This window comes from Oncorhynchus masou, chromosome 2 (genome assembly GCF_036934945.1).
Source record: "Oncorhynchus masou masou isolate Uvic2021 chromosome 2, UVic_Omas_1.1, whole genome shotgun sequence".
Lineage (NCBI taxonomy): Eukaryota > Metazoa > Chordata > Actinopteri > Salmoniformes > Salmonidae > Oncorhynchus > Oncorhynchus masou.
In genome coordinates, this window is record NC_088213.1 from 35,884,604 (window position 1) to 35,956,692 (window position 72,089).

Here is a 72,089-nt window from a genome sequence, read left to right on the forward strand (position 1 = left end):
TGACAATTCAGACATGGATTGTGTATGTGTGCCATTCAGAGGGTGAATGGGCAAGACAACATATTTAAGAGCCTTTGAAAGGGCTATGGTTGTATGTGCCAGGCACACCGGTTTGAGTGCGTCAAGAACTGTAACACTGCTGGGTTTTTCACGCTCAACAGTTTCCCATGTGTATCATGAATGGTCCACCACCCAAAGAATATCCAGGCAACTTGACACAACTGTAGGAAGCATTGGAGTCAATATGGGCCAGCATCCCTGTGGAATGTTTCAACACCTTGTAGAGTCCATGCCCAGACGAATTGAGGCTGTTCTGAGGGCAAAGGGGGTGCAACTCAATATTAGGAAGGTGTTCCTAATGTTTTGTACACTCAGTGTGTGTCAAATAATGTCTAACAGCAATGACCTATCCAGACAGTAAAAAGATCCTTACCCATCGCCTGGATGGAAAGATAATTATCTCCTTTTCCCTGCACTTCAGAGAATGGATACCGGGTTTTAGAGAACACACAGCTGTAATTGCCAGCCTGTTGGCCAGTAACACTTTTCATGGTGAAAAGGGTGTCTTCTTGTATAGTTTTCTTCTGATCCACTGCAACTCCGTTAATGCACAAGTAAACATATGCCACTTTATCTTTCTTGCGCCCATGTGTACTACATTGGGGTGGCGGGGTGGCAGGGTGGCCTAGTGGTTAGAGCGTTGGACTAGGAACCGGAAGGTTGCAAGTTCAAATCCCCGAGCTGACAAGGTACAAATCTGTTTTTCTGCCCCTGAACATTAGCAGTTAACCCACTGTTCCTAGGCTGTCATTGAAAATAAGAATTTGTTCTTAACTGACTTGCCTAGTTAAATAAAGGTAAAAAGAAAATACCAGTAGGTCACTTCCCTCCATTATTGTTCCTGTAGAAGTCCAATAGATTTTTGATGGAAAAATCTTCTTGGCTAATATTCCAGAAAATAAAATGTATTTGAGGCATAAAATATCAGCAATATGTAAATCATTTATGTGTAGAGTATCATATTGTAATTATCTATATGAGAATTCAATCATCTTCAATAATTAATGGATTTTAACCTGCCTGTGTTTTGGACCATGGTCTCTCTTGACAAGGCACCTAGAAGAGAAGAGAAAAGAAAAGAAGAGAAAACACATTCAAAAGATACAACATAGACCCATCTAAATAGCAAAATGTGAAATACATTTGAATTCAATTAAAACTAAATCAATATCAGGTTAATTTTCATAAATATACTCACACAGGATGAGGATGAAAATGATCATTGTGTTCAAGTCTTGTTGAAACACTTGTTGGTTGACTCTTTTTACCTTGTGTCATGACGTTGCCCTGTTGGTGAGGTTTATGACACCCATACATACCTTTCCCCCATTTCTCTCTCTACTCTACAGATTGGACTCTTAGAAAGGCCTTTCTTAACATCTCGAGAGTGTCAATACTTCTAGAAGTAGTGGGTGGAGGAGTCAGGCGCAGAGAGCAGGGTAGTAGATACGTGGATAGTTTATTCCCAAAGCAACAGTGTCGGTCAACGCCACACACACGGCGCTAAAAGACCCAGTCCAAAACAACAGAACAAAACGGTTCGGGAAAAATAACATCCACAGAAATCACACACACCAAATAACAGAAAGCAAGCCCGCACAAAAGCCTACCGGGTTTAAACAGCCCAAAACAAAACCCAAACAACAAACAGGTGAAACTAACCAGACAAAACTAAATGAAACAGAAAGGGGGATCAGCTAGTAGGCCAGCGACGACGACCACCGAGCGCTGCCCGAATAGGAAGAGGCACCATCTTCAGCGGGATTCGTGACTGACAGTCTGGTAACATCAAAAGGGTTGGGAACGGAACCATATTTTGGTAATCCAACCAGTTGAAAATATCTGTTGGTATTTAAAGAATATTTTGGATCAGTTGTCGTCTGAGACATTATTACTAATGATAGGATGACATAAACTGTATCTTGGAAAGTCTACACATTCTAGTTAACAGATTCACATGGAATTGTTGTGCAATTTAAATGTTTAAATATGAAACTATTTGTGAAAAGCTTTAGCTTCTAAATAAAATAATTGTTTTCATAAGTGAACTATGCTCACTCAGTGGCCCTGCCCATGTGAACAGACATTGGCTGTGAATGACGTGAGGACTGCTGTCCATACATTTAAAAGGGCTAATATCAACTACAGAACTAAGCCAACCTCAGCGTGAGCTCTGGTTGCGAATGGTTGAATGACTACAACCTAACGAAATTATCATTGTGTTCCCGGGGACGTGAGGACTGATGTCCATACGTTTAGAAGGGCGAATTTCAACATGGAGGTGACGATTGGCATGCTGGAAGGATACACCAGTCAGACTACACCAGTCAGAATATAGCATGAGCTTATAGTATGGCATCTTGGTATGAACTTTGAACTCTTATTCACTAAAGAAGTGATACATCCTAGATGTCGAGTTAGCTGCAGCAGCTGTCAACGTGGGCTAGGAAAGGATGGACAATCTCTTCAGAAAGACAGGGTACTACAACGTATTTGTTCTACCACATGACATATTCTTCAAAGGACAAGGGAGATCTCTGCTGGGCAACCCAGCCTTCCATCTATGACCAATCAATCGAAGCGCAGCTCAGAGTAAATATTTCTTGCACTTTCCTTCTCCAAATGGGCAGTTATTTAGAATAAATAGCATAGCTTCATGAGGTCCGATAGAGGCCCAATCCTTTTGTTCCTTAGTCTTCCTGCGCTTTCATTCGAAACCAACCCACTTTCTTTGTGTAACCAGCCTTCATATCGGTTCCGTCCACGAGGGACGTTTTCTTGAATGACATAATTAGTAATCAATGTATGCTCTATCCTGTGTATATGTAATTCTGTGTGATTATGTAGTAAATAAATAATTAAACCAACATTTGTATTGGTGATTCAACTTGTTAGCCAGGGTTCGTGAAGATAACGAAGAATTTTACGATTTTCAGATGAGACTGAATAAGGTGACGATTAACAATTGACTGCTATTGATATAAAAGATTACCAGGTCTTTAAGAGTTTATTCGGAAGACAACAGCGCTATAGACATTATTCCGTGGTGCCCCGATTTCCTAGTTATTTACATGTGCATGATTCGTTTAATCAGGTAATATTAATTGCAGAGAAAAGATTTTATAAAATAGCATGTCATATCACATACTCCAGCATAGCAAAGACACAACACTTGTGTATGTGGTGTGGACCTGAAACTAGATGGGGATCATTTTATCTGAGACAGCCTGAGAATAGTGAATACGAATGATGTAATTTCCTGTATTTGTAGGAATGTAGCAGCTACAGGATATGTTTGCACCACAGACCTGGAGGATGATATATATTATTTAACATTGACCATGCAAAAGATCAACAGGTGCACGGAATCAATGATCTCAACTTGCGCTCTTCTCAAGTTTCTCATGCTTTCTTCTCAAATGAAAGGATGCGCAATGATATCATACGGACAAAAATAATGGGACAATTCTTAAGTGTGACCGACAGGGACACCTGCATGCAATGCAACTCTTCAGGTCTCAGACAAGGTTACTCATCACACGAGTGTGGTCATGGAACCATCTCTGTTCTATAAATGCAGTCCATCCCCCCAACCTTTAGTCATTAGTACTTTGTCTGTTACAGATCTCCCCCTCAGATAACTAGTTCACTTAAATGAGCCCGGAGTGAGCTTTAATTCAATCAATCAGATGGGGAAATGTTATCAGAAGTGATGGAGTACTTCCTGGCTAACATCCATTTAAGATTCACAGTGACAACCTGATTACAGTTTACTGACTACAACATACAGCCACAGAAACAACATCCAGAGATTCCATGTCCGCCCAAATGTAGGATTTGAAACGCTCCCCAAAAATCCTCTTTCAAATGTATCACTCTATCATAGATCCCACAGGCCATAGATATATACTGTATAACTCCTAACTGTGAATTTCCTCCTCTTGTACACCAAACTGTTTTTTGAATGATGGTACAACATAATAAGAGATCTCAACCACATCCTCCTTATTAACAGAAAGTATAAGTAGTGTCAAGTTAAAGCAGGAGAAATGCTCTTTGGCATAGCGGTAGGATGGGGAGATGAAGACCGTAGCCCAGGCCCCAGACTAATGATGTATTTCATCACCAGGTCTCCATATTGATTGTGATCCAATAAAGCTAAAGGGGGCCCGGGGAAGAGAAGAGAGGCAGGCAGGGAGCTAGAGAGGCAGGGATGGGAGGCAGGCTGGGAGGCTGTAACAGGGTTATACCCAACCTCTATATGGCCTTGTTGCTACTGATAATCACATCTACATCCTGCCTGCCAGCTGGACCTCCAAACTCAATTTTCATATGGAGAGAAATATCGATTTGGGAATGCAATGAGTTTACAGGTAGGTTAGCATGTGTTCACTCCTCTTCAGATGTCACTTCGTCCAATGACCATGGATCATGGCAGACGTTTCGGTTGAAAGAGCCTTCGGAGAGCTGTTGTCAAAGTTGTCCAAATGGAGTGCTTCGCCAAACCAAATGAAAAACGCAAAATGAAGACACAAAATCTTGTGTCTTTGATTGCAGACATATGGTAGTGACCACTGGATCGTTTTGCGGTCACTTGTAGTAGCAGATAATAACCACATGGTGTCACCCCTGACAGCACAATGAAAAGCATTTCAGGTTGCTTTCAGAGTTTTTCCACATTCACCCACATGGTGTAATAAAGTTACCCATCCTGCATCATAGCCATTTAATTTTCACCAGGTTGTGATTATTATATTGTGACACTGTGGTTCATTGAAATCTTAATGAGCATTAGAATCAGATTTGAATGATACTGTATAGCTAGCTATACATAAGAACATACAGTAAGTTTATAGAAGACGTGAATATTTCACAAATAAACAATGTCAAAATGACTCAGCGATGTTCAACATTTGAAAACATAATATGAATTCAATAAGCTGTGAAATTGACTTGAGATACTTGTGTACTTCTGGAAAGCCCTTTTAAGCAGTCATTGCTATGTACATGTTTGGGATCCTTTGGTCCAATAGATGTTCCTTTAGCCACGGTCCTTTTGTTAACGATAGTGTGGTTCTTTGTGCCAGTCATAATCAAGTGACACTATGATAAAGTCATTTACACAGAGCAAACATAAGGGAATGGGTAGGCAGCAGTACAGAGTTACACGTTGCCATGGTTTCAGAGTCTGGTCCTTAGCAACTAAGAGATCACTACGACACCACACTTTAGCAATCAGAAACGTATCTACATACAGAGAAGTGACATGGAACAGCTGGCAGCAGCTTGCCTTCCTCCTTAATCTGGTTCCCTTCCGTTCACAGTATTGGTTCGTCTCAGCTTCTTTGGTCCGCATCACTGGGTGATACACAACATGACTGTATATGTATGATTTAAAACACTCAGTCACTGTGCAATTGCTGTGTGTATGAGTGGGTCACATATCAAACAATAGGAGGGGCTGGATAAAGAGCCCAGCGGTCCCCAGGATACACACCAAAATGAACACCCACAGGAATATCCTGTCGATCACCATGGCAACATACTTCCAGTCGTCCTGGACCTGAAAGACAGATGTCAGAGACACTAAATGGTAGATACAGTATAGACCTTGAATATTTTCTTAGCTATTGTGAATGATATACATTTGACACGTCTCGACTTACCTCCTTGGCTTCGTTCTGTATTCTCATGTTTTCGGCGATGTACTTGACACTTTCCATGGCCTCCCTGACCTCCGGTGAGAAGTGAGGGGACAGGGTCATCAGCCTGCCATCCAAAGACTCTGAGCTGGAGCAGGAGCTTCCACCGCCTCCACAGACCCCCCCAATTCCAGCAGCCCCTCCTCCACTGTGGGTCCCTACCCCACCACCCCCTCCTCCCGTCTCAGTGGGCAGCTTGGTGGACCTCTGGCGCCAGCAGCAGTTGCAGCGGCCCTCGCGACACAGGAAGCTGGAGCCCGCATTGACCGAGTCACCACCACCACCAAGGCTAAGGTTATTCAGGTTGGTGAGCTCCGTGCTGATGAAGAGGCGCTGTCGCTGGGCCAGGCTTGGGAGCACACTGGCAGCCACGGTGGAGACCAGGGCCTGGGGCTTCTGCTGCCCCTGCAGGGCTCCTGTGGTGTGGACCACACAGGGCCGCGAGGCTGGGGGCATCAGCTGCTGAACAACCCCCCCAGGCTCAGGCAGCCTCTCAGGGTCCCTCTCCGGCCGGGTCATGAACATGACCCTGGGTAGAAGCCCCAGGAAGACGCTGCGCACCCAGCACGGCATGGTGTGGGTCTTGGGCGTGCGGTAGTGCACGTTCAGCACGAACACGGTGATGACAATGGAGAGGGTGACGAAGATCATGGTGAAGAGGAGGTACTCCCCGATGAGGGGGATGACCAGCGACGTAGACGGGATGGTTTCAGTGATGACCAGGAGGAACACAGTGAGGGAGAGGAGGACGGAGATACAGAGGGTGATCTTCTCCCCACAGTCAGAAGGCAGGTAGAAGACCAGCACAGTGAGAAAGGAGATGAGCAGACAGGGGATGATCATGTTGATGGTGTAGAAGAGAGGCAGCCGTCTGATGTATAGGGAGTAGGTGATGTCTGTGTAGATCTCCTCACAGCAGTTGTACTTGATGTCGTGTTTGTAACCCGGGGCGTTGATGATCGTCCACTCGCCACTCTCCCAGAAGTCATGGAGGTTGATGGTGGAGCCAATCAGTACTAGGTCTATCTTGGCCTTGTCGTACGTCCAGGAGCCAAACTTCATGGTGCAGTTCTGGTAGTCGAAGGGGAAGTAGGTGACGTCGATCTTGCAAGAGCTCTTGAAGATGGCCGGAGGGATCCAGGTCACATCCCCATTGTAGCGAAGCAGGGCCTTGGTCTTATCGTCCACCTGGAAATCTCCTACTGCACTGTGGCACAGAGAGAGAGGGAAGGTGAGGAGACAGAGGGTGAGAGAGATGGGGTGAGAGAGAGAGATGGGGAGAGAGAGAGGGGGTGAGAGAGAGAGAGAGAGAGAGAGAGAGAGAGAGAGAGAGAGATGGGGAGGGAGAGAGAGACAGAGAGACAGAGAGAGAGAGAGAGAGAGAGAGAGGGGGAGAGAGAGAGAGAGAGAGAGAGAGATGGGGGAGAGAGAGAGAGAGAGATGGGGGGAGAGAGAGAGAGAGATGGGGTGAGAGAGAGAGAGAGAGAGAGGCAGACAGAGAGAGGGAGAGACAGATAGACAGAGAGACAACAGGGAAGGAGGAGGGTGGATGAGTCATTGAAGATTACTTGGTGGACCTCTGGCTGTAATATAAAGGATGTAATATAAACAACGGACTATTGTCCCTCAGCTAAATTAATCAGAAAGAAGCCCTGAGGCTCCATCATTTGATAACACTGTCTGATAGGCTTTACATGCACACCATTATAAATAATCTACAGTATATGAGGGCCTTACATAAGAAATGAGTGTCATGTCCTGGTTTTGTATCATCTACTCAGTCATTTCAATGTCAAAGAAGAAATCCTTGAACTCACGGTACATATTATTATTATTGCAATTGCATGTTTAACTCACTTATTGTACAGCACGATATCTGGCTTCCATATCCTGCTAGAAGGCACTCGAATGAACTCCACTCCTCCAAAGTTTTTGGGATCCCACCTCAGTTTGTAGTCATTCCAGATCTGAAGAGGTAGTAGGTTGTCTCATATCATTAGATAAAACTCTTTTATAAAACCCACACACATTTCAAATTATACGTTCTATATTTTTGATCCATTGACAGTTAACGGATGGCCACGTTTTTTTAACCAAATATCCACATCTGTGCTTAACCCTCATTCATCTTATACATGACCATCTGTTTGTCAACATGCCTAGTATAAGAGACCGTGTGTATATGGTAACACCCCAGCCACATGTCAATACAGCCGAGCCAATCACAAGAAGGTTGTGAAGAACCACTTACTGTAATCGAAAAACGTGGCCATCCGTTAATTGAATGGTGGAGGTCATGGGTCAAGTCTCAGGGGAGACACAACCTCTGTGCTGTAGGACTGTGTCACTTATATATTCTCCCTCTTAGGTCATGAGAAAGACATAACTCTTTCATCTAATTAACCATTCAATTAACGGATGGCCACGTTTTTCGATTAGTTTTTCTCAATTGCTAAGACACAATTTCTGAAACCTTGCTCCATTTCCTGAAAACATTAAACACAAAACCTCATCTTCAAGCACTATTTACATAACCTCTGACTCCCCTTGCAAAATGAAACATTCGCCTCGAAACATTTGCCTGTGTTCAAAATCAAACACTGCTCTCAAATCATAAATATCAATGATGTTGCTCTTGCTGCGGGCGATTCCCTGATCCACCTCTACGCAGACGACACCATTCTATATACTTTCGGCCCGTCATTGGACACTGTGCTATCTAACCTCCAAACGAGTTTCAATGCCATACAACACTCCTTCCGTGGCCTCCAACTGCTCTTAAACGCTAGTAAAACCAAATGCATGCTTTTCAACTGATCGCTGCCTGCACCCGCATGCCCGACTAGCATCACCACACTGGATGGTTCCGACCTTGAATATGTGGACACCTATAAGTACCTAGGTGTCTGGCTAGACTGCAAACTCTCCTTCCAGACCCATCTCCAATCGAAAATCAAATCAAGAGTCGGCTTTCTATTCCGTAACAAAGCCTCCTTCACTCACGCTGCCAAGCTTACCCTAGTAAAACTGACTATCCTACCGATCCTCGACTTCGGCGATGTCATCTACAAAATTGCTTCCAACACTCTTCTCAGCAAACTGGATGCAGTTTATCACAGTGCCATCCGTTTTGTCACTAAAGCACCTTATACTACCCACCACTGCGACTTGTATGCTCTAGTCGGCTGGCCCTCGCTACATATTTGTCGCAAGACCCACTGGCTCCAGGTCATCTACAAGGCCATGCTAGGTAAAGCTCCGCCTTATCTCAGTTCACTGGTCATGATGGCAACATCCATCCGTAGCACGCGCTCCAGCAGGTGTATCTCACTGATCATCCCTAAAGCCAACACCTCATTCGGCCACCTTTCGTTCCAGTACTCTGCTGCCTGTGACTGGAACGAATTGCAAAAATCGCTGAAGTTGGAGACCTTTATCTCCCTCACCAACTTCAAACATCAGCTATCTGAGCAGCTAACCGATCGCTGCAGCTGTACATGATCTATTGGTAAATGGCCCACCCATTTTCACCTACCTCATCCCCACAGTTTTTATTTGTTTACTTTTCTGCTCTTTTGCATACCAATGTCTCTACCTGTACATGATCGTCTGATCATTTATCACTCCAGTGTTAATCTGCAATATTGTAATTATTTGCCTACCTCCTCATGCCTTTTGCACACATTGTATATAGACTCCCCTTTTTTTCTACTGTGTTATTGACTTGTTAATTGTTTACTCCATGTGTGACTCTGTGTTGTCTGTTCACACTGCTATGCTTTATCTTGGCCAGGTCGCAGTTGTAAATGAGAACTTGTTCTCAACTAGCCTACCTGGTTAAATAAAGGTGAAATAAAAAAATAAAATAAAAAAATAAACAAAGTGATCAAAATGATACAGTGCCTTGCGAAAGTATTCGGCACCCTTGAACTTTGCGAACTTTTGCCACATTTCAGGCTTCAAACATAAAGATATAAAACTGTATTTTTTTGTGAAGAATCAACAACAAGTGGGACACAATCATGAAGTGGAATGACATTTATTGGATATTTCAAACTTTTTTAACAAATCAAAAACTGAAGAATTGGGCGTGCAAAATTATTCAGCCCCCTTAAGTTAATACTTTGTACCGCCACCTTTTGCTGCGATTACAGCTGTAAGTCGCTTGGGGTATGTCTCTATCAGCTTTGCACATCGAGAGACTGAAAATTTTTCCCATTCCTCCTTGCAAAACAGCTCGGCTCATTGAGGTTGGATGGAGAGCATTTGTGAACAGCAGTTTTCAGTTCTTTCCACAGATTCTCGATTGGATTCAGGTCTGGACTTTGACTTGGCCATTCTAACACCTGGATATGTTTATTTCTGAACCATTCCATTGTAGATTTTGCTATTATGAAAGCAGTGTTTGCCATTTGATGCAAATGCTTCATTCTGACATGTGTTTATGGCATTTTGAATGCAGTGTTACATTTTGAAGGAGATGTAAGGCATTTTGCATTTTGTGTGTGCAGTTTTGGGAATTGTGTGTAGAGTTTTGAAAAAAAGGAGACAGTTTTGAAAACGTGTGTAAGCAGTTGGAAAAAACTGTAATAAATGGAAAGCACAATGTTCAGGGCCATACAATTTGTCCATTGTACAATATACAGCCTACAATGCACTGCACTACAGTATCCATTCTCCGATTTTCTCCTTCCCACCTTCAACAACCTGTTTGCTCTCTGAACTGCCTTATATTGGTTGTGCCACATCATTTGAAACAGGTTAAATCAATTTTGAGTGGTTGTGTTCAATCAATGCCATACATATGTTCTCTATTTGTATTTGATTGTTGCCACTTGTGTTTACCAGTATGGATGACATGTGCATTAGAGTGCAGAAAGTGATTTGAGAATGAGAATGTGTGTAGAGTTTTGCTGGAATGTCTAAGTGAGATCTGCAAATTGTGTTTTACCATGTGAAATGGTTTAAGGTATTGACAACAGGCTGCATAATTAGCTAAATGAGTCCAGGCAACTTAGAACTTTGTTCAGCCAATGGGTTTTAGTGTTTTAGCAATTGAGAAAAACTGTAAGTGGTTCTTCACAACCCTCTTGTGATTGGCTCGACTGTATTGACATGTGACTGGGTTGTTACCATATACACACGGTCCCTTATACTAGGTATGTTGACAAACAGACGGTCATGTATAAGATGAATGAGGGTTAAGCACAGATGTGGATATTTGGTTCAGATTTTTATAGATCTGGATACCAGTTCTGTTTCATTTCCCTCAGAATGAGCTCATCTCAGCGTGTATCACGACAATATCAGCAGCACCAGGTGGGGTCAACCATGTGACAAAACCAGCAAGCCATGCAACAGTACAGTGATCATATACTGTGCCTTATCTCTGGATAGAAATGTAACCCAGTCGTGACATATCATCTCTGGATAGAAATGTAACCCAGTCATGACATATCATCTCTGGATAGAAATGTAACCCAGTCGTGACATATCATCTCTGGATAGAAATGTAACCCAGTCGTGACATATCATCTCTGGATAGAAATGTAACCCAGTCGTGACATATCATCTCTGGATAGAAATGTAACCCAGTCATGACATATCATCTCTGGATAGAAATGTAACCCAGTCATGGCATATTATCTCTGGATAGAAATGTAACCCAGTCATGACATATTATCTCTGGATAGAAATGTAACCCAGTCATGACATATTATCTCTGGATAGAAATGTAACCCAGTCATGACATATTATCTCTGGATAGAAATGTAACCCAGTCATGGCATATTATCTCTGGATAGAAATGTAACCCAGTCATGACATATTATCTCTGGATAGAAATGTAACCCAGTCATGACATATTATCTCTGGATAGAAATGTAACCCAGTCATGACATATTATCTCTGGATAGAAATGTAACCCAGTCATAGCAGGGTAAATCTATGGCTCATAAATCTGTGTCAGAAGGTTAATATCCGGAGTGTTAAAAGCATTTTCCTGATGAATAATGTAAGATATCATTATGGCCTCCAGGAATCATGTATGATAGTTTTTAGTTTTTATTTAACTAGGCAAGCCAGTTAAGAACAAATTCTTATTTACAATGACGGCCTACCTCGGCCTAACCCTAACGCGGATGACACTGGGCCAATTGTGTGCCACCCTATGGGACTCCCAAACACAGCCGGTTGTGATACAGCCTGTGATTGAACCAGAGTCTGTAGTAACACCTCTAGCACTGGGATGCAGTGCCTTAGACCGCTGCGCCACTCAGGAGCCCAGTAGGTCAGGTAGATGTAGTGGAGTGATTTGTTTAAACAGTAATTCATATACACATACAGTATGAGATGGATGAAGATTGTACTTACATGTCTCAGCCACAGGTTTGTCTCCATAATCTGGTTAACTTCATCCTGAGAAACAGAAAAGAATCATTTACTATCAGAAGGACAAGTTGACCAGAGGCAAAATGCGGGGGTTTATGAACTGTAGGAATATTTCAGAGTTAGAAAGGGGGCACGCTGTCAGGAGCAATCATCTTCCATACAGGATGGCAGGGTGAACACAGCGTTCTGTCCTGGGTCTATCCTTGGCTGGAGTTACACAGGGAGGGGACACTACACTGAGAGGAACACCTGGGTCCTCCAGCCCACTATATGACAGCTTCAGCCTCTAGGCCCTTGTCTGCAGGCTGTCACTCACAATGTGCTAGTTAGGGCCTGACACTGTCTCAGGTCAGGTGGAAGGGAAGAGGGGAGTATGGAAAAAGAAAGAAATAGAGAAAGAAGGAGAGAGAGGGAGCTTCTCAATTTGTCAAAAGTCTGTCCTTTCCTCGACTCCTCTGTCCTCCTCTCCTCCAAGACTCAGAAACTGATAAATTGTTGAGTGGTCGAGGAGAGTGTCAATTCGTTAGTAGGCAAACGGAGAAGTGTCCTCCACTCCTTGATATCCTCCTCTCACCGAGGATACTCATAAGTATCCTTTTGTTGGCTAGAGTGGAAGTGTTTTAGAATATGTGACACACCCTTTGAATCAGCTGTTGTTTTTTGCAAGGAGAAAGGTATGGACACATTTAAAAATGATACGCTACTTAAATTCTTATCTATAAAATGTTTTCTACAGCCAGCTTAATTAGTTTTTGGCACTTATTTATGGATTCCACCCCTGTAAACATAATTTTCCTGAGTGGAGAAGGAGAGTCTCATTTCATACAAGCAACCAAGTTTCATATAACCAAGTTTCCTCTCCTCACTTCCGCTCCTCAATTACCTTTGTGGACGGAGGATAGGAGGCGAACAAAAACAAATTAGATTTTCCCAGACAGCCAGACATACAGCGACAGACAGACAAACCAAAAGACCAACAGACAGACAGAACCCAGCTCATCACATTAACCATTCATGTGTCCTGATGAGCTCCCAGGAGACACACCAGGTGTTGGCTCTAAGATGAGGAAGACTGCTGCAGGTCGATACAGTGCAGGTGGTTCTGGGGTTGCAGAACTAGGCCAGCCCTGTATGTCCCTCCAGGCAGACTGAGGAACCATTATTTAAATGAGAGATTATGTCTGAGCCACCTGGAAGAATGGGCGTTTTAAATAAGCTAATAGTCCAGCTATAAGCAGGCTGAAGTATCCCAGTTGTAGAGGGGTTGGAAGAGTGTGAGGCGTGGGGACAAAATAATGGTAATCCATCAAAACAGGAAGCTCTTCTGTACTGTTAAATGGGCTGAGGTCAGGGAAATATGAGAAATACTCTTATCTCTGTGTCATGTTCAGAAAAGAGAGGTTCTGGCTTGGAGCCCAGTTCCTCCAAAAGAAAGCTCTACAGAGGATATTTACTGAAGTGGAATAGACTCGTGGTGGCTGTGTTTTATTCAACATTTAACAAGAACCTGCTCAAAATGTGGAACCATAATAAACACTGACCATGACAAGACATGGATAAGTGGTCCCTAACTGAATGTACCTAGCTTCTATCTGTTACACTAATCACACAGGTTATTCCACTGCTAGTTGTGTAAGGCCTGATGTAGCACAAAGTGTCCCAAATGTGTTGTTCGTCTTTGTTATAAAGTATACACAGGGAGAAAGTTCCTGAGGGATTTTATGTGGCAATACCCAGCCCATTAAGATCCCTGTTACATAAGGGGCCAGACAGTATTGTGGTATAATAATACATCTGTTCATTTGTGAGTGACACCCTTCTTTCCTCCCCTTTCAAGTGTAATTAAAGTCATCCACTCTGGGACAGTTTGAGGCTGGCTAAACAGCTGCCGCTCTCCTCGTCAAATCTCCTCACAGCGAGCCCCCGGCCAAAACCAGGCATTACAACCAAGGGCACTCATGCGAAGTGGCAGTGATTGAGCGAAAGGGGCTCAGAGATGGGAGGAGTGAGGGAATCAGAGAGATGACATTTCCCCTCTTCTCTTGACCAATCAGACACCCACTCAGCCGTTCAATCTGACAGGCTCTGTTGGGTCCAGGCTCAGGCTGATATCCCCCACTAGCCCCAGAGAGTCTCATTTACAGCAGGGCACATCTCAGGTGTTCTGGATAGAACCCGGAACATGCCACTCTTCACTTTGGTCATATGAGACCATACACATATAGTTGAGTTGAGACCCATCCATCCACCCACACACAGCTGCTCTCAACATTGGCTTTCATCACCCAGAATAAATGCATATTCATTTAAGAGAATGCACAGAGGCTCTGTGCTCAATACGTTATTTATGGAATGATTTGTTTCTCCCTGTCAGAGCCTGGCCTCTCAAAGTCTGTACTGTGTGATATACGCTCCACTGTCCGAGAGTGGAACTCTCAAACACCAGGGAGACATACAGAGGAACTGAGGACGCAGTCGCCACCCCCCCCCCCTCTCTCTCTCTCTCTCTCTCTCTCTGTCTCTCTCTGTCTCTCTCTGTCTCTCTCTGTCTCTCTCTCTCTCACTCTGTCTCTCTCACACACACACACATGGACACACACACACACACACATGGACACTCACATTCTCTCTCTCTCTCTCTCTCACACACACACACACACACACACACACACACACACACACACACACACACACACACACGGACACACGGACACACACATCTCTCTCTCTCTGTCTCTCTCTCTCTCTGTCTCTCTCTCTCTCTCTCTCTCTCTCTCTCTCTCTTCTCTCTCTCTCTCACACACACACATGCTCACACATGCTCACACACACACTCACCACTTTGACCAGCTGGGACATGGACACCTCAAACTGCACGATAACTGGGTCAGACACATTCTCCACTGGGCGGATGTACTGATTGTAGCTGGAGAAAATCACTGAGAACAACCTGTGTTCTGCCTCAGAGCAAGAGCCTCCTGAATAAGAGAGGTGGGGATGGAGGGTTAGACACAGACAACATCAGTTCAACTTCAAGGTAAAGCACCTGTTGTAGCCTATGGTGATGGAGTGGACAAGTCCATCTTTCAGTATTCTTGTTGTAGAGTAGACTGATCCTGAGTGACTAAATCTTTTGGACTTATTTGGTGTCCTCCTTAGCCAATGACACTCCCTCAATTGTCCCTATTTTCTAACTATATACGATATATTCGTCCCTGAGTCAATTCAACAGTTTTAGTTTATTCGTTTCAGTTAGACTGTTTTTTCCCGCTTAGATTTTCAAGCAGGGAGATTGGCATTATTTTCTTTGAAGTAAAGGATGTCATACAGTAGCCTAATACAATTGACTCAGACAGTAGGCTACCTTGGAATCAAAGAAATCACACATTTGAGTCACCGAAGAATGACATCAAATGTCAGCAACATGCTTTGCTTTTCAATAAACGAAATAAATGTACAACCATTTATTAACGGTTCATATACAATGAATGGCACGTACCGTTTAAAATAAAAAATAGGTGCGACAAATATCTGGGAATTGTTTATAACATTGCCGTCTTTGCTGAAAGTATTAGGCTGTAGCCCATAAAGAACGAAACATCAGTTCTCCAGATTTTGAGGTTCACTAAAAGCATGAGGAAACCACACAAATTAGATATTTAAACGGTCTACTTCTTAATGACATCCACGAGAAACAAATGTAAAAAAAAAAAAACAATAAAAAAACAATAAGCCAATAACTAAAATATAAAATGTTATTTATATTAATTGTGGGCTTTCTAGGTGTTCCAAGTATAGGATATCCATGCAAGAATATTCCGTTTCATCATTGTCATCATTGGTCAGCATTATGTTCGGTATCTGATATTACTTGAATTGAATACAGTATGAAAATAATTGAATGCAGCATTAAAGCAACAAGTAGATGGCTCATATCAACTTAAACTGTACGCTACTCACCTGACAAAATTGAAAAAAATAAGAAAAAATGGGCGTTCATTGTTAATTAAGGATTGCAGAAAATGAATCCTCAATCTATCAGGACACGGAGGCAAAAGAAGAGAGAAAGCGGGAAGTGGGAGCAGTAATACCGCGCGGTGCCGACAAGCTGCAACAGACGCTGGGAGGCAAACTGCGCGCGGGTTGAGGGACGGTTGCAGGAGAGGGAGGGTGCGAAAACAGGGTAGTCAATCATAACGTCGCCGCTTTAACCCCCACAGCCGGGTAGTTTCAGGAATTGGAGTCACCTCGCATCAGACTGCTGTCACAGTCGTCGTTTGTATATACTGTATGTATCACTAATAACGAACGTCGTGTATTTGATTTCTGGCCTAGGCCTATAGAATGCAGTCAATCATCTCAACAGAATCGATAACTCATCGTTCAATTCTATTTGGGTGGGGCTAGGAGACTATATGGATGGGGCTAGGAGACTACATGGATGGGGCTAGGAGACTATATGGATGGGGCTAGGAGACTACATGGATGGGACTAGGAGACTATATGGATGGGGCTAGGAGACTATATGGATGGGGCTAGGAGACTATATGGATGGGGCTAGGAGACTAAATGGATACATGGATGGGACTGGAGGAGACTATGGATGGATGGGGCTGGATGGGGCTAGGAGACTGGATAGGAGACTATATGGATGGGGCTAGGAGACTATGGATGGGGCTAGGAGACTATATGGATGGGGCTAGGAGACTATATGGATGGGGCTAGGAGACTATATGGATGGGGCTAGGAGACTATATGGATGGGGCTAGGAGACTATATGGATGGGGCTAGGAGACTATTCAGTTCACAAATTCAAACGAAATTCCTTGTTCAAATCAAATGTATTTATATAGCCCTTACATCAGCTGATATATCAAAGTGCTGTACAGAAACCCAGCCAAAAACCCCAAACAGCAAGCAAATGCAGGTTTAGAAGCACGGTGGCTTGTTGACGTTGAATCAATGATTCGTTCAGATGTATGAAAGTGGCTGAAAATACCTGGTTGACTTGGTGTAGACTGTTGTATAATGTAAAGTGGCACACTATGTGAGTGTTAGAACTGAGGGCAAAAGTACAGTATCTGGCGTTTCAAAGGCGAGACCGCTTCAATTCACGTGAAACAAGAGTTCATCGCCATGGACAGAGGTATGCTGTTGCACCACTCAGTCATCGACGATTTGTGGTAACTGGTAACGTTTTGCGTACGTGATACAATATACTATTGTTCTTCAAGTCACAATGGACAGAAGTAAAGCCAGGAAAGGGGGTAAACAGCAGCGTTATGATAAAACACTTACAATGCACCGATGTGTTTTACAGTGTGTGCAAGGTATTCAAGCAGAATCGCATTAAAGGAAATAATAATAGTTCCAAGAGAAGTCATCCACTGAGTCTGAAAGATGCTCTCAACTGCACTCACGCCACACTACAGCTCACACAAAGCCCAGACCAGGCATCCCCAACCCCCTCTTGACAAGCAGCCTTCACATACCTCATATCGGAGCTAGACTTCCATTAACCTGCAGCCCCCTTTTAAAGTATTACATTGGATGCAGCTTTAAACTATCAATCCACTTTCATTAAGAGTACGAATCCTGCCTATTACCAAGGTCTCTCCTAAGGTCTGACAAAAATAATAATGGCCTGCTGCTGTAAAAGAAATCTGAGGACTGTGTTAACATGTTACATCTGTGCTTATCGAGCTGATAAACAGAAGACGTGTGCTGGTATGTTATTGTCATGCCAGTGTGGCTGTATAGATAAAGCATTATTCACAATTATTTGAACACTATTATTGTAATTCCACCCCTAAAATTCAGACATAAAAAACACCAGAAAGATTAACATCAGGACATAGGTATAGTACTATAAACATTGGCAAGACAGACCAACAAAGATGATAAAGATCCCATTTAGTAAAGAGGCTACTCTTTCGGAGAGGTGGAAGCATGTTAGAAGGGTACAATCAATCATCATATTAGGTTAAAAGTACCCAGCTTGCACATTTCCTAGAAGCCAGTGCGGTATTCCTAAACTCCCTAGTAGGCAGGCTGATGTTTAAACTGTCAGTGTAATCACATATCATCATGATATGGGGCAGCAGGGTAGCCTAGTGGTTAGAGTGTTGGGCTAGTAACCGGAAGGTTGCAAGTTCAAACCCCTGAGCTGACAAGGTACAAATCTGTCATTCTGCCCCTGAACAGGCACTGTTCCTAGGCTGTCATTGTAAATAAGAATTTGTTCTTAACTGACTTGCATAGTTAAATAAAGGTCAAATAAATAAATAGTTAGGAGATTCACATGTTTAATGAGTCAGGAACAGAGATGCTTTGCCTTGTCATTAGCAGCTGATGTGACATAAAGTCACAGAGTTCTGGTGATTGATCAAAGTGAGTGATACCTATAGCCAGAGAGTCTGTGCAATGTCAATGGATGTGATGCCAGAGTGGGCAATAAAATGTGGCCAGTAGATGGCACAATACATAACTTCTTGTGTGGCTGTTTCACTATTAGGCTCACTGCCTTTATGTTTCTGTTCATGGTTAAATCAGGAAACTTAGACGTAACAAAATAAACAGTACACATATGTTTTTTAAACTGGAACTGTTTATTGCATCAAAATAATACATATGTGAGGAATATCCCCAGTAATTCACAGGTTATAGCCTTGTAACTCACACACCAATGGGGGGTGTATCACTTAGGAGGCCTCTTTATAACACCCTAGCTTGAATCATAATGTTCCGAGCTACATGATTTTGCCCAATATCCATCTTATCAATGTGACCTAGCCAAGCTATTTTATTTTATCACACTGAACATCATTTCATTTAGTACCCCACCACTTTAGACTTTATTGGGTGTTAATGAATTTAATCAAACTCACTGACCTTTTTATACATGTATCGATTTTTTTTCATTACATTTCAACAACAGGGTGATATAACATGGGAGAGAAATCGGGAGTCAAATGATATCTGATGTATTATTTGGGTTATTACTCCACTCGGGTAACGTTTGTACTTTCAGTCTGGTTTTAGAGGGACATCTTTGCATCTCTGCTTCAACTATATGGAAAAAGTCAACTCTTCCTTGTACCGATGTGCCGTGTTAAGACCAGGCAGTAGAAACAGAAAGAGATACAGAGACTTGTATTGCTGTAGGCCACATGGCATTGGTTGATGTTCTATGACCCTTATGTCTATGTATGACCCCCATACTTCTTGGGGGGTGGTTCAGGTACGGGGTGTGTCTGAGCTGGGCTGCTGGATGGGGACTATTGAATGCTGAAATAGAGGCTGGAGGAAGAGACCCAGGGTTCCAGTCACACACACTATTATAAAGATCCACAGGAACATACGGTCCACCACCATTGCCACATACTTCCAGTCCTCGATCACCTGGGAACACAAAGAGAACAAGGTATGGTCACATTACTGTCATGTTCATACGGTAACACCTGCAGCATGCAGAAATTGGGTACAATATGTGATTGATGAGTTTAAAAGTGATGCAAATGTAATATAAGATGGCAAAACCAAGAGAAAGCACCAGTGTAAATATTACTGAGCCAGACCTTGTAGCAGCTACTGACCCTTTCACCCCTCTCCTCTGCCTTTTTTGAAGGTGGACACTTTTCAAGCCTGGTCACCTCACTTTTACATTGATTTATTTATGAAAACAATCTATTACAACAGTCTGGGTTATTTTACTGGATTGTATTCTCAACTACCCCACATCCCAGTATTCTTCATTCCTGGTCTTTGAGGACTACAGTGTGTGCAGGGTTTTGTCCTAGACCAGCACTTACACAACTGGTCCAGCTGATCAAGGTCATGATCATTAGTGGAGCCAGGTGTTAAAAGTACTAAGCTGTACACACTGCGTCTCTCCAGGACCAAGGATAAAAAACACTTATTTGAGTTCTAACTCCAGCTCATTTCACAACACTAACCCCACTGACATGGTCATGGATCACTTACGTTCTGGTTATCATCGTCCCCCATCATGTGATCAGCCACGAAGCGGACCCCGTCCACTGCCTCCTGCACATCTCCCCCCCAGTCTGGGCTGCCTCTATGGCGGAGGTCCTGGGAGGAGGGGAAGCTGTTGGGCAGGAACTCGGAGGAGCAGGCCTCCCCCTTTGTGAAGGTGTGGGTGTACCCCAGCGGAGCTGTGACTTTGTTGTAAAAGTGTCCCGGGGAGGAGAAGGCCGAGGCAGAGGAGGAAGACATGGCAGCAGCGGGGGCTGTTTTGGACATGGCGGTGACAGGGTAGCCCAGGTCCGCCAGGATGGATCTGCGAGCTCGGAGTTGTCTCTGCTGGCGTAGCCGCTGGCGGGCAGAGTTATTCTTAGGGCGTCTCATGAAGAGCAGATGGGGCAGCTTGTTGAGGAACACTACCTTGACCCAGGAGGGCATGGTGTGTGTGCTGGGGGAGCGGTGGTGCACGTTGAGCACACACACACTGGTGATGATGGAGAAGGTCACCAGCACCATGGTGAACATCAGGTACTTCCCGATCAGAGGCACGTCCAGCGAGGTGGGAGGGACGATCTTGGAGATCAGGAGGAGGAACACAGTGAGGGCCAGGAGGACTGAGATACACAGAGTCATCTTCTCCCCACAGTCAGACGGCAGGTAGAAGACCAGGATGGCCAGAGAGGTGATGAGGACACAGGGGATGATTAGGTTGATGGTGTAGAACAGCGGCTTCCTCTTGATGATGAAGTCATAGGTGAGGTCCACGTAGGTTGGATCCAGAGGGTTAACCGTCCGCCTGCCCGGCAGGGCCAAGATGTCCCATTCCCCACTGGGAGTGAAGTCGTCCATGCTGGCCACCCCTGTCTTCAGGACCAAATCGAGCTCGGTGTGGTCGTAGGTCCATGACCGGAACTTGAGCGTGCAGTTCTGCTGGTCAAAGGGGAAGTGCTTGACCTCGATCTTGCAGGCACTCTTATAGATGGCCGGAGGCAGCCAGAAGATGCTGCCGTTGAACTGGACAATGGCATTGGTGAAGACTGTTACCTCATAGGTTCCATCCGCACTATGGAGAGAGTGATGAGGGAGGTAGGGGGAGAGGACTCCATTACAGAAACTTATTATCTTCATGAGAAAATGTATTACAATCACACATTTGATTTTCATGATCCGTAAATTACATGAGAAAATGTATTACAATCACACATTTGATTTTCATGATCCATAAATTACATGAGAAAATGTGTTCATCGTTTGGAAAATGAATACTTACTTGTTATAGAGCACAATATCAGGTAGCCAGATGTGTCTGGAAGGAATACGTAGCTTGTCAATGCCATCATATTGAGAAGGGTCCCATGATAGCCTGTAGTCATCCCAGTGCTGAAGAGACAGGGGGGTTACATATTTAACATTTTAGTCATTTAGCAGACGCTCTTATCCAGAGAGAATTTGATGAGCAATTAGGGTTAAGTGACTTGTTCAAGGGCACATAGAGAGATATTTCACCGAGTCAGCTCGGGGATTAGAACCAGCGACCTCTCGGTTACTGGCCCAACGCTCTTAACTGATAGGCTACCCTCACTGTTCTGACTGTTGCACTCAGTCACATAAGGACTCTCTCCCAACACCAGATCATTCCCAATGACACACTTAATTATCATTGAAATGAAAAGTGGTGAATGGTGTGGGCACAATTATCAGTCTGTTCTGTTCCGGATTGTCTGAGTCAGAGGCATGGTTCTGCTTTAATTCAGGTTCAGTGACAAGGACACTGGAGCTGGAGATGGACGAGGGGACAGACTGAGTAATGAATGATTAATAGGATAGGGCCATAATCTTCACGCTTACCTGTGTGAGCCAAACATTGGTGGTCATAATCTGCTCTCTCTCATTCTGGAAAGGAAAATGTCAGTGTTAGCTTCATCTAAAAACAGGCTATTTACTATACGACACACAAAGCATGTTTAATGACAAAACTCAGACACACGTACAGACTCCAGCACACATGCATTCCGCTAGTGCACATGCTTGATTTAGAAGAGAGTAAAAATGAGAGATGTGTTTCCACGCTGAATAAATTCCCTACACATGGGGTCAATTGTTAAGATAAATGACACCCTTCGCCTGGGACACATCTGCCATCTGAGTGCCGTTGGACCTGTTGATAAATCCACAGAGCGCTTGCATCAACTCTGAACAGCAAGTAAAACGAACACCCCTAAAAAGGAGTGGGCAGCAGAGTGGGCAAACCTCCAATGCACGCAGCAGCACAATGCTTTAAAACAACTATATCACACTTCTCATACCATTACACTTTACAGGACATTCAAATTTCAATTACCAAAGAAGAGGAGGACAATAGAGGCCATAAACAGAGGACGTATGTGTCGTGCTGTTATTCTCTGGGCCATGCCTGGGCTGAAAGGAAGGGAGGGAGGGACCCTGTAAATCAGTGTGGGACTCCAATGTCCTCTCCTGCAGCAGCTTTTACAGCTCCTTCTAACGCAATGTGCTGAAGTTTCAATCTGGACATGACAGAGATGGAGAGCATAGCCCTGCCAGATCCATCCTATACCCATGCTGTCATTAGGGCCAGGACCTTTCAGTAGAATGTGTGTAAGTAATTAACATGGTTGCCACTGACTCCTCTGAGCTCTGCTCTCCCTTTCTGTTCTCTCATCTCTGTTCTCTCCTCTCCCTCTGTGGTCTCACTCATCTGCCCCATCTCTCCTCTCCGTCTCAGGGCCTCTAACTGGCTCTATGGAATGGCTATCATGAGACTCACCACACTGATGAGTTGGGCCAGGGACACCTGTAGTTTGACAGTAACCCGCTCTGTCCTGTTCACAGCTGGGCGGATCAGCTTGTTGTAGCGATCCTTTCCCAGCAGACAGTTCATCAGACGCTCCTCTGAGTCCGCACAACTGCCACCTATGGATAGAGTCAACAGTGATTTGGAGATAGTTACGGGAAATAGTCACAGTTGTTACCTTTATTGAAATTGTGTTATAACAATGACAAAACTCGATTACTGTGCGATAAAAAAGACCCACTGGCTGTATCTGTTGTGTTTAGTCACTGGTTTTATAGCTGGACTGTCACGCCTGTCTTTTTATGTTGTTTCATGGAGCATGTTTTATGGCCCAGTGTGGACTGGATGAAAACTGTGTTGCTGACTGCAGTGTTTCAGTCTTTCAGCTGCCCAACCCAGGACAAAGAGGAGCAGAACAAAACACCTACTGTGACACTTCCTGGTTTTTATACCCTTGTACCTGGAGGTGTTTAATAGCACTCCAAACAAACTGCATACTAAAGTGTGAGACAAACTCCCACAGGGGAGAATGCATGTCTGATAGGGCTTGGGCTTTGTTAAATATATAGTGAAAAAATATATGAGGGCCTTGGAGCTACCTGCGGAATAATTAACATCCGGGATATGGGAGGGGAGATATTTCTGCAGTGTTAATGATTCTGAGAGAGCCAGAGCCTAAAGCCACATGATCAGCCTTTTGTCTTATGTGAGCTCCAGCCAGGAATACCATTCACATGAAACAAACCAGCACACCCTCTGCACCTTGATAAACAATGCACAAGTCACCCCCCTGAGGGAGGAAGGACAGGGAGGCTTAGATGATAAAACGCCCTCTCTTCCACCAACAACCCTCCCTTCCCCCACCAGCCCTCATCTATAGTGAGTAATGCTCTGCCATACAGTAGCAGAGAGTAGCTGAGTAGCCCAGTCAGGAGAAATTGTTTTGGAGAAAAATGCTTAGTCAAATGGTACATGCCCTGAAGTAATCTTTACAATAGCTGCTAAGACTGTTGCACTGAAAAATATTAATTTGAAGATTCATGATGTGGTATTTGGTATTTTATTAGGATCCCCATTAGCTGTTGTGATAGCAGCAGCTACTCTTCCTGGGGTACACACAAAACATGAAATAATACTGAACATTAATAGACAAGAACAGCTCAAGGACAGAACTACATACATTTAAAATGTTACATAGCCTACATATCAGTACATACAAACAATATCTAGCTCAAATAGGGGAGAGGCGTTGTTTTTTTTAAACCAAATTTGCTGTTTACTTGAGCAATATTTGATGGGAGGGAGTTCCATGAAATACTGTACATTTTCTTAAATTTGTTATGGATTTGGGGACTGTGAAAAGGCCCCTGGTAGCATGTCTGGTGGGGTAAGTGTGTGTGTCAGTGCTGTGTGTAAGTTGATTATGCAAACCATTTGGAATTTTAAATAAATTGTTTCTTATAAAAACAAGAAGTGATGCAGTCGGACTCTCCTCTACTTTTAGCTAAGGGAGACATAGTATTGATTCACATTTTTGGATAATGGTAGCTAAAAATAAGATACACGTTTTGACTATAGATCCCTTCCCAATAGTGTATTATCAGTGCCAGTTTGTGCCAGGCAATTACCACAAATCCTAATTATCGAGGTATAGCTTCATGTAGAGTTGAGTGTCCAACAGGACTCCCTCATAGACTGGTGCATGTTTCCATGCCTCCCCTATCATCAGTCAGGTGGACTCTACAAGACAGAGGTCCCCCACAAGACAGATGGCATGTTGTCAAAGCCCTGGGAGGCTGCTGTCAAATATCCACACTCTTTACCCAGAGGTGAAGGGCACTGGCCAGTGGGAGAGCAGGTAATTCAAACAAGTAATCACTACCTGCTGAGAAGGGCTATTACACTGTGTGTGTGTGTGTGTGTGTGTGTGTGTGTGTGTGTGTGTGTGTGTGTGTGTGTGTGTGTGTGTGTGTGTGTGTGTGTGTGTGTGTGTGTATGTATGTATCAACTGGGTCTTGAAAGGGGAGACAGGCTATAGGGAGGTCAGAGACCTGGCAGTGTGGTGCCAGGAGAACAACCTCTCCCTCAATGTGAGCAAGACAAAGGAGCTGATTGTGGACTACAGGAGAAGGAGGACCGAACAGGCCCCCATTAACATTGATGGGGCTGTAGTGGAGCGGGTCGAGAGTTTCAAGTTCCTTAGTGTCCACATCACCAACGAACTATCATGCTCCAAACACACCAAGACAGTCGTGAAGAGGGCACGACACCATCTCTGCTAACGCATTGCAAGTGGTACCGGAGCACCAAGTCTAGGTCCAAAAGGCTCCTTAACTGCTTCTACACCCAAGCCATAAGACTGCTGAACAATTAATCAAATGGCTATTCACATTGACACTGTTTATTATCTATGCATAGTCACTTTATCCCTACCTACATGTACAAATGACCTTGACTAACCTGTACCCCCGCACATTGACTCGGTACAGGTACCCCCTGTATATAGCCTCGTTAGTGTTATGTAATTTTCTTGTGTTACTTTCTGTTTTTTTGTCTTAACTCCATTTCTTGAACTGCTTTGTTGGTTAAGGACTTGTAAGTAAGCATTTCACAGTAAGGTATATGTGACAAATAACATTTGATTTGATTTGAATGTACATGCCTTTTAATGGCAACACTTTAAAAGTGTGGCATTGACATTATCTTGATTGGCAGCAGAGGGCAGCGGGGTTAATATAGTGACTGAATCAGCAATGGTTGACTTTTAAAAAGGTCACTCTGCTCTATGCTCCAAAATACTGCATTCTCAAAAATTGCATCTATGACGAGATTGAGAGGTGCATAATAACCCTGTCTTTTGACCCAATAGAAACAGCAGGCAAACAACATCCTGTCATCTGGATTTCAGTAAAGGCCCTCAAGACATGCCAGAGGTCCTACTGATTACAGAACACTGTGGCATTTATCTGTATGGTTAGAATATTACTGCCAGGTACTCCATGCTGAGCACAGACAGACTGGTCACCAGCCAGGCCTGTGTGCTTTAGCCAGTTCTCCTGGCTTTATTTTCAGGCCATACATGTTATGACAGTGTACCAACAAGACAGAGTGGACAAGTAAAAAGATACACATAGCATCTATCCCAGCTGTCAAATTCACTTGCAAGAAGGTGCTGTAAATGGCCAGTGTACTGTATAGGCAAAGTGTGATATATGATCCTTTACTCTCTCAGTGACTTCCCAGTGACTTTCTCTTCCTGAGAAGGGCCAGTCTAAGCTCCTTCATCTGTGTTATTGTGGTAGTCATGCCCATTTGATGCCCATTTGTTGGAAACCTTTTAACCAAACTGCTCCTCCAACCACAGCACAGTGAATACACACAACATGTTTTCTATGATAATACCCAGAATGCCCTTATGACTGGTTGTAAAGGCTACTGAAACATAATAGGTTTGACTTTGCCCACATTTTGTTACGTTACAGCCTTGTTCTTTCTTTCCTCATCAATCTACAAACAACAAAAAATCTGGCCCTTTACTCAGTACTTTGCTGAAGAACCTTTGGCAGAGATTACACATCGAGTCGTCTTGGGCATGACGCTACAAGCTTGGCACACCAGTGTTTTTGGGGAGTTTCTCCCATTTGTCTATGCAAATCTAGTCAAGCTTTGTCAGGTTGGATGGGGTGGGTTGCTGCACAGCTATTTTCAGGTCTTTCCAGAGATGTTCGATCATTGTCTTGGCTCTGTGTTTAGGGTCGTTGTATTGTTGGAAGGTGAACATTTGCTCCAGTCTGAGGTCCTGAGTGCTCTGGAACAGGTTTTCATCAAGGACCTCTCTGTACTTTGCTCCGTTCATCTTTACCTCGATCCTGACTAGTCTCCCAGTCCCTGCCACTGAAAAATATTCCCACAGCATGATGCTACCACCACCATGCTTCAACGTAGGGATGGTGCCAGGTTTACTCCAGACGTGACGCTTTGCATTCAGGCCAAAGAGTTCAATCTTGGTTTCATAAGACCAGAGAATCTTGTTTCTCATGTTCGGCGAGTCTTTAGGTGCCTTTTGGCAAACTCCATGTGGGCTATCATGTGACTTTTACTGAGGAGTGGCTTCCGTCTGGCCACTCTACCATAAAGGCCTGATTGGTGGGGTGCTGCAGAGATGGTTGTCCTTCTGGAAGGTTCTCCCGTCTCCACGGAGGAACTTTAGAGCTCTGTCAGAGTGACCATCAGATTCTTGGTCACCTCCCTGACCAAGGACCTTCTCCCCCGATTGCAAAGTTTGGCTGAGAGGCCAGCTCTAGGAAGAGTCTTGGCGGTTCCAAACTTATTCCATTTAAAAATGATGGAGGCCACTGTGTTCTTGAGGACCTTCAATGCTGCAGAAATGTTTTGGTATCGTTCCCCAGATCTGTACCTCGACACAATCCTGTCTCGGAGCTCTACGGGCAATTCCTTCGACCTCATGGCTTGATTTTTTCTCTGACATGCACGGTCAATTGTGGGATCTTATATAGACAGGTGTGTGCCTTTCCAAATCATGTACAATCAATTTAATTTACCACAGGTGGACTCCAAATCAATCAAACATCTCAAGGATGATCAATGGAAATGGAGCTCAATATCTAGTCTCATAGCAAAGGGTCAAAATACTTATAAAAATTAGTTATTTATCATTTTAATACATTTGTAAAAATAAATCTAAAAACCTGTTTTCACTTTGTCATTATAGAGTATTGTGTGTAGATTGCTGGGAATTTTATTTATTTAATCAATTGTAGAATAAGGCTGTAACGTAACAAAATGTGGAAAAAGTCAAGGGGTCTGAATGTTTTCCGAATGCACTGTATATATAAAAGTATGTGGACACCCCTTCAAATGAGTGGATTTAGCTATTTCAGCCACACCCATTGCTGACAGGTGTATAAAATGAAGCACACCCCCATGCAATCTCCATAGACAAACATTGGCAGTAGAATGGCCTTACTGAAGAGCTCAGTGACTTTCAATGTGGCACCGTCATAGGATGCCACCTTTCCAACAAGTCAGTTTGTCAAATTTCTGCCCTGCTAGAGCTGCACCGGTCAACTGTAACTGCGGTTATTGTGAAGTGGGAATATAATGCAAACATCTAGCAACCCAAAGGTAGTATTTTCGAATCTCATAACTAACAACTTTTGCATTTTAGTTAATTAGCAACTTTTCAATTGATGACTACTTTTTGATACTTTGCAAATACTTAACATATTTGCTAACCCTTCCCCTAACCATTTTAGCTAACCCTTTAACCTAACTCGTAACCTTAACCATAACTCAGCTAATGTTAGCCATCTAGCTTAGTGTTAGCCACGAAATTAACGGTAGTCACAGCAAATTGGAATTCTTAACATATCATATGTTTTGAAGACTCGTAACATTTTGTACATTTGCAAATTCGTAACACATATCATACGAATTGTAATTAATAACATATCATGTGAAATGGTTGACGGATATCCACAAATTAATACATGCCATAGCAAACATAACATATCATACTAAATGGATTGTGTCGGATTAATGTCAATAATATGAAATGGTTTTAGGCCAGGTTGGCTGACTAGCCTGTGAATGTGCTTCACTGCTTGTCCTCCTATGTCCGACCTAATAAAGAGTAACACAAATATTGTGTTATTCTCTTGACAGTATTTTATCTAATTGATTTTTTTGAAATTAAGGCATCAATACATGTTGAACTATGTTCCTCTCTGATAAAAAAAAACACTTTTAATCACTCGTGGAAACTTGGCTAGCATGAAATTAAATAGTATATTACATGCACTGTAGGTGAATTACAAAAGTGAACCTCCTTTCTGAAGGTACAATTATAACAACATCAGCAAGAACAACCCATTGTAGAGAGAATATTTTTCAAATGAATTGACAATGCAATCGAAATTCACATACATGAAATACTTACATTTTATAAAAGTGAAAAGGAAAGCGAGGTGAGTGAGAGTCCGTGTCATTTTGACAGTGCCACGATATCCATCCGTGTCCTCATTCAGGAAGCCTAATAAGAATAGGATCTAACGTGCTTACCGAGCATTCCCAACTCCTAAAAAGCTCCATACACGTGCGCCTGTCCGGCACTACAAATAACGACACCCGCATTAGTTAGAACAAATGTTTACTGAAAACGGTGTGTCTGTATCAGATCGAGATTTGCAGGTGAGTTGGGATAGAAACGAGACCCTTTCCCCAGCATACACCGTTCCACCTTCCTCACTCGTTACGCATCGAACTCACACACAAAATGATCTCCTGAGCGCAAATCTTGGATAGACTAATTGCTATTTCCATCCTTCCATCAGTGTTGATATTTAGTCATATGAGCTGTTATAGGTTGTAAGCAGGTTTCTATGATACTACTTAGACTATAAACAATAACATTTATGACAATAAAAATGATTTGTTTTCTTGATTTATTAACCAACAACAAAATCTGTAAAATCTATATTAATTTGACCATATGTTACCATAGTGACATGGGTTGAATCTAGGCCACTATATGCATGCGAAAACACCAGTATGGGTCACATGATAATCTAAGTGACCCTACATGAGGATTTCTCACTTAAATGATAATCAAGTATACTGGAGCCTTTTATTAAATGTTTTATTTGTGTCCATATTGTGTTAGATGACCAGAAGAGTGTATGTCCCCTCATCAGATTAATGAGTGTGATTATTTATCTCTCTCCCTCCCTCCCTATCCCTATCCCTCTCTCCCTCCCTATACAAGCCCTAACACACTCTCTAATCCAACACTGACACAGAATCTGACATCTCAGTTCAGTTGCTTCAACATCTGAATGCTCTGACCAGATAACCACAACTAATTAAACTTGTTTGTTTCCTGCCACACATCTTCTCTGGCTATCATGGCAGATGTATAATGAGTTGGGTGATTCAGTAACGTCACACAGGTTTGGTGAGGACGTTTGCAATGTCCAATGATATGTTGGGTGATAAACAACCCTGTGTTTCTGGATGGGACAGATTTACAGTAGTGGTCCCAAGTCAGTCCAATGGCAGAGCAATTTCAGCCCAGCAGATTTACTATCTGCCCACTGCTTAACCCCTCATTATTATGCCCAATGAAGGAGCTGTATCGGACAGAGAGAGCAAGTCCTCATTGTAATGAACAACAAACACACTGCATCTAACTTCCTGGTATTGTTTTTATTTTAAGGTTGCCTTGATTGCATTACTGTTGATGATATCTGGAAATGTGCATGTACACCCTGTTGCTAGACCCAATTCTAATATGTGCTCTGATATCTGTTTCACTGATTTCTGCTCTCGTAAAAGCCAGAGTTTTCTGCACGTTAACACTAGAAGCTTATTACCTAAAATGGATCAATTGAAAGTGTGGGTTCACAGCTCAAATCCAGATGTGTTGGTCATTACTGAGATGTGGTTAAGAAAGAGTGTTTTCAATACCGACGTTAACCTTTCTGGCTATAACCTTTTTCGGCAAGACAGATCTTCCAAAGGTGGGGGAGTGGCAATCTTTACCAAGGATCACCTTCAGTGCTCAGTTGTCTCCACCAAGTCTGTCCCCATACAATTTGATTTGCTGGTTTTAAGCATTACACTTTCAAATAGCTCTTTGTTGACTATTGCTGGGTGTTATCGTCCTCCATCAGCACCAGCCTGTACTCTAAACTCTCTCCTGGCCCCTTACACTAAGTCTGAATTTGTCCTGCTAGGTGACCTAAACTGGGATATGTTTAAACCACCTGACCAAGTCCTAAAGCAGTGGGACTCCCTAAATCTTTCTCAGATTATTACCAATCCCACAAGGTATGACTCCAAACACCCAGAAAAGGCTACTCTCCTTTGTTATCCTCACAAATAATCCTGATAGGTACCAGTCTGGTGTTTTCTGTAATGACCTTAGTGGCCACTTTCTAAGCAAACTTTGGGATTTATAAAAAATAAAAACTTGATGGGAGAATGTGCGGTCCTCCTTGGACACTTTGACCTATACCTATGCACATAAACTGGAGAAATGAGAAACTGCGACTCAGATGGCAGAAGGATGAAACTCGAGAAACACTTTGAAATTGATACCATTGAGTAAAATAAATCAAAATATTACCTCTCGCGTATTATATATGAAGAATTCCCTGGAGTGCCCTCAAAACAAACATGATTTAGGATAAATACATACGGAGATCTGCTTTTGCAAAATAACCCCTCAAATGTTGTACTGTTTAATCGGGAATCATATTTAATTGGATCTGTAATTATTAACCTGTTTGGTTTAGGGGGCAGCATTTTCACGTTTGGATGAAAGCATGCCCAGAGTAGACTGCCTGCTACTCAGTCCCAGTTGCTAATATATGCATATTATTAGTAGGTTTGGATAGAAAACACTCTGAAGTTTCTAAAACTGTTTGAATGATGTCTGTGAGTATAACAGAACTCATATGGCAGGGGAAAACCTGAGAAAAATGGGAAAGTGGAAAATCTGAGGTTTGTCATTTTTCAACTGTTGGCCTATTGAATACACAGTGTCTATAGGGTCATATTGCACTTCCTAAGGCTTCCACCTAGATGTCAACAGTCTTTAGAACCTTGTTTGATGCTTCTACTGTGAAGTGGGGGCGAATGAGAGGGGAATGAGTCAGAGGTCTGCCAGAGAGCCACAAGCTGGCCACGCGCATTCATGTGAGAGTTAGCTTGAGTTCCATTGCAATTCTGAAGATGAAGGAATTCTCCGGTTGGAACATTATTGAAGATTTATGTTAAAAACATCCTAAAGATTGATTCTATACTTCGTTTGACATGTTTCTACGGACTGTAACAGAACTTTTTGACTTTTCGTCTGCACCTAGTGCTCGCTTGTCATGAATTTGGATTACTGGGCTAAACGCGCGAACAAAAAGGAGGTATTTGGACATAAAGATTAACTTTATCGAACCAATCAAACATTTATTGTGGAACTGGGATTCCTGGGAGTGCATTCTGATGAAGATCGTCAAAGGTAAGTGAATATTTATAATGCTATTTCTGACTTCTGTTGACTCCAACATGGCGGATATCTGTTTGGCTTGATTTGTTGTCTGAGCGCCGTACTCAGATTATTGCATGGTTTGCTTTTTCCGTAAAGTTCTTTTGAAATCTGACACAGTGGTTTCATTAAGGAGAAGTATATCTTTAATTCTGTGAAAAACACTTGTATCTTTTATCAATGTTTATTATGAGTATTTCTGTAAATTGATGTGACTCTCTGCAAAATCACCGGATGTTTTGGAAGCAAAACATTACTGAATGTAACGCGCCAATGTAAACTGAGATTTTTGGATATAAATATGCACTTTATCGAACAAAACATACATGTATTGTGTAACATGATGTCACGTTCTGACCTTAGTTCCTTTTTTATGTCTTTGTGTTAGGTTGGTCAGGGGTGGGTAGTCTATGTCGTTTTTTCTATGTTGTTATATTTCTATGTGTTTGGTTCTCAATCAGAGGCAGGTGTCGTTCGTTGTCTAGGCTACTTAGGTAGCCTGTTTTTCCCATTTTGGTTGTGGGTGTTTAATTTCTGTTTAGTGTCTGTTAACCTGGCAGAACTGTTTTCTTTTCTCTTCGTTATTATTTTGTGTAGTGTTCAGTTTGTTCAATTAAAACATGATGAACACTTTCCACGCTGAATGTTGGTCCTCCTCTCCTTCCACCAATGAGAAGCGTTACACATTAAGTCCTATGAGTGTCATCTGATGAAAATCATCAAAGGTTAGTGATTCATTTTATCTATATTTCTGCTTGTGACTCCTCTCTTTGGCTGGAAAATGGCTGTGTGTGTTTTTGTGACTCGGCTCTGACCTAACATAATCATATGTTGTGCTTTCGCTGTAAAGCCTTTTTGAAATCGGTCACGATGGGTAGATTAACAAGAAGTTTATCTTTAGATAAATTGTATCTTTAGATAAACTTCTTGTTAACCTCTAGCGTTGAGCAATCCCGTATCCGGGAGCGTAATCATAGCCTCAAGCTCATTAGCATAACGCAACGTTAACTATTCATGAAAATCGCAAATGAAATGAAATAAATATATTGGCTCACAAGCTTAGCCTTTTGTTAACAACACTGTCATCTCAGATTTTCAAAATATGCTTTTCAACCATAGCTACACAAGCATTTGTGTAAGAGTATTGATAGCTAGCATAGCATTAAGCCTAGCATTCAGCAGGCAACATTTTCACAAAAACAAGAAAAGCATTCAAATAAAATAATTTACCTTTGAAGAACTTCGGATGTTTTCAATGAGGAGACTCAGTTAGATAGCAAATGTTCAGTTTTTCCAAAAATATTATTTGTGAAGGAGAAATTGCTCCGTTTTGTTCATCACGTTTGGCTAAAAAAAACAAACACGAAAATTCAGTCATTACAACGCCAAACTTTTTTCCAAATTAACTCCATAATATCGACAGAAACATGGCAAACGTTGTTTAGAATCAATCCTCAAGGTGTTTTTCACATATCTATTCAATGATAAATCATTCGTGGCAGTTGCCTTTCTCCTCTGAACCTAATGGAAAAGTGGACTCAGCTAGAGATTGCGCAATAATTTCTACGGAGGACACCAGGCGGACACCTGGTAAATGTAGTCTCTTATGTCAATCTTCCAATGATATGCCTACAAATACGTCACAATGCTGCAGACACCTTGGGGAAATGACAGAAAGTGTAGGCTCATTCCTGGCGCATTCACAGCCATATAAGGAGACATTGGAACACAGCGCATTCAAAATCTGGGGCATTTCCTGTATGAAATTTCATATTGGTTTCGCCTGTAGCATTAGTTCTGGGGCACTCACAGACAATATCTTTGCAGTTTTGGAAACGTCAGAGTGTTTTCTTTCCAAAGCTGTCAATTATATGCATAGTCGAGCATCTTTTCGTGACAAAATATCTTGTTTAAAACGGGAACGTTTTTTATCCAAAAATTAAAAGAGCGCCCCTTATATCGAAGAAGTTAATCTACCCATCGTGTCCGATTTCAAAAAGGCTTTACAGCGAAAGCACAACATATTGCACTTGTTAATGTATGAAAGTTATATATTTCTATAAACATATTTTTGAATTTCGCGCACTGCCTTTTCAGTGGAATGTTGTCCAGGGGTGCCGCTAGCAAAACCCCTAGCCATAAGAAGTTTTAAACAATACTTGCATGTTATGAAATGTATTCTCATAAATAATAAGGTGAACAGTTGGACAAATTACGTATAAACTGATACCGTTTTCGATGCCTCAGGCAGGCAGATACGAGTGCACAGTTTCATATGTTGTTATTACATGTTCGTTGCACAGATCTGTCAATGTGATAATGGCCCTGTCATTGTCAGTTACAATCAGGGTAATTATCACACCTGAAAGCGTTACGCAATTGGGTAGCTTTGATGATCAAATGGGTGGGTACAAAAAGGCATGCAATTACAATGCGTAATGACACACAATGGCTGCTTTGGCATTGTTGGAAGATTTGGCGAATTTTTGAGAGGGTCCGACCTTCTGAATTTTCAGAGACCAGCAACATTTACTGGCCGATGATGATTAGTGGCTTATGAGCCGGTTCCGATTACCAAGACCTTTTGGCCTCCAATTTTATGTCAGACCACGTTTTTTCTCTGAGAGGGTCTGACCTTCTGAGCCAACAGCATTCACAGCGTCCGCATCATGCTGCCACTCTAACGCCTATTTGGCATTTGTAATGTTCGCCAAACGATATCAGTGTTCTTGCTTCAACCTCCCGTACAAGAACTTCCACATTTATTTTTTTAGCTTTTCTGTCGGAATTTGCAGTCATTGTTGTCACGCAGTGATTATGGATGAATATTAATTAGGGGCATTTCACTGACTATTTATAGGCAACTATGGGCATTAAACGGGTGGGACAAGACGCTCGCTCACGTGCGCCATATTTTGAGTTGATTGTTATTTATAAAGTGAAACCGGCGTGGGGCGTGCATGCACACTGTGTTATAAATCAGAATATGTCCATATGCGTGAATCCTCCACACAGCTTTATAAATGAGGCCCTTGGCCTCTGTAAATTGGTATAGAATCAGCTTGATCCCCTCTGTCAAAGAAGCTTGGACCTAATGTTTTGATATCTTCAGTGATATTGTTAACAAACACGCCTCCATAAAGAAAATGAGAATTAAAAACAGGTTCAGCCCCTGGCTCGACTGTGATCTTGCAGAGTTACTCCACCTTAAGAATTGCATTTGGCGAAAGTCTCCGCACAAGCATACTCAGTGAGTGTACTCAGGCTATCCGGAAGGACAAAGTTAGATCATTTAAGGAGCAGTTCTCTCTCTGGGTCTAAACCCAAGAAGTTCTGGAAAATGGTTAAAGACCTGGAGAATAAACCCTCCTCACAGCTGCCCATGTCCCTTAAAGTTGATGATGTGGTTGTTACTGACAAGAAGCACATGGCTGAGCTCTTTAATCACCACTTCATTAAGTCAGGAATCCTATTTGACTCAGCCATGCCTCCTTGCCCATCCAACATTTCCTCATCTCCCACCCCTTCTAATGCGACTAACCCCGATGCTCATCCCTCTTTTTCACCTGCCCCGCAACAACGTTTCTCCCTGCAGGTGGTCACTGAGTCCGAGGTGCTAAAGGAGCTCCTTAAACATGACCCCCAAAAAACATCTGGGTCAGATGGTTTAGACCCTTTCTTCTTTAAGGTTGCTACCCCTATAATTGCCAAGCCTATCTCTGATCTTTTTAACAAGTCTCTCCTCTCTGAGGAGTTTCCCATTGCTTGGAAGGCAGCCACGGTTTGTCCTTTATATAAAGGGAGAGATCAAGCTGATCCTAACTGTTATAGGCCTATTTCTATTTTGCCCTGATAATCAAAAGTGTTGGAAAAACTTTCTTGATGTCTACAGTATTCTCTCTGGTATGCAATCTGGTTTCAGCTCAGGTTATGGATGTGTCACTGCAACCTTAAAGGTCCTTAATGTTTGCATTGCCATTGATTCTAAGCAATGTTGTGCTGCTACTTTTATTGACTTGGTCAAAGGTTTTGATACGGTAGAACATTCCATTCTTGTGGGCCGGCTAAGGAGTATTGGTGTCTCTGAGGGGTCTTTGGCCTGGTTTTCTAACTACCTCTCTCAGAGTGCAGTGTATAAAGTCAGAACATCTGCTCTCAGCCACTGCCTGTCAACAATGGTGTACCCCAAGGCTCAATCCGAGGCTCCACGCTCTTCTCAATTTACATCAACAACATAGCTCAAGCAGTAGGAAGCTCTCTCATCCATTTATATGCAGATGATACACTTAAACTCAACTTGCTCCTCCCCGGATTTCATGTTAAACGCTTTACAACAAAGCTTTCGTAGTGTCCAACAAGCTTTCTCTGCCCTTAACCTTGTTCTGAACACCACCAAAACAAAGGTCAGGTGGTTTGGTAAGAAGAATGCTCCTCTCCCCACAGGTGTGATTACTACCTCTGAGGGTTTAGAGCTTGAGGTAGTCACCTCATACAAGCACTTGGGTATGGCTAGATGGTACACTGTCCTTCTCTCAGCATATATCAAAGATGCATGCTAAAGTTAAATCTAGACTTAGTTTCCTCTATCGTAATCGCCCCTCTTTCACCCCAGCTGCCAAACAAACCCTGATTCAAATGCACATTCTACTCATGCTAGATTATGGAGATGTTATTTATAGATCGGCAGGTAAGGGTGCTCTTGAGCGGCTAGATGTTCTTTACCATTCGGCCATCAGATTTGTCACCAATGCTCCTTATAGGACACATCACTGCACTCTATACTTGTCTGTAAACTGGTCATCTCTGTATACCCGTCGCAAGACCCACTAGTTGTTGCTTATTTATAAAACCCTCTTAGGCCTCACTCCCCCTGTCTGAGATATCTATTGCAACCCTCATCCTCCACATTCCCGTTCTGCCAGTCACATTCTGTTAAAGGTCCCCAAAACACACACATCCCTGGGTCGCTCGTCTTTTCAGTTCGCTGCAGCTAGCGACTGGAACAAGCTGCAACAAACACTCAAACTGGACAGTTTTATCTCAATTGCTTCATTCAAAGACTCAATCATGGACACTCTTACTGACAGTTGTGGCTGCTTTGCGTAATGTATTGTTGTCTCAACCTTCTTGCCCTTTGTGCTGTTGTCTGTGCCCAACAATGTTTGCCAGGAGCTGTCAGTCAGCCAGGCGATGCCAGAATCGCCCTTCACTCCGGCGCTGCCGGAGTCTCCGCCTGTCCGGCGCTGCCGGAGTCTCCCATCCATTCGGGACCCGTTTTTAGGGTCCCCAGTCCGAGGTCGGCCACGGGGGCGGTTGAGGAGGTGGACAAAAACTGTGGTGAAGTGGGGTCCACGTCACTTTCACGCCAGAGCCGCCACCGCGGACAGACGCCCACCCAGACCCTCCCCTATAGGTTCAGGCCTTGCGGCCGGAGTCCGCACCTTTGGGGGGGTTACTGTCACGTTCTGACCTTTATTCCTTTGTTTTGTCTTTATTTAGTATGGTCAGGGCGGGAGTTGAGGTGGGCAGTCTATGTTAGTTTTTCTATTTCTATTTCTGTGTTTGGCCTGATATGGTTCTCAATCAGAGGCAGCTGTCTATCGTTGTCCCTGATTGAGAACCATATTTAGGTAGCCTGTTTTCCTTTGTGTTTTGTGGGTGGTTATTTTCAGTCTTTGTGTGTCTGCATCAGATAGAACTGTTTCGGTTGTCAACTTTGTTGTTTTGTATTTTTGAAGTGTTCAGTTGTTTATTAAAAAGATGAACACCAACCTCGCTTCGGTCCTCTCCTTCTTCCACCCAAGACAGTACAACACTGTATTTCTGATGAATTTGATGATATTTTAATGGACAAACGTGATTTTCTTTCAAGAATTAGGACTTCGTGGTATCCAATTGTTTAGTAGTACAACTCCCGTACAGGCTCGGGAGAGACGAAGGTTGAAAGTCCTCTGATACACAACCCAACTGTACTGCTTCTTAACACAGTGCGCAGCCAACCCGGAAGCCAGCCGCACCAATGAATGTGTCGGAGGAATCACTGTGCACCTGGCAACCTTGTTCAGCGTGCACTGCACCTGGCCCGCCACAGGAGCTACTGGTGCGCGATGAGACAAGGATATCCCTACCGACCAACCCCTCCCTAACCCGGACAACGCTAGGCCAATTGTGCGTCGCCCAACGGATCTCCCGGTCGCGGCCGGTTACAACAGAGTCTCTGGTGGCACAGCTGGCACCGCAGTAGAGCGCCCGTAACCACTGCGCCACCCGGGAGGCCCACAAGGACATTTCTAAGTGACCCCAAACTTTTGAATGGTAGTTTACGTAGGTTCACTCTGTATTTCCCACTCTTTATCTGTCCCCACACCTTTCTATTGTCTACCAAGCCATCAGGTTAGTCCACTTGGGTCCTTTCATTACATTATGTTAGTATTCAATACTATTATGTGTGTGTATGTATTTCTGTGTGATTATTTAATTATTTAGTAAATAAATAATTAAGCCAATTCATGTAAGCTGATTCATCATGTAGACGAGGGTTCGTGCAGATTTATAAGATATTACGACGTTCAGAATGAGACTGATAATTATTGATTGATTGATGATGGGTAGTATACCGAAATATTCTTGAGTTAATTTGGGAAATGGTAATTCATTAAACAAACATTTTCCGTAGTGCCCCAGATTACTAACTAATTAATTGTTACATGATTCATTTAATCAAGTAATAATTAAACGTGGTATGTAATCATTCGATGGATAACCAGTCACCATATTAAACGATAGTCACGTCACGACACCGCCCGGCCAAACTGAGCAATTGGGGGAGAAGGAGCTTGTTTAGGGAGGTGACCAAGAATCCAATGGTCACTGACAGAGCTGTAGAGTTCCTCTGTGGAGATGGGAGAACCTTCCAGATGGACAACCATCTCTTCAGCATTCCACCAATCAGGCCTTTATGGTAGAGGGACCAGATTGTAGCCACTCCTCAGTAAAATGCACATGACTGCCCACTTGGAGTTTGCCAAAAGAATCTGAAGACGATCAGACCATGAGAAACAAGATACTCTGGTCTGATGAAACCAAGATTGAACTCTTTAGCCTGAATGCCAAGCGTCACGTTTGGAGTAAACCTGGCACCATCCCTACGATGAAGCATGGTGGTGGCAGCATCATGCTGTGGGGATGTTTTTAAATGGCAGGGACTGGGAGACTAGTCAGGATCGAGGCAAAGATGAATGGAGCAAAGTACAGAGAGATCCTTGATGAAAACCTGTTCCAGAGCACTCAGGACCTCAGTCTGGAGCGAAGGTTCACCTTCCAACAGGACAACAATCCTAAGCACAGAGCCAAGACAACAAAGGAATGGGACAAGTCTCTGAATGTCCTTCAGTGGCCCAGCCAGAGCCCGTGTGTAGGTTGATGAGGCACAAAAACTATGTAATGCATTTTAGAATAAGGCTGTAACCTAAGAAAATGTCGAAAAAGTCAATGGGCCTGAATACTTTCCACACTGTATTTCCCTGGTTTGTCAGAATATACTGATGTATATAAGACGTTTGAGCATTTAGGTGGGTAAGACAAAAAAGGAGAGCACTGTTAACCGATAGTTACACCTCAGCATTGTGTGAAGGCATTATGATATGCCGCCAAATAGGTCTACCCCAAAACGAGTTCATATTTACAAACGGATCCATAGTTAATTATGTTAAAGCGAGAATCCTTAGTGGCTACATCAATTTTTGAGCCTAAATTAATAATAAATACCCATGGATTATTGAAGAATATAACTTAGAAATACCTCCTGAACTGTTATACCCCATTAGAACCCAAAATATACAATTGTTATGTAAACAAACACGGTATAGCCTTAAAACATGGTTAAAACTATACATTTGGTATGGATGGTCAGTCATCCATACCTCAATCTACCCAATTGAGAGTGGTTAGATTTCTCCAGCCCCATCCCTTTATTTATATAGCAAAACAGGGGCGAGGAAGACACTTTGTTATTGTTTCACTTAAAAGTTTTAGCTTTTTTAGACTGTTGTTAATTTAGAGAAATATTCTCTCTCAGCAATATTTCACCAGGGTGGGATAAAAACTATCTGGGTTAGAGCCAAGGTACCCATCCCTTATCAAAGTCATCAACCAGGCTGTATGAGGGATAAAAAACTATCTGGGTTAGAGCCAAGGTACCCATCCCTTATCAAAGTCATCCACCAGGCTGTATGAGGGATTATCTGGGTTAGAGCCAAGGTACCCATCCCTTATCAAAGTCATCTGTATGAGGGATAAAAAACTATCTGGGTTATGAGCCAAGGATATCAAAGTCATCCAAGGCTGTATGAGGGATAAAAAACTATCTGGGTTAGAGCCAAGGTACCCATCCCTTATCAAAGTCATCCACCAGGCTGTATGAGGGATATCTGGGTTAGAGCCAAGGTACCCATCCCTAATCAATGTCATCAACCAGGCTGTATGAGGGATAAAAAACTATCTGGGTTAGAGCCAAGGTACCCATCCCTTATCAAAGTCATCCACCAGGCTGTATGAGGGATAAAAAACTATCTGGGTTAGAGCCAAGGTACCCATCCCTTATCAAAGTCATCCACCAGGCTGTATGAGGGATAAAAAACTATCTGGGTTAGAGCTCTACCCATCCCTAATCAATGTCATCAACCAGGCTGTATGAGGGATAAAAAACTATCTGGGTTAGAGCCTACTCATCCCTAATCAATGTCATCAACCTCTGTATGAGGGATAAAAAACTATCTGGGTTCTACCCATCTCTATCAAAGTCATCCACCAGGCTGTATGAGGGATAAAAAACTATCTGGGTTGACCTCATTTCCAGTCATCCACCAGGCTGTATGAGGGATTCTATCTCAGTTAATAACCATGTTGTGTCTTTTTGTATTTAGAGATATAGCCATCAAAACTGAAGTCAAACAAGAAGTCTGACAGTGCACACCTTGGTAGTAGCTGTGTGACAGTGCTTCTCTCACTCAATATCCCAATACTCCAGGGCCAAGAGAATGTGTTCAATCTGATTTGCTATGTTTGTATTTCCTGGGTCTAATTTCCATAAGCTTCCTGGAAGACCAAAGCCTGTTTCATCTCAAGATGTGAATGGTGTCCAGTCAGGAATTCTCCTTTACATTAGAGTCCTGATTCAGTCTCTCTCCTTCCCATACTTTCTGTTTCTGTGTTAACCTTTTTCCTGGATATCTTACTGTGATGTCCAACATCTTGTGAAAGTAATCCTCTATGATGTTCATTATATGTGATTGATTTCAACTTGTGGAAAGGTACAAGAGTCTGCTGGTTGGAAAACATCACTGTCAGAGGGTGTAGTCATGCATAACACATATTCCTGCTGATAGATCATATTTCCCACACACAAAATGGTACCCACTGAGCACACTGGTTGAATCAACGCTGTTTCCACATCATTTCAATGAAATTACGTTGAACCAATGTGGAATTAGACATCTGTGCACAGTGGGTAGGATGTTATGGACATTTAGAGGTAGTGCTTTCTCTGGGTGAATTATAGCTAAGCAAGACTGCTTGGGATTCTGTTTTTCAAACCGTAGTAACAAGGCCCTTGGGAGAAATATTCTCTGCTCTTTCTGAATTACATAACAGGTTCTTATCAAACTGCCCCAATATTTTAAATGCTTGAGTGCTTGTGAATAATGGCCTGACCACAAAAGGAAAGCTTTGACCATTGCAGGTGCCATTGTGTGCTAATCCGTTGACACAAAGCAGAATGAAAACATCACAGCCCATAACAAAAACATATCCCAGCTGAAGAATGCATGTAGATGTATGAAATATTTGTGTAAAACACTTCAAAGCACTAATGGAAGGAAAACACACGCATCTCCTAATCACATGTCTTATGTTTCAGTAAAACCTCAAATGAAAAACAACATTTCCTGATCAGATTTGCCTTTTGACAAAGAACAGGCATGGAGTTAATGAGATATACTGCTGATTATAGGATCTCTCTCTAACCTAGCTAAAATCTCTCTCTCTCTTCCCCCTACCACTCTCTCTCTCTAGCTCTCCCTCTCTCTTTCCCTCTCCCTCTCTCTCCACCTTCTCTATCCCCCCCTCTCTCATTCTACATTTATAATGTAGATATGTGTGTCTCTGATTCTTTATTTAGACCACTGTGGTCCAGCTCCCGAAACTGTTTGGATGGTAAATATGTAGATGGCTAGCCACTGATAACCCAGCACTCTGGGTTATCAGTGGCTCTCATCCTTACACTCTTTTAATCAAGCCCATGCTGGAGAACAGCCAGCATGCTAGGCTATCAAGGCACTAGAGGAGAATGCAAAACCTCAAGAGCCCAGCTAAAAGCACACACTTACTGGAAGCTCTCCTATAGTGTGAGTCAATCAGTTGAACAGATTCTCATTGTGAGTCAGTCACCCAGCCAGACAGTTTATTAGGTACACCCATCTAATTACCGGGTCAGACCCACCTTTGCCACCTTAGCAGCCTGAATTCTTCGGGGCATTCTACAAATGTGTAGGAAACGTTCCACAGGATTGTTGGTCCATGATGACCCGATGGCATCATGCAGTTGCTACAGATTGGACGGCGATACAGTCATGCTGCGAACGGCCCGTTCCATCTCATCTCAAAGATGTTCTTTTGGGCTGAGGTCTGGGGACTGTGCAGGCCACTCTAGTAATCTGAACTCGCTGTCATGTTCCAGGCAATATTATTTAACTCTTCAATTGTCCAGTGTTGGTGATGGCCCACTGGAGCTGCTTCATCTTGTTTTATCAGGTAGGAGTGGAACCCGGTGTGGTCGTCTGCTGTCCAGTGTTGGTGATGGCCCATTGAAGCCGCTTCATCTTGTTTTATCAGATAGGAGTGGAACCCGGTGTGGTCGTCTGCTGTCCAGTGTTGGTGATGGCCCACTGGAGCCGCTTCATCTTGTTTTATCAGATAGGAGTGGAACCCGGTGTGGTCGTCTGCTGTCCAGTGTTGGCGATGTCCCACTGGAGCCGCTTCATCTTGTTTTGATCAGATAGGAGTGGAACCCGGTGTGGTCGTCTGCTGTCCAGTGTTGGTGATGGCCCACTGGAGCCGCTTCATCTTGTTTTGATCAGATAGGAGTGGAACCCGGTGTGGTCGTCTGCTGTCCAGTGTTGGTGATGGCCCACTGGAGCCGCTTCATCTTGTTTTATCAGGTAGGAGTGGAACCCGGTGTGGTCGTCTGCTGTCCAGTGTTGGTGATGGCCCATTGGAGCCGCTTCATCTTGTTTTATCAGATAGGAGTGGAACCCGGTGTGGTCGTCTGCTGTCCAGTGTTGGTGATGGCCCACTGGAGCCATCTTGTTTTATCAGATAGGAGTGGAACCCGGTGTGGTCGTCTGCTGTCCAGTGTTGGTGATGGCCCACTGGAGCCGCTTCATCTTGTTTTATCAGGTAGGAGTGGAACCCGGTGTGGTCGTCTGCTGTCCAGTGTTGGTGATGGCCCACTGGAGCCGCTTCATCTTGTTTGATCAGATAGGAGTGGAACCCGGTGTGGTCGTCTGCTGTCCAGTGTTGGTGATGGCCCACTGGAGCCGCTTCATCTTGTTTGATCAGATAGGAGTGGAACCCGGTGTGGTCGTCTGCTGTCCAGTGTTGGTGATGGCCCACTGGAGCCGCTTCATCTTGTTTTATCAGATAGGAGTGGAACCCGGTGTGGTCGTCTGCTGCCCGTCCATGACAAGGATCGATGAGTTGTGCATTCCGAGATGCCGTTCTGAGCACCACTGTTGTACTCTCTCATCAAAGAGCTGTTTTCAACCTCAGAACTGCCGCTGACTGGATGTTTTTGGATTGTTGCACCCTTCTTGGTAATCCATAGACACTGTAGTGCGTGAAAAGCCCAGGAGGGTGGACATGCTGTATATAATAAACTGGTAACTCAACAACAACAACAAAATATTGTCATTTTTTTATACCTTTATTTAACTAGGCAAGTCAGTTAAGAACAAATTCTTATTTTCAATGACGGCCTAGGAACAGTGGGTTAACTGCCTTTGTATAGGGACAGAACGACATTGACTCAGAGGAAAGTAAGGTTGGGGAAGCGGAAGAGGGTGATGGGATGTGTGGATGGAGGTACAGTGAGGACAGGTGATTTGTCAGTATTTGTCAGTATGACTAATCAAAGAATTGCTGCTGAAGCACTACTGTGTTGCTCTGCTGCAGTCCCACCCTGCAACCAGGCAGTTCATTACCTGAAGTGCTTGGTTCCTATAGTGGAGCGTCTCAGCTTCATGAGAAGGTATTGATTGCCCCTCGTCCATTGCCTGCAGATGGCCGATTTCATGGCTTTCCTGGGTGTTGTAAAGTTGCTGGGATCAGTGAATCCATTGTTACAATGTGTGTGTTTGTGTGTGCAAGTATGTGCGTGTTGAGATCACCTGCTCTCATCAATGTCTGTCTGATGTGATGAACATGGTCTCACCACAGTGAAAAAACACATTTGAAATGCATTAGTGTGTATTTTTACTGCCACACTCATTAACACTACATCACTCACAGGAGGCTGCTAAAGGGAGGACGGCTCATAATAATGGCCAGAACGGAGCAAATGGAATGGCATCAACCACATGGAAACCATGTGTTTGATGTATTTGATACCATTCCACTGATTCCGGTCCAGCCATTACCACAAGTCCATCTTCTCCCAATTAAGGTGGCACCAATCTCCTGTGGCATCATTGTCTGTTACAAATGGCACCATGAGTGGAACCTTGTATTCATGCTGACTCACTCACATCTGGAGTGAGTAAGATTTAGAAATCTATTCATTTCATACAGCAAATAAACTTGAAAATCGACACATTCTGCCATACATCCAGGTAAGCAGTAATGAAGAAAAGAAGACAGACAGACCCTAAAGAAGACAGATGGACCCTAAAGAAGACAGATAAACCAGCCTCATCATTAATGTGCCATGGTCCTTGTTGATAGACAGGCAGGTGGCCTGTATTTCACCCAGGGAGAGTTGGATGGATGGTGGGGCTGAGCGGGCCTGGGGGACACCTGCAGGGGGGACGGAACTCTCCATAACCTGATGACTGGTGATCCGCAGGGCCCTTCTTTACCGCTCAGCCTCAGCCCATAGACATATAACTGCACCTGCCTTGAAGCACAGCCCACAAATCCCCCTGGGATCGATGGGAGCAGTCCATCCCTGATCCTCTGTCATCAGGGAACCTGATTTAGAGGAGGTAGCCTCCTTGGGGGCCGGAGCCTGTCTTACACAATGTACATAGACCATTGTCATCTAAGGAGAGAGCTTAGGTCCCATGCAGCCATCAAATGCAGTGAAGGTGAATTCTGGAAGTCCGCTGGATTTAAACATGTGTTACGTTCCCCAGTTTCTGTGTTGTGGTTTGTTAGGTGTGTGTTTCAGGAGATGGCTTCCCGAATTCTCCCCAAGCAGCTGATTGGTCAGCCCCGTTGATGATTGGAGCTGACCCTGCCCCCTCGTCAAGACACAGCTGTCTCCAATTACCAATGCCTTCTAAAGCTATATAAAAGCCAGTGTTCTGTTCAGGAGAGAAAGATCATTGCTGAGAGAGAAGGCTGATGGCTATGGGTTATATACTGTGTTGGTTGATTCTCAGAAAGAGATTTGGAATGTACTATGTTAGTTGTTGCTAAGGGGGCTGATTGGTTGTGTGTCAATAGGATGCAGTGTTCTGATTATTGAAATAGTTTGTTATTCTGTTTAATTTGTTCCCTGGGGGGAAGGGGAAGGCGCCAAGGGAGTGCTTAGGCAAGAGGCCCGCAGGCATACATATACCCGTAGTATATTTACTGTCTAGGCACACTAGGTAAGACCTGGGCGGACCACCCCCTGTATTTTGGTTAGGGCACCAGGGGGTGCTAAATTAGGTAAGTAGTGGATCGGCAGGTAAGGTAGGAGAGGGGGCTTTGAGATTGAATATATTTGCTTTGGTTCCGTCCAGCCCCTGGACCCTTGTAAACGGTACCACTCTCTGCCTTTGTCATCCTTACTCGCACCTACAGTCCCATACCTCTATCACTTCATGGGGAGTTGAGTTGTAGCAGGGTGTTGCGTTCCCTCTTCAGAGGCGTGCGTAACTAATTGTAAAATATTGTATGTTTTTTTCCCTCTAGCTAATTATACTTATGTCAATGACACCCTTAGGGTCTTTGTGTTTAAAATGGTAAAGGCAAAAAATAGTGTAGAGGAAGTTGAAACTCTTACAGGTGGACTGGAGCAAAGCGGCCCGGCGGTCTCTAGTGCCTCACCCTCAAATACTTAGGCCACATCAGGCTGACAGGCCAAGGTGAGAGATTCATTAAACTAATTTGGGAAAGAAATGGTTCCTCATTCAGCACATGCATTTCAAGGACATTGACATTGTCAATGAGAAAATGTTCATTATCAATGCAGTCATGCATAAGGACATTGAACACTAATCACTTACACAGCATTTTTTTTTCAAAGAATGTTTCATTAATAGATCAAATTTTATGTTGAATAAAATATCTTATTGTTAACTGCGAGATACTACAGTAGTAAACTGATCAGTTGTGCCTGTAGCTATATCGTCATGTGGGATAGCCTATTTCCCTTCAGTTTCTCTCCAGATGAACTCATTGTTTTCTAAAGTTTGTTTATGCTGCTCGTCATGCTAAAACATTGCACTTTGTATCACAAAACAACAAACACCAGAGTCTGGCTGTCATCATTTCTTTACAAATGTTTAGTATTTCCTTTTGTTGAAATGCTGAAGTTAGCAAATATTCCATTACTTGTACTACGGAGTTGGCTGCAAGGAATGTTAGCTAAAAAGACTGGTACCCAGGCTAGCGAAGCACAGAACCGTTTATCCTTAGGTTGCTTTCCTTTTTGTTGGTTTCTCTCGTTTAGGGTTTTCAGATTCTCTTGGAAATGCTAATGTTTATGCATAAGTGTATATGCTGAAAATGTAAAAGTATTGGCCATTGTGTGAATTGAGCAATAGTACTATATCACTGTTTATGCAAATTAGTCTGAGGTGTTAATGCAGCCAGGTCTCCACCAGATCCAATGCGGTATTCAAACGTTCGTCCAGGTCCCCAGAACGTTGGGAGACGCCTTCAATACAGGCCACTAGGGGCAACGGTGAGCGCTACTACCATCAATTAGGCTCACAGCTTGCTAGGGCATTGTGGACAGGGATGGCAGCTGGGCCTACACCTCGAGCTCCAGCTCAGAGGATCATAAGTTCAATCCCAGTGCTAGGTACCAGTTTTTGTTTTAACCTTAAGCCAAACCTTAACCCTTAACCTTTCGGAATGAATTCCTAAACTTAACCATCAAAACTCAACGTTTATGGACAAATGTTGAATACTGCAGTCAAACTGTGCATGAGATCTTGTTGGTTTATGGCTTATGGAGGGTAGGGCAGGTCTTTTTTTAAGATGCCCGGTTTCCTCATTCATGAAGAGCTGTTTGTCTAGATAACATGCTGTTACTATAGCTCTGCCATATATTCAGATGCGTGAGTCTATTGATACTTTGTCAATTAAGGATGCATTTTGCATTTTATTCCCCTGTACATCTTGCTATTGGCCAACTGTTTATCATTTTTGCAAGTGAAGTATTTTCACAATTGTAAAAAAAAAAATCAAAAAAAAAAAGTGTATAGACCGATTATGTAAATACAACTCTGAATCTTGTCTTCTCATCACCTGCACTGCTAAATACACTAAATTCCCTTTCTTTTCTTTTTGCACTGACCCGCTGACCCTCACTCAACTGTTGTTGCTTCAGACTTACTAGGATGCTGGGTCCTCTATCTTAATATCATTGTACAGGTTTAAGGGATATTCATGAAGCTCAGGGCATTGTTTAAATAATTCCTGCTTGGAATATATACTTTACTGACATTTCCAGTATGTTATTGAGTTGAATATGTGCTTTACTGTTGTCACTCTCTGGCTGTCCATGCATATACAGCTGAATGGGACGAAGGCAGACACAGCTCTTCATTGCTTAACCTCAGCCGTCTGAGGACGAACACACTGTTTTGATGAAGTAAGAAATGACAGGCTATTGGCCTACCCATAACATCACAAGTTTTACAGTTCTTTAACTTAATTTATCGAGACAGGGTAAAGTTGAAAGAATGGAGAAAATGAGAGAGATATCAGGAGGAAGGCCTTCACAGGGCATGTTGCTAATGATGTGTGATGGAGTTCAAAACCATGGTGTGAATCTGAGGGAAAAAAAGTTTAAATGAGGTATGAAGCTGGGGCCAGAGTGATGTCACACTTTCCCCCCTCCCCTAACAAATACATAAGTTGATTATTAAGTTGATTATTTGACTCAGGTTAGCCGTGGCTGGGGTAAAAGTGTGCATGGGGTTCGGGGCTCTGCAAATCGAATAAATTGAATAAATGCTGGACATGGAAATTACCTTGCAAGGTCCCGACCCACTGGCCTGTGGGTGAAGGGGTAACCCGGGGGCCATGGGGTCCCAGTGGAAACATCTGTCTGGGGGGGGGGGGGGCGGATGCCAAATAGATAAGACACAACTGGAGGAAAACATATACTGTGACTCATACACTCCAGGAATGGATGTATACTATTACTGAGGTGTTAGCAGGTGGTCTGGAGAACCAACGTTGCCTGAAGAAATGATATGCACTGCTGCACTTTATCTACTACCACAGAGCTACACTTCATCACTGACACCGCATCCACAACTAAGAGGAATAGGAGTCATTATAACGTGGGAGGAATCTGGCCTCCACAGTGTGTTTGGGTGAACCTTGACAGAAAGCTTTAAAACACAAAACCAAGGCTTGGCGGATCGTTGGTGTGCTTGGCAAAGGAATATTGCTTACGAAGATCAAGATTGGGTTTTATGAAGTGCTGCTATCCCTTAATTGCTTTTTGGTTGTATTTGCACTTTCTCACCCACCATTATTCATGTTCCTGTGATGGAGAGAGAACAAAGAGTTGCTTAGAACAGTATGGGACAACTGCAACTGGAGTCAGCTATGCGTCCATTTCATGGGGATCTATGAAAATATTTTGAACTGTAAAAATATATTTTAATTATTAAGATTTCTTTCATTTTATATTTTACTGTAGCACAGAATAATAGAGGATCTCCTCTAATTTTCTTCAGCTCATTTTAATCACAGCACCCAACTTCTAGGTAGCACTATACCAGTTTTGTCATTTCAATCACTGACAGAGAACTTATGATGAAGTTGGGTGAACAGGTCAAAGTCATTATTCCAGTGTTATCTTACAAACAGATGGGTCTGGGTCTTTCTATATCCACATAGGAACTCTGGACCACTGGACCAATAATCTGGAGTAACACAAACCTTAATTGAACTGAAACACAGATTGTAATATTCCCCCATGACTGACCCACAGCAGCTGTCCATGATGCAACAGTATCTTTTTACCCCCTTGTTTACAGTTAACAAGGGAGTGTGGTTAGTAGGAGTCTATCCCTGACATCATCTGGACAGTGTTTCATCATCTTCGTGATTCAATTTGGTGTCCATGTTACCCTTCCCCAGGGATGTGTGATTGGAGAGGTGAGGCCCCCTGTAAGCCACAGTAAGAGACTGCAGGCAGATTGATTAAATAAATGTTTTTCCTCAAAAATGTACACACAATACCCCATAATGACAAAGCGAAAACAGGTTTTTAGAAATGTTAGCAAATTTATAAATACTTCAAAACAGATATTTTGCTATGAAACTCGAAATTGAGCTCAGGTGCATCCTGTTTCCATTGATCATCCTTGAGATGTTTCTACACCTTGATTGGAGTCCACCTGTGGTAAATTCAATTGATTGTACATGATTTGGAAAGGCACACACCTGTCTATATAAGGTCCCACAGTTGACAGTGCATGTCAGAGAAAAAAACAAACCATGAGGTTAATGGAATTGCCGTAGAGCTCTGAGACAGGATTGTGTTGAGGCACAGATCTGGGGAAGGGTACCAAAACATTTCTGCATTATTAAAAATCCCCAAGAACACAGTGACCTCCATCATCCTTGAATAGAAGAAGTTTGGAATCACCAAAACTCTTCCTGGAGCTGGCCGCCCGGCCAAACTGAGCAATATGGGGAAGAAGGACCTTGGTCAGGGATGTGACCAAGAACCCAATGGTCACTGACAGAGCTCTAGAGTTCCTCTGTGGAGCTGGGAGAACCTTCCAGAAGGACAACCATCTCTGCATCTCCCCACCAATCAGGCCTTTATGGTTGAGTGGTCAGATGGAGCCCACTCCTCAGTAAAAGGCATATGACAGCCCACTTGGAGTTTGCCAAAAGGCACCGAAAGAGTATCAGACCATGAGAAACAAGATTCTCTGGTCTGATGAAACCAATAACTTTTTGGCCTGAATGCCAAGCATTACATCTGGAGGAAACCTGGCACCATCCCTACGGTAAAGTATGGTGGTGGTAACATCTTGCTGTGGGGATGTTTTTCAGCGGCAGGGACTGGGAGACTAGTCAGGATCAAGGGAAAGATGAACGACACAAAGTATAGAGAGATCCTTGATGAAAACCTGCTCCAGAGCGCTCAGGACCAGAGATGAGGGCGAAAGTTCATCGACAACCAGGACAACGACCCTAAGCACACATCCAAGACAATGCAGGAGTGGCTTTGGGACATGTCTCTAAAGGTCCTTGAGTGGCCCAGCCAGAGTCCGGACTTGAACCCAATCGAACATCTCTGGAGAGACCTGAAAATAGCTGTGCAGCGACACTTTCCATCCAACCTGACAGAGTTGAGAGGATCTGCATAGAATGAAGAGAAACTCCCCAAAAACAGGTGTGCCAAGATTGCAGCTTCATACCCAAGAAGTCTCGAGGCTGTAGTTGCTGCCAAAGGTGTTTCAACAAAGTACTGAATAAAGGGTCTGAATACTTATGTAAATGTGATATTTCAGTTTTTATTTTTTATACATTTGCAAAAATGTATTTTGCTTTGTCATGGGGTATTGTGTGTAGAAAAGGTCAAGGGGTCTGAATACTTTCCGAATGCACTGTATGTGAGTGATAGCTGTGGATCTGGACTGATCTGGACTGACCACTAATGATCTATGCCAGAGATAATCAACTAACCATACAAAGCATGTGTAAGATGGCGCAGACGTTTTTAAGTGCTCCCAACCGATTGGTTTTTTTTTGTTTGTTTATCTGCGTTGTTTGTAACTTATTTTTTTACTATTGTTGTACATAATGTTGCCGCTACCGTCTCTTATGGCTGAAAGGAACTTCTGTACATCAGGACTGCGATTATTCACCATGGACGAGCAGAATCCTTTTTCTTCTTTCATGACTTTGACGAACATGAGACGGAGGATACACAGCTCCCTTGGGAACAGGCCCCGACCCCAGTGATCTGCGTGAAGAGGAGGAGAAGAAAGAGAGGCCTGAGGGCGGGCTGCCTTCTGAGGAGTTGGAGGCGATTGAATAAACCCCGACTCCCCTCAATTCTACTAGCAAACATGCAATCTTTGGACAATAAAATGGACGAGTTATTGGGAAGATTAAACTACCAACCGGACATTAAAAGCTGTAACATCTTTTGCTTCACGGAGTCGTGGCTGAACAATGACAATATCAACATACAACTGGCTGGCTATACGATGTACCGGCAGGATAGAACAGTGGCGTCTGGTAAGACAAGGGGCGTTGGTCTATGTATTTTTGTAAACAACAGCTAGTGCACAATATCTAAGGGAATCTCAAGCTATTGCTCGCCTGAGGTAGAGTTTCTCATGATAAGCTGCAGACCACATTACCTACCAAGAGAGTTTCCATCTATATTCTTTGTAGCTGTTTACATACCACCAAAGTAAGAGGCTGGCACTAAGATAGCAATTGAATGATCTATATTCCGCCATAAGAAAACAAGACAAGGCAGAGGCAGTGCTACTAGTAACCAGGGACTTTAATGCAGGGAAACTTAAATCAGTTTTGTCAAATTTCTATCAGCATGTTAAATGTGCAACCAGAGGGAATAGAACTCTGGTCCACCTATACCCCACACACAGAGATGCATACATACATTTGCCAAATCTGACCATAATTCCATCCTCCTGGTTCCTGCTTACAAGCAAAAATTAAAGCAGGAAGCAACAGTGACCAGATCAATAACAAAGTGGTCAGATGAAGCAGATGCTAAGCTACAGGACTGTTTTGCTAGCACAGACTGGAATATATTCCGGGATTCCTCCAATGGCATTGAGGAGTACACCACATCTGTCATTGGCTTCATCAATAAGTGCATCAATGATGTCGTCCCCACAGTGACCGTACATACATACCCCAACCAGAAGCCATGGATTACAGGCAGCATCCGCCCTGTGCTAAAGGCTAGAGCTGCCGCTTTCAAGGAGCAGGACTCTAACCCGGAAGCTTATAACAAATCCCGCTATGCCCTCCGACGAACCATCAAACAGGCAAAGCATCAATACAGGACTAAGATCGAGTCGTACTACACCAGCTCTGACGCTCGTCGGATGTGGCAGGGCCTGCAAACCATTACAGACCACAAAGGGAAGCACAGCCGAGAGCTGCCCAGTGACAGGAGCCTACCGGACGAGCTAAACTACTTCTATGTTCGCTTCGAGGCAAATAACACTGAAACAGGCATGAGAGCACCAGTCGTCCCCAGGTGGTAAGGGTTGGTAACAACACATCCACCACGCTGATCCTCAACACAGGGGCCCCTCAGGGGTGCGTGCTCAGCCCCTCCTGTACTCTGTGTTCACTCATGACTGCACGGCCAGGCACAACTCCAACACCATCATTAAATTTGCCGATGACACAACAGTGGTAGGCCTGATCACCGACAACAACGAGACAGCCTATAGGGAGGAAGTCAGAGACCTGGCCGTGTGGTGCCAGGACAACAACCTCTCCCTCAACATGATCAATACAAAGAAGATGATTGTGGACTACAGGAAAAAGAGGATTGAGCATGCCCCCATTCTCATCGACGGGGCTGCAGTAGAGCAGGTTGAGAGTTTCAAGTTCCTTGGTGTCCACATGACCAACAAACTAACAAGCGGGCACAACCAAACCTATTCCCCCTCACAAGACTAAAAAGATTTGGCATGGGTCCTCAGATCCTCAAAAGGTTCTACACCTGCGCCATCGAGAGCATCCTGACTGGTTGCATCACTGCCTGGTATGGCAACTGCTCTGCCTCCGACTGCAAGGCACTACAGAGGGTAGTGCGAACGGCACGGTACATCACTGGGGCCAAGCTTCCTGCCATCCAGGACCTCTATACCAGGCAGTGTCAGAGGATTTGATTTTGATTTGATTTGATTTGATTTGAAATTGTCAAAGGCTCCAGCCACCCTAGTCATAGACTGTCCACCCTGCTACCACACGGCAAGCGGTACCGGAGCGCCAAGTCTAGGTCCAAGATGCTTCTAAACAGCTTCCACCCCCAAGCCATAAGACTCCTGAACATCTAGTCAAATGGCTACCCAGACTACTCGCATTGCCCCCCACCCACCTCCACACCACTGCCACTCTATGCATAGTCACTTTAATTAACTCTACCTGCATGTACATACTACTTCAACTAACCGGTGCCACCACACATTGACTCTGTACCGGCACCCCCCTGTATATATTGTTATTTTTTTACTGCTGCTTTTTAATCACTTGTTACTTTTATCTCTTATTCTGATCTGAAACTGCACTGTCGGTTAGGGGCTCGTAAGTAAGCATTTCACTGTAAGGTCTACACCTGTTAAATAAAAGAAGATTTTGATTTGTCATCATGGGGTTTGGTTTTCCCCTAAACAACCACAGTCAACAACAAATTAAACAGAATTATGGTGAGTTTCTCCTTCTCATTTCTCATTATTCCAAGGCTTTATGCAAATGTTGGTTGTTTACTCTCAAGTGCAGGTGGAAGTCATTCTCTTTATATTTAATTGTATATGGTACATGTCCATGTACCTCAATTTATTGCTTTGATTCACCTCCCCATTTAATTCAGCTCGCGGTTGATTCCATTTTTTTTTAAATCAAGTCCTTTTTTATTGCATTTAGCATCCATTTATTTTTCCAATATGGAGACATTTGCCTCAATGAATACTAATTCTGCCATCCTCAACTCATTATAGGTTGGACACTTTTCCTCCATCTGTTTTTAATGTTCTCTGATTCCTTGAAAGTTCTAATAATTTATCCTGTGCTCATTGATCTGGCTGTGGCATGGAATACAAACAGCCCAGTGTTGGCTCTTGACCAGAGAGATGGGCCAGGGCTTCAGTAGCAGTCTCCTTGGCTGGGGTCATAATGTGTTAGATTCCTGTCACCTCTTAACCTGGTATGTCCTCCTGCCAATCAAGAGGTGAATTACCTGTTGGTTTTCTGATCTGGAGGACATCCAAGTCTATGTGGTTGTCTAATGTAAATAACAATGGTCCGCCTGGAAGCAATGGAGCCATTTGGCCAGACTTTACTCAAAATAATAATGTTAGGAAATACCTGATGGCTTGACTATGTTTTTATCCATGTTGTGGTTACCGAGCTCCAGACAAAAGTGACCATTTAACAAAATTGCCGCAATGAGAAGGTACTGTAAGGTAACAATGAATAACTTGGGTCTTAGGATGAACCACATTGACTGAGGCATTCAATCATTCCAAAATAAGCAAAGTTCCAGAGTACAAAAGAACCATACAGTAAGCAATACATATCAGAGCACATGCTGTATGGATTCTGTACAATGAGAGAACAGTGAGAGGCCATAACCATGAATCCTCTGCAGTAACACTGCTGAATGTTCTCCAGTGAGAGACTTGTGGCCTGAGGTCACTAAATCTACTCTGTTCCACTTTGAGGATTTTTGGGGCCAAACTGACGAGTCCGTCTTGTCCTTTTTGACAGTGTCCGTGTCCCATAGTCCTTGGCCCTGCCTGTGTGCTGGGTGGAGAGGTGGAGCAGTGTCATACTGCTACGCAGTAGAGGTAAATTGGATGTGTCACACAGCTCTCTGGGCTCCAGATGGTGGAGTGATGCCCCTGGGACTGGCCTCTCCTCCTCACACCCTCCACTGAGATCTGAATTATAGGTGGAAAATACTGTCTGCCACATATTGTTTCCCAGCACAGTCACCATATGTTCCTGTCGTCCCTGTTACAAGGCACTCAACACCATCCCGACCCCCTTAGACACTCTCTCACGTAAATGCAATAGCACACTAACACTGACGAACAAATACTCACACGGCTTTGTTTTGAAAAAAGTCAATGGTTTTCTTTCGAATATTTGTCAGCAAGGCTGTTCACTTGGAAATGGAAATCCAAAACAAAAGTTAGCACGACTCTTTGTGCAGGCCTAATGATACATTCATTTGGACTGCAACACAGGGGATTGCACTTCCCCGAAGAACACTTTCCTTTCAGTTTTGAAACTGCAGTTAAAGTGCAGTAACTGCAGTCGACTGTGGTATTTTGGACTGCAGTCGTTTTTCAGAAGGGTGAAACACTGATGATCTTGATGTATAATGAAAAGTAAGGCTTAGCTTTGCAAAATACAGTATTGCAGCAACACCTCTCGTCAATCCCCTGCTATTTTATTACTTATTACTATCCCTATTAAGCTGTACTGCAGCAGACTTTAACAACACCTTGATTGACAGAGGGAAAGGTTTACGTGAAGTTTGATCTCAGGGTTGGCTCCTGTCTTGCTCTCTGGTCTCTGCTGTTGTGAGTTTCCTGTGAGTAGGTGGAAAGGTGGCTGTGTTTTAAATGTCAGCGCCCCAGTCATAACTCTCTGGCCAGGCCTGAGTAAGCTGCCTGCTCTTTTTATTTGCAGATCTACTGCCTGGGGCCTAGCTGGGCCATGCAGGCTATGATTTAGATGATATTTGTGCTCTTAGCTAATTGATTTAGGCTGGGCCTCTTTCCCTATTGTCAGGCTGTCGGGTCCTCTGCCTGGCCCTGTAAAACTGCATTAGCATTATAACTGATAGATTGGCAACACCGTCCACACTCCTCTCTGTGCACTCCGATCCAGCAGCAGCCCATCTCTATAGCCGGGCCCAGTCGCCACTGCCCGGCAAGAGAGTAAATGGACTTTGGCGGGAATCTGATTAGGCAGTAGTTTACTTGGTTAGAGATAGAGGATAAGGAGCAGCAGAGAGAGCCCATTAAACAATGCTGATCCTTAGATAACCCTTATCCAATTAGAGCTACAGAACACAGTCCATTTATCCATTACACTGGTGGTGGCGTCATGAAAAATGCAATATGCATGTTTTAACCAGGGTTTATACTCCTAATATTTACTCTCTGACATTGTATCAAGTTGGATAACAATAATATGTAGATACATTTTTGTTCTCTAGTTTTTCATAGGGTTTATCATCTTTATGTAGCCTATTAATGGACTCACCATACAGATTACTGATCTGTTTTTATTTACCATGTACAAATAAAAGCTGGCTTACCAGAGCTATAAGCTAGCTCGCTCACCAACAGCTCTCCTTCACCCCTGAAATGTTCAGCATGCATAAAACATGCTGCTCTGAAGAGGTGCCTGGCGGTTGGCAACAGCTGTAGTGCCCCTGCAGTTCAAGGTGACATAGTCTTTGGTTATGTACTTTAACAGAGTAACGGTCCTCTGGGGAGCCATTTGAGGAAGCACTTAAGCCGACCGGATGATACTTGGAATGATTAGTGGGTTTTTATTCTAATTGTATTTTTTTGTTGCAACGCTTATCAGCAGCTTGAGTCATCTCTTTAAAAAGTTATTTACCATTTTAATGCAACAAGGATGATATTCTCAGTGCCAAATCACTGCAATAACCTCATAGATAGATAGCATAGTACTTTATTTCTTATGTATTTGTTGCCTGCGAGGACTTTGAATAGTTGGGATGTAGCTCTTCTCTCTGTAGCTAGGTCTAACCCGTGTTTACTTACCCAGTAAGAAGAAAAGGGGGGACTGCTGAGGGGCCCCATTGTTGAGGGTCAGCATGGCAGATGTTGTTGCCTACTCTTACTACCTGGGGGCGGCCTGTCAGGAAGTCCAGGATCCAGTTGCAGAGGGAGGTGTTTAGTGCCAGGGTCCTTAGCTTAGCTTTCCATCTTTTCTTCATGCAAATGATGGGAATTTAGTCCTGGTCTCAAGAAAGCAGTATATCCTTTGAATCGGACTCGTTAAAGAAAAAATCTTCATCCAGTTCGAGGTGAGTAAATCGCTGTTCTGATGTCCAGAAGCTCTTTTCGGTCATAAGAGACAGTAGCAGCAACATCATGGACACTGTGGCCCCATATCATCGGATGGGGCCACAGTGTCTCCTGACCCCTCCTGTCTCAGCCTCCAGTATTTATGCTGCAGTAGTTTATGTGTCGGGGGGCTAGGGTTAGTTTGTTGAATCTGGAGTCCTTTTCCTGTCTTATCTTCTCCTGTCTTCTCTCTTTCTCTCTTTCTTTCTCTCTCTCGGAGGACCTGAGCCCTAGGACTATGCCTCAGGACTACCTGGCCTGATGACTCCTTGCTGTCCCCCGTCCACCTGGCCGTGCTGCTACTCCAGTTTCAACTGTTCTGGCTACGGCTATGGAACCCTGACCTGTTCACCGGATGTGCTACCTGTCCCACACCTGCTGTTTTCAACTCTCTAGAGAGAGCAAGAGCAGTAGAGATACTCTGAATGATCAGCTATGAAAAGCCAACTGACATTTACTCCTGAGGTGCTGACCTGTTGCATCCTCGACAACCACTGTGATTATTATTAATTGACCATGCTGGTCATCTATGAACATTTGAACATCTTGGCCATGTTCTGTTATAATCTCCACCCGGCACAGCCAGAAGAGGACAGGCCACCCCTCATAGCCTGGTTCCTCTCTAGGTTTCTTCCTAGGTTTTGGCCTTTCTAGGGAGTTTTTCCTAGCCACTGTGCTTCTACACCTGCCTTGCTTGCTGTTTGGGGTTTTAGACTGAGTTTCTGTACAGCACTTTGAGATATCAGCTGATGTAAGAAGGGCTATATAAATTAATTTGATTTGATGTACAAAACGAGTTACAAACAATGCAGAAAAAACAAACAAAATAGCACAGTTGGTTAGGAGCCCGTAAAATGGCAGCCATTCCCTCTGGCACCATTAGGTATCAGGTGAAGTGGATCCTGGTTCAGAAGGTCGGGTACAGTGCCGTTACAGCTGGCTCTATATCTGTCACTGTTGGCCAAGTGATCTGGGTGTTTTCCTGAGACATGCTGAAAGCCTGAAGATAATGGGTTGGTTGAGCTTCTCTATGACCACTGCTCTCTCACAAGCCTCTCTCATCCAGCTCTGGAGAGCTCATCACAAACACAGGGCCCTCCAAGGGACTGAATGATTGGCTATGAAAAGCCAACTGACATTTACTCCTGAGGTGCTGACCTGTTGCACCCTCGACAACCACTGTTTGAGTTTATTTTATTTTTACAGGGACAGTGCACATTAATCAACGTTTCAGTAAAAGTGACGGTTTTAGCCAGCCGGCTAATTTTCATTCGCAGTCCCTGGGAAGGTTATTAAAAACAATTACAATATAGACAATAGCAACATAGGACAAGTAAGACATAGCATTCAGACAGAGCAACATAGGACAAGCAAGACGTAGCATACAGACAGAGCAACATAGAACAAAAAGCAACAAGACAAAATTCATAAAAGCCTAGGTTCTGGCCTTTCTAGGGAGTTTTTCCTAGCCACTGTGCTTCTACACCTGCATTGCTTGCTGTTTGGGGTTTTAGGCTGGGTTTCTGTACAGCACTCTGAGATATCAGCTGATGTAAGAAGGGCTTTATAAATACATTTGATTTGATTTGACCCTGAGTGGATTTTGAGTGAGATACTTTGTGCTTTTGAGTATAAGGGGACATTGTGATACTCCCTGGAATATAGTTGCAATTGTTACTGAGTGGACTATTCTGGCTAAATAAATACAAAAACATACAGGGTACAAGAGGTAAGTTGTCGTTGCATGGACAAGCAGCAGGTCATCTAGAGTTCCACACTCCACAGAGGGACAGTTAGTGTTAGAATGCAGTCAAAGTAGAACTAACACTCTCATGAGTCTACTATGTCAGGGCATGTCAGATCTCAGGAACAAAGACTGGTTCTGTATTTACAGGGGTAGGTGAAAGACATTCTCATGGTAGAAAAGGTGTCTGAAATCCTGACAGTTCTGGGTCGTGTTAAACTATATTTCAAAATAATTTGAAGTCCCTAGCACAAGATATACAACAGAGGCTAAGGCAGTTAACCCACTGTTCCCCGGGCACCGAAGACGTAGATTTAAGGCAGCCCCCCGCACCTCTCTGATTCAGAGGAGTTGGGTTAAATGTGGAAGACACATTTCAGTTGAATGCATTCAGTTATACAACTGACTAGGTATCCCCCTTTCCCTTTCTCTTACAACCTGCATTGCTGTATTCACATATAATCACATTTACTGAGAGAAACCTTAACTCGTTCAAGGTCAGGTTTCTTGCAGAGTAACATGACAGCAAGACAGGCTGTGTCCGTTCTGCCAATATGAGAGGCTGCATGCCTTCTCTCTAAATCTTGCTAGTTCATTTCCATCAATCTTATTGCCTGGTGATGTACAGCCCTAATGAAGCCAGACAGCAATGCCTGGTGGTCCTCCCGTACTGAGAGTGAGAGATTGAGAGCCTCTCTGTAAATGAGCTGCCATCTCTATCACCAGGCTGATGCACAGTGCAGGCAGCAGCACCACGCCAAGCCTGGGATACAGCAGGGGCGTGTGCTCCTTGTGCCGTGTGTCCTGGATGCCGCTGCGTGCTCTCTCTTGGTCTCTCCCTGGGAGATGTATTCTCACTGTTCCCCCAAAGAAAAGTGGATATTGCTCTTCCTTGTTGTTAGGAATGGGGCTGCTCTAGAATTTGCAGTCATCGGGACAGGCCACAGTAATTAAGACTGAAGTTTGAGGAATAGCCTTTGTGATCCACAGTCAGACCTCGAAACACCTCCGGTGATGAGAAATCATATCTTTCCCCACGGGTGTTTAACTTTGTGTGATGGAACAGATTTTTTGTCTGAATGATGGTCTTTAATCCTTTAGATGTGGCAGATCCTGTTGATGAAAGTGGTCCATGGTAGACAAATGGCAATCAATACAGTATCCCGGGGGTTGCACTGTAGACTCAATGTGCCAAATGGATGAACAGGGCAGTTTTTCCATGTTATCAATTCCACTTACTGAGACTGAGCCAGGCCATTAGCTGTTAATCAAGAACGATGCTGGCACCTACTTCAAAAACAGCATTTTAATTACTACACACAAATGAAGGGATTTTGTGGTACCAAAAAGAGTAGGCCAGCACTAACTGTGTTTTCAACCATCTCTTATAGGCTGGTGGTGAGGAAAAGACCTAAGCAGGAATCGCAGACCCTCAATAACCATTTTTTTTTAAAGCAAGCAGTGCTGGGCTTTGTCGTAAAAAAAATAATAAAGACTGTAAATGCTGTGGTTGTGATTTGCTCGGCCTGTCCAGGCCGGAATGAGGAGACGAGTGTTTGTGTTTTAATTAACTTCTCTCTCCTCTGGTACACACAGAGGACAGAAGTCCAGTATAAATCACCAGCGACAACACCAATCTGCCACTTTATTAGAGCACACTACGCACACCCTTTGACAAACTACACGTCAGCTCCTCAATCATAAAGAAAGACAATCAGGTTTTTTTGTCTGCACTTTGACGGTGACACAAGATGTTTTTCTATTTTCTGCTGGCTCGAATTGCCTACAAATGATGTGCTGATCTGGAGATCTGCTCTTGTTGGGAAAGAGATGAGAGCTTTATGTTAAACACCACAGGAAAAATAATACATGAACAGCATATAAACCAACACAGTCATACATATAAACTCAGCAAAAAAACAAATGTCCTCTCACTGTAAACTGCGTTTATTTTCACAAACTTAACATGTGTAAATATTTGTATGAACATAACAAGATTCAACAACTGAGACATAAATTGAACAAGTTCCACAGACATGTGACTAACAGAAATTGAATAATATGTCCATGAACAAAGGGGGGGTCAAAATCAAAAGTAACAGTCAGTGTCTGGTGTGCCCACCAGCTGCATTAGGTACTGCAGTGCATCTCCTCCTCATGGACTGCACCAGATTTGCCAGTTCTTGCTGTGAGATGTTACCCCACTTTTCCACCAAGGCACCTACAAGTTCCGGGACATTTCTGGGGGGAATGGCCCTAGCCCTCACCTTCTGATCCAACAGGTCCCGGACGTGAGATCCGGGCTCTTCGCTGGCCATGGCAGAACACTGATGCACAGAACGAGCAATATGGCTGGTGGCATTGTCATGCTGGAGGGTCCTGTCAGGGTGAACCTGCAGGAAGGGTACCACATGAGGGAGGAGGATGTCTTCCCTGTATCGCACAACGTTGAGATTGCCTGCAATGACAACAAGCTCAGTCCGATGATGCTGTGACACACCGCCCCAGACCATGACAGACCCTCCACCTCCAAATCGATCCTGCTCCAGAGGACAGGCCTCAGTGTAACGCTCATTCCTTCGATGATAAACGCGAATCCGACCATCACCCCTGGTGGGACAAAACTGTGACTCGTCAGTGAAGAGCACTTTTTGCCAGTCCTGTCTTGTCCAGCAACGGTGGGTTTGTGCCCATAGGTGACGTTGTTGCCGGTGATGTTTGGTGAGGACATGCCTTACAATAGGCCTACAAGCCCTCAGTCCAGCCTCTCTCAGCCTATTGCGGACAGTCGGTGCACTGATGGAGGGATTGTGCGTTCCTGGTGTAACTCGGGCAGTTGTTGTTGCCATCCTGTGCCTGTCCCGCAGGTGTGATGTTCGGATGTACTGATCCTGTGCAGGTGTTGTTACACGTGGTCTGCCACTGCAAGGACAATCAGCTGTCCGTCCTGTCTTCCTGTAGTGCCGTCTTAGGCGTCTCACAGTACGGACATTGCAATTTATTTCCCTGGCCACATCTGCAGTCCTCATGCCTCCTTGCAGCATGCCTAAGGCACATTCACGCAGATGTGCAGGGACCCTGGGCATCTTTCTTTTGGTGTTTTTCAGTCAGTAGAAAGGCCTCTTTAGTGTCCTAAGTTTTCATAACTGTGACCTTAATTGCCTACCGTCTGTAAGCTTTTAGTGTCTTAACGGCCGTTCCACAGGTGCATGTTCATGCATTGTTTATGGTTCATTGAACAAGCATGGGAAACCGTGTTTAAACCCTTTACAATGAAGATCTGTGAAGTTATTTGTATTTTTATAAATTATCTTTGAAAGACAGGGTCCTGAAAAAGGGATGTTTCTTTTTTTGCTGAGTTTATTCTAACAATGAATTGTTCAGTGGTTTCATGGTGGTCACATGCAATTACGGTGTGCTCAAGAGAGGGAAATATATTACTATCATAAAAGCTGTCTTTTAGTATAGGCTGGGTGGTGGTATACTCAGTGTATAACAATTGCCTTTTCTATAAAAGAGGATAAGGTCAGGACCATAATTTAGTTTTTGTGGTTAATAATACTTGGCATTATCCTCTCGGTTGATGGTACTGTTATTGGGGTCTGGGCCAATCCTTAGAATGTCACGAGGAGTGACTTTAGCTCCGTTCTCACTCATATAAAGTGATAAATGTGACGACCTTAAATACCACCAAAAGAGTACTTATTTTTGTAACCTTTTCCGACATCAATGATGCCTTGCAGTACTGTATATTGTGTCATAATATCAGGGTTCAGGTGGACCTAAAAACTGTATTGTTCGGGGATCTGAAAACCCACGATCAGTCAATGGAAAATATCATTATACTCTTGGGTAATGTATTTATTTTTAGGGCAATATCGGTAATGTTACAAATAGGGAGGTTCAAGACCCTCGTAAGAAATTACAGTAAAACAGAGGGATGTATTGAGAAAATAGCAAATGGCATTATACTAGGAAAGGTGGGTTAATCTGTGGACATCGTTGGATTGGATTTAAAATGAGAATGAATGGTGGATTGGCCACTGTAGGTGAAAATCCATCACTTGCAGAAAGAGGAAATTAGGAATATATGTATAATTTTTTATTACATGTACAAGTGAGTGAAAATAGCTGTAAGTAGCAGCAGAAGTTTTGCTGTTCATTAGTTTACTCCAATCAGGGAAGGGTGGTAGGGTTGGGCAAATACAGAAAATAAGGGGGATTAGAAATTATGCAAACTATTAAATTGATAAAACCACAAATCTACCTGCAATATTAAATCTGAGATTCTCTTGAAATGCATCAATATTATTTTGTGAATAGAGATGAAACTAAAGGAAAATACAAACCCTTACTTCAACTGACCGATAAGCCAATGTATAATTCTGAGACCTACTCAAAATGAATTATTATTTAGCCCGTTCATCTTTTTCTCTCACACACACACACACAGCTTTTCTATGGGAATTTTCTGGACTTTTTGGGGAATAAAAATGAATTCCCATTCAAAATCCTATTTTCCCTAAACCTAACCTTTAAGTCTAAAATATAATTTTAACAAATTCTTGTTTTCCTACCTTTTCAGGACATTCTGGTGATTTGTCATGACATTCTGGTCCTAATAATGTAGGAAAACATGTACACATGACCAGCCCCATTCCCTGCCCAAAGCCACAAAAATAAATGACCTGTGCACAGGGCTGGAACCCTGGCTTTTGCAGAGCCTCATGAGTGACCTGCCAGATGGGTCGTGGAGTTCAAGCAACCTTTGCATACCTTCTGTTGTCCCTACTTGGTGTTCTGTGGTATAAGAATTGGGGCCTTATGTGGCTTTTGGATCCACAGACTTACCCACAGGTTACCTAATGTCAACACAATCAAAAGTCTTACCATGATTGGGTTAATGCACAGGTATGAAGTGTTAGTTAAAAAGGTTAACAGAGAGATGTTAATCACAAAAGTGTAATGGCCAATTCAAAAATGGCTATTCCGATCAATAGGAAAGCAGCAATCGAGTTGTAGGTAATGAAATGTAGGAATGGGACCAAGTGTATTCATGCTAATTCTCATCCCCTGCCAGCCACATCCACTCCAGTCCCATTTAGTCCCTCTCCAAATTAATCAAGAGCAATTCAATCTGCTCAGTGATTCAGGGAGTGTGACTTTGGGACGCGATATAACATATTTACGATAGGGTTGATTTGTCTCTATGGATGGAAGCAACTTTGTAAATACATTACACACAAAGTCACTAATGAACATACAGTGGTAGCGTTTCAAACACTTAAGAGACAAACACTTGTCCACTTATCCTCGCTTTATGCCCTTGGGGGAATCCCCGTCGCCATCTAGGTGAGCGGTACAAATGATTAGCCAAGCAAGGGAAGTTTGCAACGTAAGTACTTGTTTGAAGTCGACTTTGCAAGTGTACAATTATGTTCAATCCGGGACCTGAAACTCCCCATAATTAAATTTGTGACGATTGTTCATCCGCTAAGAAAAGTCAGCCAAAACTTAAAAACAACACCAACGGAGAAGTCAACAAGGTAAGTTAAAACGAATGTAAAAAGTTGAATTGTGCTACTAATGCACATGACGGCACAAACACGTCCCGTAAAAGTAATGATGTTTTTGTTTGGTTATCTTTTGGAAATGGTAGAAATAGAACATTTTCCTTCTTTAGAAGTTCCGGCTAGTTAGCTAATTAATTCGCTAGCTATCATACAGTAGGCGTGCGTATATTAATATTTATATAGTTAACATAAGTAGACATGCAATCATAATTGACTGTAGCGCATATAAAGCATACACATGCTTCTGGTGGCTGAAAACACAATAATCGCGGGATGAACGAGTGATGAATTTCCGGGCAAGTGCGGTCCATTGAAAAATCATTCCTTTCTCCCTTGCGCCTTTTTAAAATTATTTTAATTTTTAATTTATTTTATTTAGGAATTATTTGTTTATTCATAATACAAAAATGTACTTACATTGCTACATCAAACATGTCTAACAAAACAAAACACAGGTATTAACAAGAAAATACTCAAACATACAAAAAAATCAATAAAATAATACAAAAAATAAACAATTTTATTTTATAAACAAATAATTGTATTCACTCTGAAAAAATCTTATTATAATGATTCAGGAAGATGTTATTCTTTTCATTTATTCACTAGGGCTAATGTTTTAATAAGATAGTTGAATTCAATCAGAAAAATGTGTAATTTTGGTATAGAATTTTGGAATTTCTGTTTGTGTATCAAGTATTTGCCCTGCAAGCCTATACTCATCAGATGTCATGATACATCGTCAGAAGTGTCCACTTAATTTGAGGGATGAGGGGCTAGGGTGTGTCTTTTAAGTGTTTGGACCACTACCAGTATGTCAGCACAAGCCAGTATGTCAGCACACTCGCACACAACCGAAGCCTATGATTCTCAATGACCATGGGTGACAAGTGACGCAGCACCAGTTCAGAGCAGACGTGGGAGGTGCTACAGTGACAGATGTTTTTAATAATGCTTGCATGCATTCAAGCCACTATTTATGTGAATGATGCAACTGCAGTGTTGCCATAACCCCAATCACACAGCCATCCCTCACTGGCAGACACGAGGTTGTAGCTATTTCTAAAAATACAATCTCCCTAAATCCCAATCTGCATCTGAAGATGAAGATGGATCATGGTGTCAATGAGCACTGACTCCAGACAGAAGAGGAGCCACAACAGGCTGGGGATAGTGGCATGTGGAGAACAACAATTCAGACAGCCTCTCCTCGGGGTCACCTCCATCCACTCCTGCCTCTCTGGAGAGAAAAAGAGGACTTGTCATCACCCCCTTAAGCTGCTAATGACTAAAGCAGTGTGGAATGCCTTAGTTTTGTAGGCTTCCTGTGCATGTGATTTGGCAGGTATTTGGCAGAGAGCCTGCTCCTTCTCGAGTGATGGCAATTTGCCTTTCCTATTACAGCATCTTGAAAAATACAATTGGTAAATTTGAGGTTTATGGAATATAACGTTGGTGTCTACTACCATCTGGTGGCCAATATACTCTAGTTTGGTAGAGGCAAAATGAATGCTGACGTACACTGTGTGTACAAAACATTAAGAACACTTGAATCCAGCTATGATTCCTTATTGATGTCACTTATTAAATCCACTTCAATCATTGTAGATGAAGGGGAGGAGACAGGTTAAAGGAGGATTTTTAAGCCTTGAGACAATTGAGACATGGATTGTTTATATGTGCCATTCAGAGGGTGAATGGGCAAGACAAAATATTTAAGTGTCTTTGAACGGGGTATGGTAATGGGTGCCAGGAGCAACTCAATATTCGGAAGGTGTTCCTAATGTTTTGTTCACTCAGTGTAATTTCTGCTGAAAAGTGGAAAGCCCATCTCGCCTATATAATTTCAACAACTTTCAATGATTTTCTGAATTTAAATAATAAATGTATTACATGACATAAACCAAAATCAGAGTTGGGTTATGTAGAAATCACCTTGGTCTAAATGTAACAGATCTCAGGGGTTTAGTCTGCTCATGACTGTTGCTTGTGTCTTGCACTGCAGTGCTCATGTACTGACACTTTCTGCCTGGGTTGTTGTTTGGGGTTTGAAGAAGGGCCACGGGGAAGTTTCTTTCTCTTGAGCTGCAGGGCAGGCCTTGTGACGGTGTGATTGGAGCTGACAGCACTGCATTCTCCTCGTCCAGTCAGCTGCACTCACTCATCTCTCTGTAACAGGCTTACTCCTCAGGGGTTGCCTTGATTGTTTACTTTTAACGTTTGGCATGCTCAATGAATCCCATTCTGGTTGTCCAGTTGAATTTGAGGCCTTTCTCATCTTCCTCTCCTCTGACTGGACCCCCCTCTGTTCAGCCTCATCTCCCCACACAGCTGCCATTCTTAGATGAACTGAGAGGGGCTCGCTGCATCGTGATAGTTCCAAAGATTCCATCCATTAGAAGGAAAAAAAATGTAGTAATTTAGCAGACGCTCTTATCCATAGTAACTTACAGCATCAATTAGGGTTAAGTGCCTTGCTCAAGGGCACATTGAATGATTTGTCACCTAGTTGACTTGGGGTATCCAACCAGCAACCTTTCAGTTACTGGCCAAATGCTCTTAACCGCTGGGCTACCTGCCGCCCCATCCAAATCTTCAGTAGACAATTCACATATCATATAACTTGTGAACTTGCACCTGTCACAAGCATATTTACTATTATATTGACTGTAAGACCTAATTAGCTGATGATCAGACTACCATCACCCAATGATTAAGTCCTGGTTCATCATTCTTTCACTGTCCATTTAAGTGAGGAGTTGGTGTGACTAAATGGAGAATTACAATGCAGAGAGTGCTGTGTAATGATCATCATCACATCATGATGCTTTGTTAAGTTGAGAAGCTACTGTTTGAGTTCAGTTTTTTTGTTAAAAAAACATTTAACTAAAAAAAGAGTAGTACACTGACATCTTCTGGTGCAAGGGCATAGCTACAATAATGTAGGACAGACATCTGTAGTGTGTTCTCAACAAGTCAGTCTTCAACAAAAATGATGGCTAAATGTGAATTAAAGACCCCCTAAAAAGTCAGACTGCTCTCTCATCAGCAAGCCAATCCAATTAGATTAGTTTTCCATGGGTTTGCCGTGTCATCAATTAAATTATAAATATGGTTTTATTGGCATAAACTTCCGCCTGGAAAAGAACGATCTTTGGCCAGCTACACGTTTATAATTTTAGTAACAATATGCTCCAGGTAAGGACGGTTTACTTCACTCAGTCACCACAAAGAAACACTGCTGTGACAAAATGTTTCAAAGTTGTCTAAGTGATTTATATATTTCGATATTTTGGTGTTCTAACCTCCGCCCCTCAAGTGAGCACGCACTGGATGCTGGGATTCTGCAGGCTCGGGAAAACGCCATCTTTAAACCCCAGACGAAATCACAATTGAGCGCCGGGGATCAATGACACACTGTGCTTGCGTTGTGTTACAATTTTGCGGGCATTATTATGATCAGTTTGTTGACCGGCGAAACAAATACGCAACTAATTGAAAGAACTGTGAATACTCAACCAAGTCACATTGTATGGTCTTGAAATTGTACTATCAGAAGGCTAACATCAACAACAATACTGGCTAAACGGAAAGACAACGGACGAGTAAACACGGCGTTGTTATTGAGCTAGCGAACCTGTGTTGAAGGCGCTTTGACATTACTTTGTTTTAAAAGGCTTGATTTGGGACTCGACTGTGTGGCAGCAGTTTTAGTCCCGACTTCACTCCTCCCCAGCGGCCCAGCCGGAGATGCGTGGAAGATGTCGGTTTCGGGGCTGAAGGCCGAACTGAAGTTTCTGGAGTCCATTTTTGATCCAAACCACGAACGATTCAGAATTATTGACTGGAAACCGGATGAGCTAAACTGTCAGTTTAATGTGACTGGAGAAAAACTGTTGATTATACATTGCAACCTTACGGTAAGCAGGGAAACGAGGCGACATGTCTAACGCGGTAACTAGTTACAGTAGGTCAGCTCAGAACACGCAGTTATTTTGCCTGGCGGTGCCGGACAAGCGAACGGACAGATGGTTAAAGAAACACTCAGCAAATTGTGGCCAGTCGAACGTTAGCCAGCTATCTATAGCCATGCAATGTTTTTGTTTGACTTGTTTCTACTTCCAGTGGGAGTCTAAATATTTGCATGTTAGCAAGCTAGCTAACGGTAGCTGACTTGTTTCTAGTATAGTGACTTAGTATGAGTAAAAATACTTGCATATTACTATTGTAGGCTACGTACTTAACGTTCGCTAGCTAAAATACTGAAATACAAGCAAGCCTGTTGATTTCAGCCTAAGTTATCCTGAAACTGGCATGACATTATGCTAGGGCCTAGGCTAGGCACGCTTTCTGCGTCACTGATGAACATTGTTAACGTTAGCTATCTACACTTCAGTATTTTCTAACGTTAGTTGATTGTCAAACAAGTTAACTAGCTAGCTAACGTAGTGGTTGTTATATTTTCATGCTTCATGGTCATGATCAACACAGTAAGTACTAAGTTAGCTATACTAATGACGTCAGTAAATAATTGCTAGCTAGCATGATTCAAAAGCATCACTTGTCAAATAAACAGCTTCTGGTCTTGTGAACAGACGGTGATCTGCTAGCTGTAACGTTAAGCTATTGGTTTGTATTTTCCAATTTGCTACGTTCGTTTGACCAGCATACTGATTGAATTCAGTGCTCTTAACGTTACTTGGCTTGTTAACATTCTATAAGGAATGTGAAATGGCCACCTTCACACAACACATTAATTTAGCTTCGGGTAATGTAAAGTAGTAATCAGATTTGTTTCTGTTTAAAATGACTTGAGATTTCCCAGGTTTGATTGACACGTCAATGTCACACCTGTTTAATTTCAATGTTACAAACAATTATCAAATTTCTCAGTTTTATAATGCTGATTTTATTTGTTTGCTTCTCTCATCCTCATTGAAACCCATGTCTTACAGGAGTCGTACCCCTCCACACCTCCAATCTGGTTTGTGGACTCTGATGACCCGAGCCTGACACAAGTGTTGGAACGCCTGGAGGATGTCAGAAAGGGCAGCACCCTGGTAAGATCCATTTCAATCCCAGCCTTTGATCTAGTATGTGGATGATTAGGAAGATTTCCCAGTGTTTAAATAGTGAAACTGGATTACGACAATATATTTGAAGTATTTGTTTACAATTTTGTTGTTTAGCAGATGCTTGTATCCAAACTAAAACAAATATATTATACAACATGAATATTAATCGAATCAACTTCAACTGTGTTATGCGGAGCAATTAAAAATAGGTTGATTTTCAAACCATCACATCTCTTCTTATGACTAATTAACCATACCTGTTTTGGTGTTGTTGGGTAAAGCTGTCACTCAACTCCCCTATTTCATACTGCTGTTCCAACCGGTATTGGAGGTTAAAGGGAGATGAATGTCAGACCAATTCAGGGCTGTTCTCTGCCTCTTTCCTCTTGCCTTAGTTCTAGCTGTTAGACAGCGGAGGCTTTTGAAGTCACCCTCATGTCACTCAAACATCATAGAACAGCCCTCTGTCATGTTTGGTGTGAGTGTCGAGAGTGCCTCTGATGTGGAATCAGAGGATGGGTCTTTTTGACAGGCACACTGCCACAGTGACAGTTTCAGCAGGCCAAAGGGCCTTGTCATGTGAATATTTGAGTTCAAATCCTTTGTTACCTGCACTGAATACAACACCTGTTGGCCTTACTGTGAAATGCTTACTTACAAGCCCTTAACCAACAGTGCAGTTCCAGAAAGAGTTATGAAAATATTTACCAAATAAACTAAAGTAAAACAAAAAAAAATGAATAAAATAACACAATAAAATTACAATAATGAGGCTATATACAGGGGGTACCGGTACCGAGTCAATGTGCGGGGATACATGTTAGTCGAGGAAATTTGTACATGTAGGTAGGGGTGAAGTGACTATGAATAGATGATAAACCCGAGTAGCAGCAGTGTAAAAAAACAAATGGAGGGGTGGGGGTGTCAATGTAAATAATCCGGTGGCCAGTTTTATGGATTGGGGTTGTTAACTTCTCATGACTCTTAAACCTGCATGCTGGAGCGTAACCATAGCCTCAAACTAATTAGCATAACGCAGCGGACATAAATCTTCCTATTCACAAATGAAATATATTGAGACACAGCTTAGCCTTTTGTTAATCACACTGTCATCTCAGATTTTCAAAATATGCTTTACAGCCAACGCTAGACAAGCATTTGTGTAAGTTTATCATGGCATAATGCTATTGCTCGGCTCTGCTACCAGCAGGCAACATTTTCACAAAAATAAGAAAAGAAATCAAATTAAATCATTTACCTTTGAAGAACTTCGGATGTTTTCACTCAGGAGACTCCCAGTTAGATAGCAAATGTTCCTTTTTTCCAAAAATATTATTTTTGTAGGCGAAATAGCTCCGTTTGTTCTTCACGTTTGGCTGAGAAATCGACCGGAAAAATGCAGTTACTACAACGCCGAACCTTTTTCCAAATTAGCTCCATAATATCGACAGAAACATGGCAAACGTTGTTTAGAATCAATCCCCAAGGTGTTTTCACATATCTATTCGATAATATATCCGTTGTGATAATTGGTTTCTCATAAGTAGCGATTGGAAAATGGCTACTTGTGTACTTTACGCAAGATTTTCTGCGGGACCATCATGTGACCACTTGCTAAATGTGGTCCCTTACGGCTATTCTTCAACATAAATGCGTAAAAAGACGTCACAATGCTGTAGACACCTTGGGGAATACGTAGAAAACGTAAGCTAATTCGTAGCTCATTCACAGCCATATAAGGAGTCATTAGCATGAGGCGGTTTCAAAAAATGTGGCACTTCCTGATTGGATTTTTATCTGGGTTTCGCCTGTAACATCAGTTCTGTTGCACTCACAGACAATATCTTTGCAGTTTTGGAAACGTCAGTGTTTTCTCTCTCAAGCTGTGAATTATATGCATAGTCAAGCATCTTTTCATGACAAAATATCTGGTTTAAAACGGAACGTTTTTTATCCAAAACATGAAAATACTGCCCCTAGAGTCGCAACAGGTTAAAGGTGCCTTTGGGTCCTAGACTTGATGCTCTGGTACCGCTTGCAGTGCGGGAGCAGAGAAAAGTCTATGACTTGGGTGACTATAGTCTTTGACAATTTTTTTAGACTTTCCACTGACACCGCATAGTATATAGGTCCTGGATGGCAGGAAGCTTGGCCCCAGTGATGTACTGGGCCTTACGCACTACCCTCTGTATCGCCTTACGGTCAGATGCCGAGCAGTTACTATACCAGGCGGTGATGCAACCGGTCATGATTCTCCCGATGGTGCAGCTGTAGAACCTTTTGGGGATGTTGAGGATCTGTTGTCATGCCCCTTCACGACTGTCTTGGTGTGTTTGGACCATGATAGAAACTCTCGACCCGCTCCGCGACAGCCCCGCGATGTTAATGGGGTTCTGT

The 72,089-nt window shown here is 43.1% G+C and overlaps 3 protein-coding genes across 6 annotated transcripts in view; 1 reads left to right on the top strand and 2 right to left on the bottom strand.

Moving 5' to 3' along the window:
* Window positions 1–4,530: 4,530 nt before the first annotated feature.
* Window positions 4,531–16,192, bottom strand: LOC135554098 (neuronal acetylcholine receptor subunit alpha-3-like). The gene is made up of 6 exons (XM_064986159.1): window positions 16,113–16,192; window positions 14,991–15,130; window positions 12,135–12,179; window positions 7,620–7,729; window positions 5,727–6,969; window positions 4,531–5,623 (listed from the first exon to the last, which is right to left on the bottom strand). The coding sequence occupies exons 1-6, from the start codon at window positions 16,150–16,152 to the stop codon at window positions 5,498–5,500; spliced, it is 1,704 nt and encodes a 567-aa protein (XP_064842231.1). The 5' UTR covers window positions 16,153–16,192; the 3' UTR covers window positions 4,531–5,497.
* Window positions 16,193–18,756: 2,564 nt separating this feature from the next.
* LOC135504122 (neuronal acetylcholine receptor subunit beta-4-like) lies at window positions 18,757–29,211 on the bottom strand. The gene is made up of 6 exons (XM_064922434.1): window positions 28,907–29,211; window positions 22,921–23,066; window positions 21,984–22,028; window positions 21,406–21,515; window positions 20,136–21,198; window positions 18,757–19,553 (listed from the first exon to the last, which is right to left on the bottom strand). The coding sequence occupies exons 1-6, from the start codon at window positions 28,953–28,955 to the stop codon at window positions 19,389–19,391; spliced, it is 1,578 nt and encodes a 525-aa protein (XP_064778506.1). The 5' UTR covers window positions 28,956–29,211; the 3' UTR covers window positions 18,757–19,388.
* A 38,751-nt stretch (window positions 29,212–67,962) lies between these two features.
* LOC135504131 (ubiquitin-conjugating enzyme E2 Q2-like) overlaps window positions 67,963–72,089 on the top strand; it is a 16,775-nt gene continuing 12,648 nt past the window's right edge. For all 4 annotated transcript variants that reach the window (XM_064922446.1, XM_064922462.1, XM_064922452.1 and 1 more), the window contains exons 1-2: window positions 67,963–68,537; window positions 69,573–69,677. In XM_064922446.1, coding sequence (XP_064778518.1) covers window positions 68,379–68,537; window positions 69,573–69,677 — 264 coding nt within the window. In that variant the 5' untranslated portion in view covers window positions 67,963–68,378. The remainder of the gene's footprint in view (window positions 68,538–69,572; window positions 69,678–72,089) is intronic.

Bases quoted from the DNA above. Each gene is read 5' to 3' on its own strand.
- LOC135504122 (XM_064922434.1), bottom strand. From the start codon at position 28,955: ATGACACGGACTCTCACTCACCTCGCTTTCCTTTTCACTTTTATAAAA. The intron at 22,029-22,920 runs GTGAGTCTCATG...TTTCCTTTCCAG, and splicing joins TGGCCCAACTCATCAGTGTG to AATGAGAGAGAGCAGATTAT. The intron at 21,199-21,405 runs GTAAGTATTCAT...CTCTCTCCATAG, and splicing joins GATATTGTGCTCTATAACAA to TGCGGATGGAACCTATGAGG.
- LOC135554098 (XM_064986159.1), bottom strand. From the start codon at position 16,152: ATGAACGCCCATTTTTTCTTATTTTTTTCAATTTTGTCAG. The intron at 12,180-14,990 runs GTGAGTGTGTGT...TCTGTTTCTCAG, and splicing joins TGTCCCAGCTGGTCAAAGTG to GATGAAGTTAACCAGATTAT. The intron at 5,624-5,726 runs GTAAGTCGAGAC...TCTGTCTTTCAG, and splicing joins TACAGAACGAAGCCAAGGAG to GTCCAGGACGACTGGAAGTA.